At 35.5% G+C, this 72,089-nt stretch overlaps 3 protein-coding genes across 10 annotated transcripts; 1 reads left to right on the top strand and 2 right to left on the bottom strand.

The window, feature by feature from the left end:
• Positions 1–34,522: 34,522 nt before the first annotated feature.
• Positions 34,523–38,364, bottom strand: LOC132313965 (uncharacterized). The gene is made up of 12 exons (XM_059812896.1): positions 38,031–38,364; positions 37,743–37,945; positions 37,456–37,653; positions 37,225–37,296; positions 37,003–37,098; positions 36,731–36,810; positions 36,517–36,592; positions 36,200–36,410; positions 35,890–36,086; positions 35,661–35,769; positions 35,463–35,552; positions 34,523–35,316 (listed from the first exon to the last, which is right to left on the bottom strand). Exons 1-12 carry the CDS (start codon positions 38,362–38,364, stop codon positions 34,523–34,525), a joined length of 2,460 nt encoding a protein of 819 aa, XP_059668879.1.
• A 2,584-nt stretch (positions 38,365–40,948) lies between these two features.
• On the top strand, positions 40,949–48,823 carry LOC132311344 (uncharacterized). The gene is made up of 12 exons (XM_059809229.1): positions 40,949–41,134; positions 41,642–42,342; positions 42,433–42,630; positions 42,792–42,863; positions 43,999–44,094; positions 45,316–45,395; positions 45,528–45,603; positions 45,822–46,032; positions 46,399–46,595; positions 47,553–47,661; positions 47,782–47,871; positions 47,979–48,823. Exons 2-12 carry the CDS (start codon positions 41,809–41,811, stop codon positions 48,764–48,766), a joined length of 2,451 nt encoding a protein of 816 aa, XP_059665212.1. The 5' UTR covers positions 40,949–41,134; positions 41,642–41,808; the 3' UTR covers positions 48,767–48,823.
• Positions 48,824–51,810: 2,987 nt separating this feature from the next.
• Positions 51,811–56,478, bottom strand: LOC132311343 (protein FAR1-RELATED SEQUENCE 4). Of its 8 annotated transcripts, none has more exons than XM_059809223.1 (5): positions 56,276–56,478; positions 55,988–56,050; positions 53,001–55,233; positions 52,846–52,902; positions 51,811–52,112 (listed from the first exon to the last, which is right to left on the bottom strand). In XM_059809223.1, the coding sequence occupies exons 3-5, from the start codon at positions 55,059–55,061 to the stop codon at positions 51,963–51,965; spliced, it is 2,268 nt and encodes a 755-aa protein (XP_059665206.1). In that variant the 5' UTR covers positions 55,062–55,233; positions 55,988–56,050; positions 56,276–56,478; the 3' UTR covers positions 51,811–51,962. The 8 variants fall into 8 exon arrangements, with proteins under 8 accessions (XP_059665206.1, XP_059665208.1, XP_059665207.1 ...); XM_059809225.1 differs by having other exon boundaries at positions 53,001–55,137; XM_059809224.1 differs by lacking the exon at positions 55,988–56,050.
• Positions 56,479–72,089: the final 15,611 nt, after the last annotated feature.

The following is a 72,089-nucleotide window of genomic DNA, read 5'->3' as shown; positions in this document are numbered from 1 at the left end:
ACATACATGATCTTCAACATCTCATTTATAATAGAATTTCATCTCAAGTTTCTTAGAAGTGAACCGAAATTTCATTTTATTTTAAAATGCATTTTTAACCTTTTTATGGCTCATTCAATGTCTCCACATCCTTAATCTATCTTTTGAAATCATAATCCCAAGGCATGTATTTATTTGCACAAATTTTGTGTTATTTTTTTTATTATTATTATTGTGCATGACCATGTGCAATGTATAAGTTTCTTAAGCTCTCTAACCACCCCATGTAACAAGCGTTGAGCCAACGACTCCCAAACCAGATGGTCTTAGGGCGTTAAGTGTAAAGACACTCCTAAGGGCGTAATGACTCGGAATGGTTAGGCTACGAATTCAAACTAATCATATATCTTACATTCTTTCATTATCTTCCTTTTTAATCAGTTGACATGTTGAAAGAATGCAGTTTTATTCTTTTTTTTTTTTTTTCTTTTTTTTTTTCAATGCCAAGAATTATTTCATTCATCCGACTTACTAATTCAGGGAGCCAATTAAGTAAAACCACAAGGAAGGGAATGCAATTTCTGGTGTGCTCAATGTGCATTGTGAAGTCACTTAAAGATGAAAGACTCCAAAATAAAACGTTTAAATCATACAACGGACCTTTTTCATTTGAACAATCATGCTAACAACTTTTAATCATTCCTTGATATTATATATAAACATATAAGTTGTATCAATCACATAGATCCCCTCCAAACTTAGTTCCAACAACAACAAAAATCATTTGCCTAAACATACAATATTTGTTTTTTATTTTTTTATTTTTACATATCAACAATAGAAACACATCTGACAATGACAATATAAATATGAATAGTAAACTCTCAACACCTCCAAACTTAAATGATATATTGTCCTCAATGTATGAAAACAAGTATAGAAACTAAGCATGCATAAAAGTGTAAAAAGAGAGAAACTACCGAATGCGAAGCAGTGATTCCATTGTATCTAATCGCATTCAAAATGCCAAAGTTCTTCCCCCAAACTTGTAACTGATAATCTGTTAATATAAACTAGGTACCAAGCATAAAAGCATAGACATAGATAAGGATATAAATCTGAAATAACATGTCATACTTTTATTAAAACTGGGAAAGAAATAAAAATTTGTCAATATCAAAAAGTGCACTCACAATTGTTATGCCAAACATGGCCCAAAACATAGAACTATTCAAAAAGGGGCAAAAGGCTGGCGGAAAGCTACTTTGAAATATATATATATATATATATATATATATATATATATAGTTATTTTTTTTTTTTGAATTTATGAATGCGTAAATGTACAAAAGGAAAAGAAAATAAAAGTAGAAAATAAACTTATAATAAATTGTAAATTAAAATGGATTTTTTTTTTTTTTTTTTTCACAACATTACATCCGTACTGCACCTGGGGAGTATAGCAGGTGTTAGCATTTGGACGCCAGAAGTGGCGTCCGGATGCGGGAGCTCCAAGGATTAGCGTCCGAGCGCGAGTTCCCGCGTCCGGATGTGAGATGTGCCCAGTTCCTTTGAGGGATTGTTGCTTGAAGACTCCCAAAAATGTTACCAAAACCTTTGTATGATATAAAAACACACGATGACCACTGGAATGGAAACCTAAATAATTCTTGAAGAATGCAAAGTGGAGTTTCTACTGTTGGGATTTATATGCCCTGGTATAGCAAATTCCCATTTGGATTATAGTGACATAAGTTCCTAACGTTTCTGAAATATTTGTGCTTTATATAATTGGTGAATTCAATGTATTATGTTTCGATTCATTATAGAATTGATAGTGTCCACTTGATTACAAGAGATATTTATATATGTATGTGATGGCGATTAATACATGAATATAAATAGTAATTATAAATTGTTCATAGTCGGTAATTATGGATAGACTCATAATTAATTAAAACTTGAACTGGATCCCCGTTAGATTGAGATATATTGCGAGAGCCGTCGTATGCAATTACTCCCTATCACCGTCATGACATTTAACTCTTAAGCATGAGAGAAGTATAGACTCTTTTATTAATTAGTAATTACTTTGATTTGTTCGGCGGAATCTTCAGAATCCTTAGACCAGCACTTTGGGTAATTATGTAATTAATAGGTAGAGGGTTATATTTTCAATATTTGCATCATTGCTACTTGTATTTATTTTGTATTGATTATGGTTGATCACAAAGTAAATTTGAAGGCCTTCGTGTGTTTTTAGACAAAATGATTTATTATATATTTATTTATTTAAATTATTATTTTTGTCAAACAAATGTTTTATTGTGATCGAGCCAGAAATAATCAATGGTACCAAAATAAATATATTAATTAAGTAGTCGGATTGATGGCTTTATTTATCCGATAACTAATTATGCATAGAGGGGTCAAAGTGTAATATTGACTTAGAGGTTATTTATTATTAATTGGAGTTCAATTAATTTCTTTTAGTGGATTAGAAATTAATTTATGAATTAATTGAATTGGGCCCATGGACCGGGCTAATTATTAATTCATTATACACAATAAAATAATAAGCCCAAAGGATTCTCACTCATAGCCCAACTTGATATTGGAATCCTATTAGATTTGAGACATGTGAATTAGAGATTGAGAATGATTTATTGTTTCCTTTTCTTTATCTTCATATTGCCTATAAATATACATGGTCTATGTATATTTTAGGTGTGATTTTTGGAAAAAGGAAAAAGAAATCTATTTTTTCTCTCTAGAAAATTAGGGTTAATATTATCATCTAATGGAGGCTCCTACAAGCCTAGTTTTCTAAGGTCATTCATGGAGGCTTATGAGTGATTCCTAAAGGCAAAACAATTACCAATAAGATGGAGATTCAAGTAGAAGGCATCTTGCTAAAGGATCTACAATAAGTGAGAACATTCACTATAGAGGAAAGATTTAAAGGTTTACTCAGACCTTTGATGTAAGTGTTCAATCTATTAATTGAATGATACATCATATTTTATTTTTGTATAAAACTTGTCTTTATGTGATGAATCAAAATCTATGAATGAAAATCCCTCGAAAAGTTTTTAAAACTAGTACGTTTCCCAACAGTGGTATCAGAGCATGGTTTGATTCATTGCTAGAGATCATGTTTTTATCAAAATTCATCATTCATGGATCTAATTTTGATATGCATATATTTATTTATTGATGTATGCTGATGTATGAATTAATACATTGATATATATTGATACATGATGATGTATGTATAATTGTGAATGGATGATGATGTGTGGTTGGGCATGGATGAAGCTTATAGGTTAATTGATTATAATTTTATCTTTGGATGAATGTAATTAAGGTTTTGATTTAACCGTTTGAAAGTTCAATGATGTAATTTAATTTTTTCCATTGTATTTCAAATTGTAAATTTATATAAAGCCATGTAATCTTCAAGAAGGTCCGAAAGGGTTAAATTAGGCTTCAGGAATTTTCTGAAATTTTTCTGGAATCTTTTGGGCTTAAATTTAATTTCTGAAAATTTTTATTAATTTTTCTGGAATTTATCGGCGGTTTACCGGCGACCGAAGTCTCGCCGTCATCAAGGAGTTCGCCGGAAATGAAGCCGGCCGAACCAGTGTTTCGCAGTGCACCATAATTAGGTGCAACCATATGCACATCCATAGGATAAAGGTAGATGCTGAGAAATGATCCAGTGTAGTGCAAGGATCATGCACCACATGCATAGCCAACAACCAAGCGTGTGATGCTCACGCGCGGAAGCAGCCATCGCCACATGGCGCGTGCCAGTGCGTGGAACGCGCTGGCAACTTCCCCACGCGCGTGCAGGCCCGTGGGAGCATGTGACACGCGCAGTAACATCCCACCAGCGCGTGCAGGCGTGTGGCACGAGTTGGAAAGCTTCCCTGGCGTATGCAGGCGCGTCAGATGTATATAGGGGCGTCCGATGGTGTCCGATAGCGCTCGGGGTCAGCATACAAGCCTCTGTAGGTGTTCATGTAGCAACCCTGGATTTTTCAACCCAGTGTGTACAGCGATGAACCGAAGATTGACCCGATAACGGATCCAGATGCGGAAGTAAGAATCAAGGCATTGGTCCCACAAGACACAACACACCTTTAAGACCCCAAGATGACCTTCCATGATGTCACGGAACTCAAAGGAATAACTAGAAGCGAAAACAACGTTTCAAAAATGAACAAGAATGAACCTGAGGTTAGAAAGGTCATTCCATAATGTATGGATTCAGGTGCCACCGAGTACACCACTGAAAACACAATGAAAAACAAATCATGATGGACTCAAGAATTGCATGATTCCGAGTCCGAACGAAGGAGAAACGTCAAGATGAAGAAAAATGAGCGAAACCCGTTACTTAAGGGCAAAATGGTTAATTTACAACTGAGAAGGGAGATTTGACTCTAAACAAGTCAAATAAGGTCCACACAACCTAAACAATTCATTTCACAGCATTCCAAGAGGTTCTAAGATCTTTGGACATGAATCCCACAAAATGCCCTTTCCCGGTTTAAGCGAAAACTGACACCCTCTCACTAAATATTGAATAACTCTCACCACAATTGGAGTTTGAATGTATGGTTGGTGTCATTGGAAATATGACTTCAAGCTCATGAATTTAGGCTCAATAATCACCCCATTTGAGTTAGAAACAAAGAAGTTATGGCCATTCAAAGTTGGATGTTCAGTGTTGAAACTCAACAGAGGCTAGTCTCAGGATCTAGCTATTTCAGTCAACTGAAATAACCCATTGGATGACCGAAATGAACATAAATCATGCTGAAAACAATTTTTTAAGGCTTGGTTGGTTCGGTAGACTGATATAACCCATCGGTCGACCGAAATAGGTCCAAACAGTGCAAAAGCCTACTGGAGAAGATGGTTTGATGAACATAAGAAACCAAAGGAGAATCGGTCGACCAAACTAGCATTTCGGTCGACCGAAATGGCTCAAGAATGTGCATATGGACCTGTTATGCACCTAAGGCTGAAAGTCTATTTGGAATCCCCTATGACATGTTCAATTCACAAAATATGCAAGTGTGTGATGATGTGAACATGCACGCAAGTGTAATATGGATATTTAAACATGTTACAATGGCCTATGGCCTCATTACACTACGTTTACAAAATTTCACATATCAAACCTCAAGGTTGGAAAAGTTTATATTTCAAAGCAAAACTTGAAGTTGAAATATATACACTTGAAGTTTAAAGTCTATGGCCCTTGGCCTCATGTCATACATGTCAAATACATTGAAAAGAGTGTACTTATGTACACTTTACATACATAGAATCAAGAATACAAGTTTTGTCAAAACAAACAAAGGCAAACAAGATATGCTAACATGTGCATATTCAATGTCATCAAAATATTTCAAGACTTCTAGCATGTCTAGGAGTGTTGTGTATCCCACAACAACACTTCTTTACCTGCAAAACACCCAGTAACTTCGGAGTGAATAAACAAGACTAACAAGTTTATTCGTAGGGAATGAGCATGCATAACTCGATTTCTTTAAGATTTTTAGGACTAACATGATATAGTTCAAAAGGGATCATGCCACTTAACGTCTACGTCAAAGGTTAGACTTAGGGAGCATCCTAAGCTACCTATGCAATTGAATTAAACCATAGCCTACAAGTATACATGCTCAAGTATGCAAATCAATATCAAAACAGGGTATACGATATACAAGCATACATTTACAAGTATACTAAACCATAGTAAAACAAGATACACGATTTACAAGTACACATGCTCACAAGTATACTGAATCATATTAAACGGGATTAAGCAATATCTATCACACATACACAAGTATGAGATATATACAGAGAACTCATAAATCAAGTATATAAACACAATTATACTAAGCTAAACGAGATACGCATAAGACAAGTATACATGGCACAATACACTAAATGCGATCTAACTCACGGAGCAAGTATACAAGTTCAAGTACACTAAAATAGGCTTGAATACATAAACAAGTATACTAGTCCAAGCTTACTAACTGAGATCAAAATACACGAAGCAAGTATACAGTTCCAAGTATACTAAATGAAATCAAATACACGAAACAAGTATACAGTTCCAAGTATACCAAATGAAATCAAATACACGAAGCAAGTATACAGACCCAAGTATACTAAATGAGATCAACATACACGAAACAAGCACCAATTCACAAGTTACAAGTAATCTATGATTAGCTACTTGGAATTGAATGCGAAAGCAAATAGTGGAAAGACTAGGACATGCGGTCACTAGACCAAGCAAGTGTTTCCGGGTAATTACGACCGTGCATAAGTTATTCCAGGTTATTACAACCCACAAGATACTACCTAGTGCGTACTCATGACTTAGAAGACTCTTGTCTCCGTATTAGAGCCAAGCCCTAGCCGTCACATAAATTATGTCCTCACAAGCCTTCCAAAACCAATAAGTTCAAAACTTATACAAAATCAAATGCAAGTTACCACGTTCTATGCACAAGTAAAGTTGAATTCACACAATTCATGTCCTAGAATTCATGTCTAGATAGCATATGACATGTCATGTCCCCAATATGCAATTTATACATATAGTAAGAATATTTTTCAACAATTGAACCACATTACCATCCTAAGCCACAAGTACTAAATAAGTCCCAATTTAGTAACTAGCTTCCAAGGTAAACAATTGTAATATTCTAACAAGCTATATACCTATACAAGATATATTTAAAACAAGTTATTCAAGTCAATGATATTCCATAACATGCTAAGTCCAATTACCATTCTAAGATGCCTCAAATACTAATTCTACATCAAATTAGTAATATGTTCACAAGGTGATTAAACGGACTACATCTCAAGGGATTATTACCTATTACATCCAATATCAATTTAAATGACTAGCATACTTAAAATAAAATTAATTAAGCTCATTAATTAATTTTTCTCTAGATTTTCAATCAACTCCAAATGTCCTCAATTTAACATAGGTTAAAGAACTCATCAAGGCTTACTTCAATATCACATTACAAGTTGATTTTATGCTTGTTTCAACTATGTGAATTAAACTTTCATAAAAGATAAATATTAAATAAAGCTTGCAATTCTTATTCAAATGCTCCAAATTTAATATATGTTAACAAGTATACCAAGGCCTAAATTATTAGCATGCCACACTTTAATTCCAAGTTGCATATCATCATGAGGATTAAATCTTAAACAAAGAAAATAATTAAGTGAAAGGTTTCAAAGCCTAATCAAATATTTTAGATTAAATATATTTGAAACTACATGACATGCACATCAAGAATTTCAAATCGGAATTCTAAAGGGATGAATAGTACACTTGGAGCAATTTAATTAATTTAATTAATTAAATATTACTAGATTTCAAAACACTTCCAATTTTTTTCAAATTCACCTATGTTGAAGAACATGTCAAGGCCTAATATAATATGCTAACACATATTGATTTCAAGCTAGTTAAGGCCGCATGATTTAATATTTTATTCAAGATAAATATTAAATAAAATCTTCAATACTTGTCCAAATGATCTAGATTTAATATATGTCAATCAACATATCAAGGAGTAATATTCTATCATGCCACATGATTTAACAAAGCTATGGATAACTGGGAAAATTAAATTCTTCACAAGAAAAATAAATAATGAAATCTCTAGATTTTGAAATCCAAGCATGTAATCAAGTTGCATAAGCATCACAAGCATGTAATATAGCAAGAAAGTAAATTATAACACCCCCTACCTCAATTTGAGATGAAAACCTCAAAGGCCCACCGAAACAAAAGTGTTCTGAATCCGCCGAAACCGAAGGGTTTTGTCGGGGACAACACGATCTACATGAATCCGAAGGAAGCCCCATGAAAATCACAACTTGACCTCAAACCCAAACTCAAGAAATGGTCGGAAATGAATTCTAATAAGGGAGAATGATAGAACACGTCGAGGGGAACAATAAATGTAAAGGCCGAAGGATTTCTACCAAGGAAATCAAGTGGGGAAAAAGGAGAAAGGGTGGCAGCCAAGGAGCTCCCATGGCTGCCGGCCAAGAGCTGGAGAAGATGGATGAAAAAGTGATTTTTCACTTTAGGGCATCCTATTTATAGTAAGTCTCAAAAAGTGCCCCGAAAGGGTCCCGCCGAGTCCGGAAAAGTGGATTTTGAGCAAACGCACTCAAACAGCAAAACTCTGTGAATGAAAAAGATTCAAAATAAGAAAATATGAACAACAGAAGAAACAGCGTCAAAAACTGAGTCCCGAGCAGAGAGTTATACCCCGAACAAGTTCGGCGGCAACTAGGTCCAGAAACTCTGAAACTTGAGAAAAATGACCAGAAGGAAATTCTGTGAATTTACGAGTCAACGAAAAGTAAAAATGAATCATGTACAAGGATCCAGGCTCCAGACGAGATATTTTGCAATAACTTTCGTTAATTGCACAATGGCCCCTATAAAAAGGGTTAATTGCGAAATTGCTCCAGAATGAAAATATCTTCCAAATGATATTTTCTTAGATACCCTTGAAATAAAATATCTTCAAAAGATATTTACGAAAAACACCCCAAGAAATGAAAAAGATTCTAAAGAATTGTGCATCCATACCCCTATGGACACCAAGAGCAACCCTAGTACTTTCTTACAAAAGTAAAGATACGTATTTCGAGAAAACCACTGAAGATGAAGACATGTGAAGTCAAAAACCAACTCCGGGCATGAAAAGTGAGGTTGTGCCAAAAACTGGCAAAAGGGGAAAAGACAGAATAGGGAAAAGGACGAAATAGGGAAAAGGACAAAAGTGAATAGTGTCCCAAAAAGTGAAAATATGGAAATGATTCGGTCCTCAAAGAAAGTTGTCAATCCACACGAAAGAGTCTCAGAAGCCAATTCTGAGCACTCGAGATGACACTAAACGACGAGAAACAGATCTCAGAAAAGAGAATTAAACGGAAAAAAAATTTTCCGTAAAATTTCAGGAAAAAGGATAGGGAGTCTAATGACCGAGTCATTACAGTTCACAAGCCAATGGAGGACCCTCGTACAATAATTAGAGTATTTAAATGTTAAAAGCTAAATCCATTGGCCATTTGTATTTACTTTATCTGTGATTCATGGATGTATGTGATGCATGGACTAGATAATTATTTTTTAATTATTAATCATGCATTGGATCCATGATATTTAATTAAATGACTTGATTTATATTAATTAAATTATGAAAATTAATTGGATTTGATTACGAATTAATTTAAGGGCACTTATTGGGAAACGAAAAATTATTTTTGTAAATTATTTTTAAGTGTGCTTCAAATTAAATATTAGTGAATCATTTAAAAGTCCAAATATTTTCTAAATTTAATTGGATTAAGATCAAGGCGTTTTGCATGCATTATATCATGTAAATGAATAAATTCAAAACCCTAATTATTAAAGATTAAAAATTAAGTGGGAGCGGGGATTTTTATACGTTGCCCCATGGCCTTCGTTATTAAAACAATTGTAATTAGATCTTTAAAAATAAGGCCCCACGCATGATTTGAAGAGTCTTAATATTACAAGAATGGTTGTCTGATGAAAATAATAATATTAAATGTTCATTGTAATTAGATCTTTAAAAATAAGGCCCTACGCATGATTTAAAGAGTCTAAATTATAATGACAAAATATTTAATGTTTTATTTTTCATTAGAACTTTAATAACGTTATACACTCAATTTAAAATCAATAGTGTTAGCTCCCCAATGGAGTGGTCTACACTAGGTGATTTTAGAAAGGCTAAACATAATCGAGAATCATTTCATATAGATAGACAAGGCATTGTCTTAAGAGATATGGAGATGATGGGATTTGCCCACCAATAGCAATAATGAACTTCGCCAACCGAATAAGTTATTGGCGTATTGGTTATCCAATTTTTCATGCAGTGGTTAAGGGACCCACATACTATTTTAATGGAAGTGCTCATCTAATAGAAAATGAATCTCAACAATAATAATAATGAACTCCTCCAACAGGATAAGTTATTGACATATTGATTGGGTGATTTATTTTGCTACGAAGTTGAAGGACCTGCATTAATTAAAAGGGATTGTTTACCAATAATGATAATGATATCTTATTCTATTGAGATTTATTATATTATATGGTTAACAAAGTCATTTTAATTTTAAATATGCATGATAGTATTAATAATTCACCTTGCATATTGTATGAATGTATTTATATTCAGATTAATTATGTCTAATCCATTTTATTTGTTTGCTTACATATTCAATGTATTTGGACCTCATTTATATTGACTGGAAAAGAAACTTAGATATTTTATTCACAACGTAAGGGTACAAAATGTATTTAATACTCCTATACCTAATTCCTTTACTTTAAGACACCCAATAAGATGTTTTAGTGAGATTAGATAGAGGATATGTCTAAATACTATGTCAGACTTCAACACCATTAAGATAGCCTAATGAACTCCAGTATGAGATCGTATTTTAAAAATGATTGCTTATTATTTAAAAATTGAACTGGAGGTCAATAGGGCTGACTGGAATGGTAAGTTTCAAATTGACATGATTATTGCCTTGTTACCAAATTCGTTCAGCTCTTTCAGAGTAAACTAAATAAGGAATCAGTTTGACTTCACACTCACTGATATTCTAATAGAATTGGTAACAGGTGAAGGAATAATCAAGAGTAGGGGCGTTCCTATCAATCTAACCTAGTCTATACCATCTTCTTCTAGGCCCAAGTGGACGGGCAAAGGAAAGAAGAAGGATGATAATAGGACTAGGCGAGCACCAAAACATGGGTATCCAAAAGGTTAAAGGGAATAAGGCAGTGTATGTTGAGGGCGAAGGAAACTGTTTCTTTTGCCGCTAACTAAGACATTAAAGGACGAATTGTCTAAGCAATGACGTGGCATAGGAAAATGTATATTTAATCATTGAGCCATGTTATGTGATTGTATCTATTAATTCCTGATGGATAGATTCTAGATCCACTAAACATGTTTGCAATTCGTTGCAATGATTTCAGGAATCCAGAAGTCTCGATGATATGGATATATATTTGTCTTTTAACCTGATGCCAAGGTTGTAGCAAAGTCAGTGGGAGTATTACATCTGAAATTAGAGAGTATGAGGATATTAGTATTAGAGAACTATCTTTATGCACAGAAGTTAGACGCAATCTAATTCTTGTTTCACTTGTGGTTTATAAAAACTGGATTGTTATTTTGTAAAACTGGTTTTATAAAATTGAATAGATATGCGATTGCTTTTGGTGCATTGAAAGATGGTTAATATACTATACTATAATCACAAACTCTTAGGATTTGTATGATGTAGAAACTAATATTACATCTTTTAGATTAAATGTTAAGAGAAAATTTGTTATTCCTGACTCATTGTATTTTTAGTGTCTATTTTTGGGTTGTAATCAGTCAAAATGAGATTCAAAGATTGGTCAAAGAAGATTGACGACGGCCGCTTGATATACGCCAAAATAATGTAGTGAATGTGCAGTTCAAGAAAAGCTTTTTCGGTCTAGTTTAAATTTATAAAAACCACTACCAACATTACTACTAAAGTAGCAAGAGTGAGTAGGGATCGTCTCAAGGGATTATACGTGTTGGAATTTAACTTCAACTCTAGTGTATCACAAGATTGCAAAAGAGATTTGATGAGATGATTAAACTACTTCAATTAATGAAAATACAATTAAAATAAACTAAGTAGAGATAGGGATTTAAGAGTTATGAAGAGAGGACTTAGGGTGTTGGAATCACCACTAAGCTCATATAATTAACCACTTGTTTTCTATTAATGGGGAATACATTATTGTGAATAAAATGTGACTACCAATTGCAATATTAAGCATGGACCATCTAATTTATGTATGAATTGTCAACCTAAAGTAAGTATAGCACAACCCATCAATATTAAGCATGACCCATCTAAGTAGCAACAATTGTAGCACACATCAATCTAGAGAATCATGAAATTTGCAATAATAAGCCATGGAATATCTAAGCAAGCATAGATTGTCTACATACCTACAAACATGAATTAAATTGTAGAACAACCCATCAAGCATATGTATAAATCATCAAATTAATTGACAAACCCATTCAATGAAAACCCATGCTTAACCATCACTAGATTTTCAATCAACCACATATAGACATGTAATTAATATAGAAAAACTAGTGTAGAGATTAATTTCCAAGTAATCACACATAAGACAACATGTAATCAAATAGAGAATCAATAGAAAAAATTAATCCACACGAATCATGTAAGAAATAATTTCTAATTTAATCATACATAGACATGTAAATAAACTAGAGAATTAATAGGAAGAATTAAACCATAGAAATCATAGAAATATACCAAGATTCATGAAATTCACAAGGCTAGAACACAAATCACAACAATATATCCCCAAAAATAGAAATACAAGGGTTTAGATTACATAAGACTTAGGGCTCATCCAAGCCTTAAGTGTAGATTTAGCCAATCATGGGGGAGGTAGATGTGGTCATGAAATCAAGCTCCAAATATGGCTCCATCTTCTTCTACCTCTTCTTCTTCTTCTTCTTTGAAGCTCTAAAGATGGAGAGAGAGTGTGGTCTAGAGATGGATCTTGAGATGTGCCTCCACTTCCCCCTTTTCTTCTAACCCTAATCTCTAACTTTGCTAGAGAGAGAAAAATAAAATACAATGTAAAAAATAAAATGATAAAAGCTCCTTTACAAAATGGGTCACTTCCCTTTATATAGAAAGTCCTTTTCTTAGTCACTAAGTCAGGAATATAGCTCCAAAAATATCTAATCCCGTACTATGTGGTAGGTGGGAGTTTTGGGCGCGCGCGGGAATAAGACAGCTCGCTGCCAGCAAAAGTTCGATCGATCAGAGAAAAGTTCGATCGATCCAACTTTGATTTTCGATCGATCCAACTTTGATCGATCTCAGAAAAAGTGATCGATCTCAGAAAAAGTTGGATCGATCCAACTTGGCAAATTTTCAGCATCAGCCTCTTTTTACTCCAAATCAGCCTCTTTTTGCTCCGGATCATCACTAAGACTTAGTTTGACTCCAAAAAGGCCTTAAGAAACCATTTTTAGCCCATTTTAACATTATTAACCTAAAATAGACAAAAACACAAATAAGTACTAAAACGGAAAAATAAGATAGATAAAGGTCCTAAAACACTCAAGCTTAAGGGGTTTAAAAGCGCACTTTTCAACGCTCATCAAAGGTTTATTACCTAGTGAGGTAGAGGAGCCTAAACCAAACTTGTGAATCCTGTTTTGAAGGATAGATAACTCTAAGGACTTAATCAGCCAAATGAAATAGACATAAAGGACAATTGGAGTCGGTACACACAGACACGTGTGGTCTTATGAACATCCAAGCAAGATTACTCACGTTTTGGATAAATTTACCTATTGCGACACAAGTCTTAAACTTTTGGTATATTGCGAAAGTGTTAAGACTGATGTGGAGCACAGATTAGGTAAACTTATCAAGACATTTCGATCTGATCGTGGATATGAGTATTTCTTGGGATAGTGCAAAGACTGTATGGTCAATAAAGGTGTTGTGTACCAGTTTTCCACAATTGACGCTCAATGGATTGAGGTGTCAAATAGGAATAACATAATTCCGCTTAACATGGTTAGATCTATGAACAGTTATGCTACATTATCTCTTTCATTTAAGAGTTTAACGTTAATGATATCGATGCGCATTATGAACTACATTCCATCTTAGTCTGTCTCAAGGATTACCGTTTGAGCTGTGTTTTTTACTAAATCTTAGTTTGAATCACTTACACATATGGGGTAGTCTTGCACATGTGCGCTTGATATGGACAAGTAAGTTGGAAGCAGATCATATGCATGATAGATTTGATAGTTACTCTAAAGGCACTAGAATGGATTATTTTATGATCTCAATGATAAAAGTTGATTGTTTACACTCACTATTTATTTATAGGAGGATCATATTATGAATTACATACCTAGTAGCATAATGTTAGAGAATATGGTATGAGTACCAGATGTACCACATCTGAACACACTTATTATAGAAATTAAGAATAATATATGAATTCCCTATTAATGGGTTAGCATCATCTTGTACATAGATTCCTGCATTGGTACATTGATGTAGTGGGAGGATTATCATCTAATCTGACAGAATCATGTTTTTAGGTGAGACCGTTATGGACATCCCTGTAAAACATAAGTTGGACCCAGTAAGCTACACGGAAGCGTGAACTGATATGGATATAGATCATTTTGGCAAGTTGCTATGAAATCAGAGTTGGAATCTATATATTCTAATAAAATCTGGGATCTTGTAGAACTTTTTAGTAGGGTGACACCTATGGAAGGCAAGTTAATCTACAAAAAGATACCAGAAGATTTATTAGTGAATGAACCATGTGTGTACAGGGCAATGTCATTATTTTTCCTAATTCTATATATTGATAACATTTTACTCATTTAGAATGACGTGGAAGTTTAGTCATCGGTAAAGAGGTAGTTGTTCAATTATTTTGAAATGAAGGATCTTCAAGATATAAGCTATATTCCTGTGATCAAACTTTTACAAGATCAGGTTAAAGGGATAATAGGCTTATCTTAATAATCTTACATTAATAAAGTTTTGACCAAGTTTGGTAATTAAAACTCAAAGAATGAGTTCTTGCTTTATTGACATGGATTGCTCTCTCTAGTAAGTAGTTTTCCAAGATTATCAAAGGAGATTGAGCAAATGAGACTAGAACAATATGCTTCAGCATATGGGAGTCTCATATATGCCATGGTCTATACCAAACAAGACATCCGCTACATGGTAGGGATAGTCAGTAGATATCAGTCCGAACTCGGACTTGATAACTGGTCTGTTGTGAAAAATATCATAAAGTACCTTAGGAGAACCAATAATCTCATACTCATTTATGGATATGATAATGTGGTTCCAGTTAGGTATGATAGTTCTATTTTTCAATCAGAAGTAGATACTATGAGGTTCATGACTTAGTGTATATTCACTCAATGGAAAGGAAATCAGTTAGTAGATTGTTAAGCAGATTTAAACTGCTGACTCAAACCTGAAGGTGGAGTGCATTGCAGCCTCAAAGGCGGCAAACGAAGCCTTTTGGTTTGATCTCACTGATTTAGAGGTTGTGGAGCACACTAGCCTGTCTATCGAGCTATATTGTGACAATAGTGCAGAAGTAGTTCAAACCAATGACCCAAGGTTCCATAGAGGAACAAGGTATACTGAGAGGAAAGTATCATGTCCTACATGATATTGTCCGGCAAGAAAATATACTCGTGGCTATAACATTGTGTTGGAACACAACTTTGTTGATCCATTAACAAAGGTGTTATGATCAATAGTTTTAGTGTCACCTGGATAACATTGGAGTTAGATGCAATCCGAATTGGCTATGAGGGCAAGTGGGAGCTGTTGGGATTTATATGCCCTGACATAGCAAATTCCCATTTGGATTATAGTGACATAAGTTCCTGACGTTTCTGAAATATTTGTGCTTTATACAATTGGTGAATTCAATGTATTATGTTTCGATTCATTATAGAATTGATAGTGTCCACTTGATTACAAGAGATATTTATATATGTATGTGATGGCGATCAATACATGAATATAAATAGTAATTATAAATTGTTCACAGTCGGTAATTATGGATGGACTCATAATTAATTAAGACTTGAACTAGATCCGCGTTATGTTGAGATATATTGCGAGAGTCGTCATATGCAATTGGTCCCTATCACCGTCATGGTATTTAATTCTTAAGCATGAGAGAAGTATAGACTCTTTTATTAATTAGTAATTACTTTGATTTGTTCGGCGAAATCTTCAGAATCCTTAGACCGGTACTTTGGATAATTATGTAATTAATAGTCAGAGGGTTATATTTTCAATATTTGCATCATTGCTACTTGTATTTATTTTGTTTTGATTATGGTTGATCACAAAGTAAATTCGAAGGCCTTCATGTGTTTTTAGACAAAATGATTTATTATATATTTATTTATTTAAATTATAATTTTTGTCAAACAAATGTTTTATTGTGATCGAGTAAGAAATAATCAATGGTACCAAAATAAATATATTAATTAAGTAGTCGGATTGATGGCTTTATTTATCCGATAACTAATTATATATAGAAGGGTCAAAGTGTAATATTGACTTAGAGGTTATTTATTATTAATTGAAATTCAATTAATTTTTTTTAGTGGATTATAAATTAATTTATGAATTAATTGAATTGGGCCCATGGACCGGGCTAATTATTAATTCATTGTAGCCAATAAAATAATAATCCCAAAGGATTCTCACTCATAACCTAACTAGATATTGGAATCCTATTAGATTTGAGACATGTGAATTAGAGATTGAGAAGGATTTATTGTTTCATTTTCTTTATCTTTATGTTGCCTATAAATATACATGGTATATGTATATTTTAGGTGTGATTTTTGGAAGAAGGAAAAAGGAATTTATTTTCTCTCTCTAGAAAATTAGAGTTATTATTCACATCTAATGGAGGCTCTCACAAGCCTAGTTTTCTAAGGTCATTCATGGAGGTTTATGAGTGATTCCTAAAGGCAAAACAATTACCAATAAGATGGAGATCTAAGGAGAAGGCATCTTGCTAAGGGATCTACAATAAGTGAGAACATTCACTTTAGAGGAAAGATTTAAAGGTTTACTCAGACCTTTGATGTAAGTATTCAATCTATTAATTGAATGATACATCATATTTTATTTTTACATAAAACTTGTCTCTATGTGATGAATCAAGGTCTATGAATGAAAATCCCTCGAAAAGTTTTTAAAACTAGCACGTTTCCCAACATCTACTTAGGCAATTTTAGAGATTTATGGTTTACAATAACAAGGAAATAAGGAAGCTTGGAATGGAAAGAATTTGCTTCATTGGAGTGCTAAATTTAACGTCGATAGCTAGACGATATGGGAATCTCAAAGTAAGTTTACCCTATACCATGTCTCTCTAGAGAGTCATACTTCCCAAAATAAGAAAGTTCTTTTACAAGTGGAGAAAGTAGAGCTTGAAGATTAAAAATGAGATGAGGTAAAGGAAAGACCTCAACCCACTCTTTTTTCTCATTTAGGAACTTTGGATTATGGAGTTGATTTGGATTATGGGAAAGTGGATCAAGTGAGGGCACATCAAGCAAAGATTTGTGAAGGATCATATTTAGCGCGGGAATTTCCAGAAAAATATCCTTCAAACTTTCAACATCCTCCTCACACTTATCCGGTGGTTCGGGCTCAATATTTTTAGGTAACTCAAGTGAGGGAATGGGAGGAGATACAAGCTCCCAAGAGAGAGATACATTTGATGCTGCCCAAGGAGGAAAATGAATGGGTGGAGAAATATCAAACAAAGAATTTACCTCCGAAATAGATTTGTCAACATCAAAATCCTCCAATTAAAATGAGACAAGCAAGCTTTTATAGGATCCTCCATTGAATGAGGTGTATCAAGTAAAGGATTATTTAGGGAAACAATCTCTTTATCATTCTTTTCCTCAATTTGAATCACAAATTCTTCATTTTCATAAGTGGCAGTAAATTGATCATTTTGAACCACCATTTCTTCATTCTCACATGTGCTAACAACTTGATCATTCTCATGATAAAAACTACTAAGAGTAATCTCATCATTCATAGAATACCCGTTTGAATCGGTTACAAGCTCACATAGAAATTCCTCTTCCTCTAAATGATTTCAATCATTAGTTATTTGTTCCATTTGGATTTCTATCCTAGCTAGAGCTGGAGAATGAGAATGGATCAACTTAATGGTGGGTTGCATGCTAGAAAAAGAAGCCAATATTTGCTTTTGTGAAACCAATATCTCTTCCAATAGAGGAGGTGTAAGAGATGAGGGCTGAAAATAATGATCATTCTCATGATGAAAGTTACTAGGAGTAATCTCATCATTCATAGAATTTTCTTTTCGATTGGTCACAAGTTCAATTGGAAATTCTTCTTCTTTTTCATGGTTTTGAGCACTAACCCATTGTTGAATTTGTGCTATTTGGTCATCTATCATCGCACTAGCTTGGGACTTGTGGTATGGTACCACTTGATTAAGGGACTCCATTGTGGATTGCATGTCATTAAGGGCAGCCAACATTTAATTGTTATTAGCCATTAACTTATCAAATTGAGATGGTGAAAAAGGAGAAGAGGGCTGGAAATAATGATCATTGGGCTAAAAATTTGATTGAAAATGTTGCCCATGAGATTGTTGGGTTGAATTTCTCATGTCATGCCACATGAAGTTTTGATGATCTCCCCACCCCGAGTCATAACCATTGAAGTATGGATCATTACTCGGTTCAAAGAAATTTGCATTTGGTTGTTCTTGATAAAAATCTAAAAATTGTCCCAGTGGAGGACAATTTCTTGAATGATGTGTATGACTAGAATAAAATGCACATAACTTATGTGGTATGTAAAAATGATTTGAAGGATAATTATCTGCCATTTAGGACTAATTCAACCACTTGTTTTGATACATAAAAATATATATATATAAATACTCTAAAACAAGTTAAAAACAAAATATATATACAAAATCCTAAGCTAAAAATCAAACCAAATTTAATCTTTAAATCTTAATCACAAATCCATTTGCATTCTCCGGCAACGGCGCCAAAAAGTTGATGCGCACAAATGTGTACCACTTATAACAATAACACACATATATATCAATGTAGAATAAGACTATTATAAGGGTTTGTCGAACCACAAGGAATGCTAGCTTATGGCAATCAAGATTGTACGATTAATTTACGGTTTGATTTGTGAAAGAAAGCTTTTGGATTGTTTTGTTTGTCACATACATAAACTGAGTTTAACTAAAATTACTAAAATAGAATTTGAATATAAGTAAATGCGATAATTGCAATTAACTTGGGGAACAACTTATACATTTAACCATGATATGTAGAAATGCAAGACAACTACAATATCTTCCAGAAAATCATACAATTCAGGACTAAGTATAACCCATTTTTGGTTAGCATGGTTCATCCACCTAAACTAGGTTGTGGTATGAACCATCTTCCCTAGGCATGGCCTATCAAGATCCTTCAATTATATGTTGCAGCACATGAAATCAGTTAAATATCATAGATTATCTTCAGTTGGTATGGGCCATCTACCTAACTAAATTAATCTAAAGGTGTAGCATAGTCCATCTTCCTTAAGTATAATATATATAAATACTTAATTACATGCTAATATAACCATTACATAATCTCATCCTTATTGTCACTCTAAGAATGTAAGTAACACAATCATGAAGAAACAATTTCTAAGACAAGATAAAAGTTTTAACAACATTATATATAGAATGAAGCACAAATACATCAAAGTGTAATCTCTAGATTATATAACTTGTCACAAATATGCAAAGTTCCCCAAATTTAGATACAAGGCAAGGGCTACATCAAATCCCTAGGAAGGGAGTTAGCCTCTCATGTGCAAGGTGTAAGTCTCCATTGATGATGAAGACTCCATCTCCATGAGCTCAAAATTCTACCCCTTCTTTTTCCTCTCCCTCTCTCAATATTTCTCTCTCTATCTTTCCCCAATTCAAACTTAATGATAGATAATGGTGGGTGGTTGATATATAAACTGAAAATGCCCTCCAAAGAGATCATATTTCGTAGCCTTTCAAATTCTAAAAGAGTTTGAGACATCCCTAAAATCAAGGAAACAAACTTTGACTAAATCAAAGTGTGACAGCTCAGCATTTTGGCAGACTTTAGCATGTTATTCTTCTATATTTTCGACCTATCAATTGTCAAAATTAGCCTTTCCTCTTCACATAGAAAATATAGTGCTATGAGCTATCTTTCCAAATCATTAACCCATTTAGCAATTGGATTTATAACCCAGGAGATATGGTCAAAATACCATAAGAGTGCAAAGCTGAGTTCTGCCACTTGGCAGCATGTTGGTGTTCTCTTGCTCTCTATTTTTGACATCTGAAACGTGGTAATTAGACTTCCACACACCAAACATAGAGCTCTAATTCCTATTTCTATAGAATCAAGCGGTTCGTCATTTGGAGTTTGGAGTAAAGAGTTGTTGCCTTTTTACCGAAGGTGCGCAGAGTTGACGACAACTCGCGTCGGGACGCGAAGTGCTGATGTTTGGCATCCAGACTCGAGGTCTTGTGTCTGGACGCCAGGCGCTAGTGCTTGACTTCTTCTTTTCTTCTGCAATGCTGACTGTATCCATTGCCTATTTGGGCCATTTATTCTTGAAAACCACTTGATGTTTAGGCCCGATATGCCTTGTGCTCCAAAAACCTTTAAGACATTATTTTTATGCCTTTTTAGCAATTAGACCTGCAAAAACATAAAAACATAAAAATGAAGATAATTTATATATAAAGATCAAATAATGAGGTTAACTCATGCAATTAAAGGCGGTTAAATATGCAATATTTGACGTTTATCATATAACACACACCAAAACACAACCTGTTTAAAGACATGCTTAACCTATTTAACATGCTTGACCTGCTTAATGATCTATGTAACATGCTTATACGGAGTAATTGATAGGGCATTTGGTAGTTTGATTTTTATTTTTTTCTTTTCAGGGCATTCAATCCCATTAATAACTGATAAAATTCCTTGACAGTCACAATGGAAATCAAATTTTACATATTTAGAACACAAAAAAATGAATAGAACACTACAAGAAAGATTTATGATAATACCATTTTTATATTTTATACTATTAACATAACACAAATTGATGAATCATTGGACATGAATCATTAATCCGCGAAAATCCTCATCATCATCAATCATACTTAATCTTAATCATATTACATATATATATATATATATATATATATATATATATATATCCCAATCAGCATGGGCAAAACAGAGCCCCAAAAGTCAAGATCTGCAAAAAAATGAGCTTACAAAAGTTATAATACATAAGAAAAAAAAAAATCGCACTCTTTCTTGTTGTTTCAAATTAGATCTAAAAGAGGAAAGAGAGAAAAAAATTAGAAAAAGTACTTCCACCGTTCCGAGAGAGAGAGAGAGATAGGGAGTATTTGTCTAGTTAGGGACTCATGGACATGGTGAGAGAAAGAGAGTCACACTGAGGCGGCATAGAAAGAGGAGAGATTGAAGAGAATAAGAGGCGTAATGGACTTGGGAGTGTTGACTGTATTGGGCCATGCTTTAAGAATTAGGTTACTTATGCAAATATGAAATGACCATAATGTCCCCTACTAATCGAGTCAAAATAGGTAACGGGTTAAACGGGTTCATGAGTGACACGTTTAATTAAATGGGTATAAACGGGTTACGCGGGTTGAACTGAAAAACCCGAACACGACACGATTAATTAAACAGGTTAATCGTGTCAACCCGTTTACGACACGAACCCATTTATGATAAACTCATTACCCATTTAACTCGTGTCGTGTTGGCGGGTCGTGTCGAACTTTGCCACTCTTATAATATAACTAACCTACGATTTTTTTTTAAAAAAAAAAAAAAAGAAAAACTCCTATGAATGGATATATTATTTCCTTTTATTTATTTATTTTTCAATTCTTTGTCTATATATATATATATATAGCTATCCTTCTGTGAATGAATTATTTCTTCTTTCGCAGGATTTTACTTCGACTAAAAATTCTATAATTTTACTTCAGTTAAAACTTACAATAATAGAAACCCACATTAAAGTTTGTGTGTTGATATATAAAAATAAATAATCCATCTACGATGAGGTTGTTTGAATCCAAATGGAAGACACTCAAATATATATATATATATATATCGATTATGTCCCAGGAAGACTGACCATATTAATTATAGCTGTTAGTATTATCTTTTTTGGTGTTCGAGCTATAAATGACTCAGACTTGTCGATCAAAAGTGCTGGATTCATCCAGCTAGCTAGTGTTAGCTTTAATCTCTGGAAACTATAGCATCATTGACTGAAGTTAAAGATTCATCCATTGATCGAAGATACGTAGACATTTATTTTAGTAACATATTATCTCCCTCCCATTTTATAATGTTATTATTTTTCGAAAAAGACATGTAAGATAGAACAGAAGTAGCATGTAGTTATTATATATAAATAATAACAAAATTATTTATTCATTGAATTAAATAAAATTATAAAAAATTTAAATATAAAAATAATTTTATATAAATTTTTTTTTATTGAATTTCAATAGTTTAATTTTTTAATTGTATATATTTCCTTCTTTAATTAGATTAGTCTATATCTATATATTTCCTTCTCTAATTAAATTTGTTTTATTAAATTTCAATTTTTAAATTTTTTAATATTATATATTTCCTTCAAGTATATTATTATTAATAATAATATTATGTCGTAATGCTAAATTATTAAATAAATTTTTTAATAATTATATATTTATTTCTCTATGTCGAATTCCATTCATATTTCATACTACTAAATTATTCTTATTGATATTTCCTTCTCTAATTATTATTTTTTATTAAATCAAATAAATAAATTTTTTTTTTTTTAAAAGTAGAATAATCTCATATTAACTATAAAAAAAAAAGTCCTTTGATAAAATAGACATGAAAGTAATTTTAGTACTCTATAAATTGTGTATTATTTTTGTATATTAATATTATAAATTTATTATAAAAAAATAATATACATATATAAATATATGCGTACATATACAGACGTGCAAAGCAGCCTAGAGATACGATGGTATTGCTTTATGCTTCCAATTAATATATAAACACATACATACATATATACACACGATTGTAGTGCTTTATGCTTACAATTAATATATAAACACATACATACACATATATATATATGATGGTATATGTATGGCATCGCCTCAATTGAAATTTTTTGGTTAATTTTTTTGTTTTTATATTATATACCTTGAATTTGTTTTTTTTTTTTTTTAATATTATATACCCTTAAAATTTTGCAAATACACTATCAAACCCATCAAACACTCCCACTTAATTAGTCACTGTCCTGAACTCTACCACCAAAAATTTGGCGTGGATTACCAAAATAAACAAGCTCTCCCAATTAATTAGTCATCGTCCTGAACTCTACCACCAAAAATTTGGCGTGGATTACCAAAATAAAATTAGTTACTACAATATATATATAGATATATATATATATATATATATATATATATATATATAAATGGTCTGAATTATTATTATTATTATTTTTTCCTTCCCTACAAGAGTGATTACCATTTTTTTTTTTTTTTTTGGCAACAAAATTTAATTACCCTGTAGAGGGCTTGGTCTTATATATCATTGTGGAGAGAGAATTCTGCGAATTCTATCAGAGGGAGAAACTGGGAGAAGGTATGAGAACACGGTGGCAACACCAAAATTGACACGCTACCGGCAGGTTAAAATGATGGCTTCCAACACTCCGCCACCCCCTATCATCATGATCTTCTTCAATCAAACCCTAATTTCAGTTTCATCATACGAGAAGAAATTGAAGGAGATAGAAAGAATGAAAGAAGGAAGAAGATAAATATATTGTAGCTTCTTCGTCATCTGGGTCTTAGCCAATCTGTATGAGGAAGAGACCGAGAACTCTTCTTCGTTATCACAGGCTTGTTCTCGGCACGAGAAGAGCGGTGGTGGTGGTGGTGGTGGTGGTGGTGGTGGTGGTGGAGGGTGGTATTGGAGTTATGATCGGATTCAACCACGAACATATATTGAGAGGGATGGAAAGGTATGAAGTTGATTTGGGGAATCGATTTAGGGTTTTCTGAAATTGGGTTAGGGTTCTAACGATTCGGGGGTGTTTTTTGAAGGGGTGCATATATATTATATAAGGTGTGTTATAGTCACAAAAGGGCAATTTGGTATTATATATAAAATTCAAGTTCGGGGATTTATTGCATTTTTACCTTAATTCAGATTCAAAATCAAACATGAGTCATTTGGAACAGAGCACATGAAAAATATTACCATCCTAATTCATATTCAAATTCAAACATGATCATTTAAAACATGTGCTGGTATTGTTTGATTCATGCATTGTGTAATAGTAGTGACTTGTCATTCCTGTGTCAAAAGTTTTAGCCTAATGTGCCTTTATTATTTGAAATTTTAAGGTGGTTATGTGTCAGCCCCTTGACGGTTGTCCAAGGGAAGACATGGGCATTTCAAGGCCATGCCATGTCTTGGGAATACTTTGGCTTCGGTTAGACAACCATGAGGATGCTCAGTGGGTTGTCAGCGTGCACAAGATGCTTAAAAGAATGCTCGGCGTGCACTGGGGGTACCCAGTGGCATTTTCGTAAATATGGCGAAAAGTGAAACTTGGAGTTTTGACTCAGGATCTTTATGGGAGGTACCTTGAGTCCATAGAAGCTGATTGGCGCAGACGGCACTCAATTTGGATGTCGGGAAAGGCCTGAAAGGCCATTATGACTCCTCAAGCATGGGTGATGTTTACTCCTGTCAGAGTGCTGGATTTCCTTAAGACTATACTAGGGAGGGGTCTGTTGAGCACATCGGTTGGGCTATGGCATGGCTTGCTTAGAGGGCTTAGCCAACGTGCATGGGCACGTGTTGCACCACTCCAAGATGGTTACACAAGTGGGGAACATCCAAGATATTGAAGGGCAAACAAGTGGGCACCGACACGCGCGCTGGTGTGCAGCGGCGTGTGGGCAGGAGTCCAACCTAGTGTGCGCGAGCATCTAGCTCAGCGTGCGCACGGGCGTCCAGGCGGGCGTACAGCCACGGGCACATGAGGGTTCAAACATGGCGCACGTAGAAGGGCACTAGTGTGATAATTCTAATTTTCAGCATTTTAGAATTTTCTGAAAATTCGTTAATGCAAGGGCATTTTTGTCTTTTCACTTTACCATCCGGGTTTGTGGTTGGGTCCAGTTACATTTCCTACATTTTAATTTATGTGGTGATGTAGCATTTGTATAGTGCAATTATGTATTTGTGGTGTAATTAGAGACAAAAAAATAAAGACAAAAGGAAAATAATTTCAAGTGGGGCCCACCACTAACTTATTTGGCCAAGAAATCTTCTTTCCTTTCTCATTTTCTTTCTCTTTCCCGTATGCTCTCTCTCCCTCTCAATTCCTTCTCTTTTTCTTTCATTTTGGAGACAAAAACTTTGAGGTTTGATTACTCAATCATCTTTCATCGGATTTAGGAACCGTTTGAGGCGAAACGAAGCTTGTAGCGAGCTCTACGCATCCATACTATCAATTTCCAGATTTGAGTCTTCCTTGGAGCTCGAATTTGGAGGACCTATTCTAGGGATTTCGGCTTGGATTGTGAGGTAGGGACATCTTAAGCCATGGAATCTTGCTCTATAATGAATCATGCTCCTCTATGTGTGTTATAGCATGTTTAATTGTTGTTGATTTTGATTAAAATGATTTAATTGACAACATGCTAGTTATGTAAATGTGTATAACATGGTTGAATGAAAAGTATGTCTATGTGATGGTTGTTTACATTTTTTTTTGAGGTTACTAACATGCTATAATGATACCATGAGAACATGCTTATTTATTATTGTGCTAAGTTCCCATTTGTCATTATATTGAGATCATGACATGAGCCTACATCTCATTGGGTTGCATGAAAAAGGGAAGTGGTTGTCTTGAAATGAAAATGGGGATTTGGGAATGAATGTTTTGGAAAAAAAAAATTAGTTTTGACAAACCCGGTCGCTGCGGGGTTACCAACGGGCCGGAGGTTAATGTAGCCTAGGGAGGACTAGGGAGAGTACCCTAGCGTGGTTGAGCTATTCGGGCCCCTCGACGGCGCCACGGGGTCACCAAGGGCCTAGGGACGGTAGCCAATCCTCCTCTCGTCGCGGCGGGGTTACCAAAGGGGGTTACATTAACTTTGAACGTGATGGTTTTGAGAATGAAAACAGGGAGTGACTTTAGCATGCATTGCATCTCACTCCATTTGCATTTGTGTGTGATTGAATTTGACTTGTACTTGTAATTATTTTTCCCCTTCAATGCATGTCCCCAATCTCCCATTGGCCTATGCTTTATTTGGATTCACTAGGACACAAGAATTGTGTCTTAAGTGTCACCTGCTAAGCTATATGCTCACCCCTATATCTATATATATTTTTTTCCAGGTCTTGGAAAGGAACTGGTGGATGACAACCCACCTCAAGCTTGAACGGCGTTAAAAGTCCACTTTTGTATCTTTGTATATTCCCCATTATTTTGTAAAACACTAGAAGTGCAAAGATGTATAATTATTTTGTGGAACTTTGTCATGTAATATAACTAAAGTATTGATGATGTTTTAGATGGGGATTTGATAGTATGCAACTTGTTGATGAATGGATGGATAATCCTAGTTTGAAGCATTGTCTAGATTAGTTGGTTGTATCATTATCTTTTGTTGCTGTGAATTCGGAATTTGAGCCATGACAGGTTAAAAATGCAATTAAACAAGTTGTGAAAGGCCTATTTTTAGGGGAGGTCATGCCGAATTTTTTTTTTGTTTAAAAAGTATTAGTTTTGAGTCATTACAAATTTGGTATCAGAGCAAAGGTTCGAAAACCTTTAGGACGACGGGTAGAGGCCTACTTAGGGTCACATGGAATGTTGTTTGTGTTGCTTACTTGACTACTTACTACGTGATATTTTACTTAAATGAGCATGCTTAACTGCCTATGTGCTTACTGCTTACTTGTTTATGTTAAAATGTTTCTTGCATAGTCTTGCATGCTAAGTGTTGTACGGTATCAATTCTTGTTGAGTCGTCCACAGTCTTAGTGTCATGTTTCTGAATAGTTTTCTAGTTTTATAGCACTATGTCACGGCATGAGGAACCTAGAGAAGTTGGCTCTAGGCCAACAAGGGGTGATGTTGGTGAGAGCTCCAGCTCCAATCTGGATGAGCTAAATGATGAGAACATGCTTCTTAGGGACTTGATTCCCCCAAGAGCTGTTCCCCCAAGAAAAGAGAATGTTGAAACACCCGTACCCGTAGAAGTGGGTGAAGGTTCTGTGGCACTGGAGTTTAATCATTTGTTGCAAAATGTCGTGAGGGCAACGATTGCTGCTCAGTCGCAGTCGGCACCACAACCTATAGTTCAAGTTGAGGAGACGCCAGCTCAGAAGCGTCTCAAGATCATAAAAGGGTTTTCTCAGTTGATGTCGGTAGTGTTTGAGGGCAGTGCGGATCCAATGGTAGCAGATGACTACTTGGATCAAGTTGAAACCCAACTAACCTCAATGGATGTGACAGAGGATCACTTGAAGATCATCCTAGCAACTTACAAGTTTGTTATGGATGCCAAGGTTTGGTGGAAGTCGATCACCAACCAGTACAAGATTGAAGAGATGAGTTAGGACAGGTTCAAGGAGCTGTTTTATGAGAAGTATTTTCCGCTTTCCAAAAGATGGGAGTTACAAGACCAGTTTCATAATCTTATTCAAGGGAACATGTCAGTGGCGGAGTATGAGAACAAGTTCACCTCACTCTCCCGTTTTGCTCCAGAAGTGGTGAGAGATAAAGCTAATAAGACTCGGAAGTTTGTTTCCGGTCTTAATGATCGGATGAGGCCATTGATCATGGCACAGTTCATTAAGGTTTATTCTGAAGCACTGGAAAGGGCTTTGATGTTGGAGGCTGATAATAAAGAGAAAGATGCAAGAAGAGAACAATGGAAGCAAAAGAGGGGTGCAGGGCTATCTTCAGAGGGATCTTCTTGGAAGAAGAACAAGGGTGGTTCATCTCAGTTTCAAGGACAACAGTCTCCAAGATCTGCTCCTACCACTTCTATGCCAGCTGGATCTGACAGGAGTGCAGTTGTTTGTTATTAGTGTCAGCAGCCTGGGTATTACAAGTCCAGTTGTCCGATGAGATCGTCTTCAGTTTAGTCAGCTCCGAAGGCTTGTTATGGGTGTGGCCAGCAGGGTCACTTGATTCGTGATTGTCCAGGCCAGGGAGCAGGCACAGGTAGTGGCAAGGGGTCACGACAGAGGCCATCTCAGTCGGCTACAGTTCAGTCAGGTTTCAGACCGCCACCACCACAGCCTGCCATGTCTTCACAGGGTTCACGGTCAGTTAGGAGGGATACTCCTACTATGTCAGTGCAGCAGTCAAGTGTTCAGGTTGGCAGTCCTCAGGCACAGGTACCACAGGGACGTGTTTTTGCACTGGCACAGACCGATGCATCTTCTGGACTGTCAGTTCTTCGAGGTATATTTCCAATGTTTGGTTGTTGGGCCCGTGTTTTGTTTGACTCTGGTGCATCTCATTCTTTCATTTCATCATCATTTGCACTTGCATCGGGGTTGGAAGTTAGTTTCTTGGAACGGGCGTTGAGTGTTAATACGCCAGTTGGGGTTTCAGTGTCTTTGAGCCGAATTGTGCGGGAGTGTCCCATTGTGACAGTCGGGCGGACTTTCGTGTTTGACCTTATCCTCCTGGAGATGACTAGCTTTGATGCCATTCTCGGGATGGATTGGTTGGCTTCATTTCATGCCATGATCGACTGTTACAGAGGAAGGGTTACGGTTTGCACTTCTGAGGGAGACTATTTCTTTTTCGTGGGAGATTGGAGTGATTCCCACATTTCATCGTTTTATGGAGTTCGTGGACGAAGTCATGGTGATTACTTCTTGGCTAGCCTTATAGCCGAAGAAGATGATGTTGGGAAAGAGGATTATCCTGTGGTTGTTTGTGATTTTCTGGACGTGTTTCCGGAGGATTTGACAGAGTTGCCTCCACACCGAAAAGTGGAGTTCTCTATTGATGTGATGCCAGGTACCGCGCCGATTTCTATGGCACCATATCGAATGGCCCCAGTTGAATTAAAAGAATTGAAGAGGCAACTTGATGATTTGAGGATGAAAGGTTTCATCCGACCGAGTGTGTCACCGTGGGGGGCACCGGTCTTATTTGCTAAGAAGAAAGATGGATCTTTGAGGTTGTGCATTGATTACCGGAAGTTGAATCATGTCACCATCAAGAACAAGTATCCTTTGCCAAGGATAGATGATTTATTTGATAAGTTGAGGGGAGCCAGTTGTTTCTCGAAGATTGACTTGAGGTCTGGCTATTATCAGTTGCGGGTTAAGGATGAGGATATCCTGAAGACAGCATTCCGTACACGGTATGGACACTATGAGTTCCTTGTTATGCCTTTTGGCTTGACTAATGCGCCAGCGGCATTCATGGACTTGATGAACTGCGTCTTTCACGATTACTTGGACCAGTTTGTGGTAGTTTTCGTGGATGACATTCTTGTGTACTCACGGACTCGGGAAGATCACGAGGTCCATTTGAGTATTGTTTTACAGATTTTGCGGGAGCACCGATTGTATGCCAAATACGAGAAATGTGAGTTTTGGCTACAGGAGGGAAGTTTTTGGGGCATGTTGTTTCAGAAGGTGGAGTATCAGTTGATCCATCAAAGGTTGAAGCAGTTTTGACTTGGGAGCGACCTAAGAATGTGTTTGAGATCCGCAGTTTTCTTGGTTTAGCGGGTTACTATCGGAGATTTGTGAAGGATTTCTCCCGTTTGGCAGCTCCTATGACCCGTTTGACCCGGAAAGGGGTTAAGTTTGTCTGGAATGAGGCCTGTGAGTCATCTTTTCAGGAGTTGAGGACGAGATTGACTACAGCGCCAGTGTTGGTGATACCTGAGCGTGGCTTGGGTTGTGTGATCTATTGTGATGCTTCACGTGACGGGTTGGGAGGTGTGTTGATGCAGGATGGTAGAGTAGTGGCTTATGGGTCTCGACAGTTGAAGACTCACGAGTACAACTACCCTACTCATGACCTGGAGTTAGCGGCAATTGTATTTGCCTTGAAGTGTTGGAGACATTACTTGTATGGTGAGAGATTCGAGGTATTTTCAGATCACAAAAGTCTCAAGTACCTTTTTTCCCAAAAGGACTTGAACAACAGACAGAGACGATGGGTTGAGTACTTAGAAGATTACAACTTTGATTTGCAGTATCATCCGGGCAAGGCAAATGTTGTAGCTGATTCCTTAAGCCGAAAATCTCATGGAACTTTGGCCAGTTTAGCTATTCGGAAGTGGAAGATGCTTGAAGATCTGGAAGAGATGGGATTACAGTGTTTTGATGATGATGGTTATAGTGAGTCTGCATTCTTATTTAGTCTTGTGGCTCAGCCTACTCTTATTGTACGAGTGATTGAGTCACAGAGACAGGACCCAGACTTAGAGGCCATCCACGCTTTGATCTCTAGTGGTGAGACAGTGAAAGATTGGGCCTTGCATGCAGATGGGGGTCTACGGTTCAGGGGTTTGTTGGTGGTTCCCACAGTATGTCGTGAGGATGTCCTACGGGAGTTTCACACTTCCCGTTTTGCAGTTCATCCAGGTGGTACTAAAATGTATCACAATTTGAGACGTCACTATTGGTGGAGCGGGATGAAGAATGATGTTGCACAGTTTGTGACTAGATGCCTTACCTGTCAGCAGGTGAAGGCCGAGCATCAGAGGCCAGCAGGTTTGTTGCAACCATTACCTGTAGCGCAATGGAAATGGGAGCATATCGCTATGGATTTTGTGACAGGTTTTCTAAAGTCACGAAGGGGCAATGAGTCCGTATGGGTCATCATTGACAGATTGACTAAGACGGCTCACTTTTTGCCTATTAAGGCAACAGACGATGCAGAGAAGCTTGGTGTATTTTATGTGAAAGAGATTGTAAGGTTACATGGAGTCCCTGTAACCATTGTGTCAGATAGGGATGCTAAGTTCACTTCGAAGTTCTGGGAAGGACTTCAAGCAGCGTTTGGTTCAGCGTTGCATCTTAGTACGGCATTCCATCCACAGACAGACGGTCAGTCAGAGCGTGCTATCCAGATTTTGGAGGATATGCTTCGGGCATGTGTACTTAATTTGGGAGGTAGTTGGGAGGATCACCTTCCACTTATTGAGTTTGCCTACAACAACAGTTATCAGGCGAGCATCCAGATGGCTCCATTTGAGGCGTTGTATAGTAGACCTTGTAAGTCTCCTGTTTGTTGGACTGAGGTAGGCGAGACAGCCGCCTTAGGACCCGACATTGTACTCGAGACTACTGAGAAGATTAAGTTGATAAGATAGAGGTTACTTACAGCTCAGAGCCGACAGAAGAGCTATGCGGATAAGCGGAGACGACCGCTATCCTTTGAGGTGGGAGACCACGTTTTTCTACGGGTTTCTCCACGGAAGGGGTTGATGAGATTTGGGAAGAGTGGCAAGTTATCGCCACGATTTATTGGACCATTTGAGATTTTGGATCGAGTAGGAGAGGTTGCCTACAGACTTGCTTAACCACCACAGATGGACAGAGTTCACAATGTCTTTCATGTATCGATGTTACGAAAGTACGAGCCGGATCCATCTCACATTTTGAGTTGGGTTGATGTGGATATTGATGAGGATGTTTCCTACGAGGAAGGACCAGTTCAGATCCTTGACACTCAGCAGAAGGTGTTGAGGAACACGACGATACCAATGGTGAAAGTCCTTTAGAGACACCACGGAGTCGAGGAGGCTACTTGGGAGCTCGAATAGGAGGTTCGGTCCAAGTACCCAGCGTTGTTTTCTTCCTCAGGTATGTCTTGATTTCGGGGACGAAATCCTTATAAGTTGGGGAGATTGTGATAATTCTAATTTTCAGCATTTTAGAATTTTCTGAAAATTCGTTAATGCAAGGGCATTTTCATCTTTTCACTTTACCATCCGGGTTTGTGGTTGGGCCCAGTTACATTTCCTACATTTTAATTTATGTGGTGATGTAGCATTTGTATGGTGCAATTGTGTATTTGTGGTGTAATTAGAGACAAAAAAATAAAGAGAAAAGGGAAATAATTTCAAGTGGGGCCCACCACTAACTTATTTGGCCAAGAAATTTTCTTTTCTTTCTCATTTTCTTTCTCTTTCCCGTATGCTCTCTCTCCCTCTCGGTTCCTTCTCTTTTTCTTTCATTTTGGAGACAAAAACTTTGAGGTTTGATTACTCAATCATCTTTCATCGGATTTAGGAACCGTTTGAGGCGAAATGAAGCTTGTAGCGAGCTCTACGCATCCATACTATCAATTTCCAGATTTGAGTCTTCCTTGGAGCTCGAATTTGGAGGACCTATTCTAAGGATTTCGGCTTGGATTGTGAGGTAGGGACATCTTAAGCCATGGAATCTTGCTCTATAATGAATCATGCTCCTCTATGTGTTATAGCATGTTTAATTGTTGTTGATTTTGATTTAAATGATTTAATTGACAACATGCTAGTTATGTAAATGTGTATAACATGGTTGAATGAAAAGTATGTCTTACTAACATGCTATAATGATGCCATGAGAACATGCTTATTTATTATTGTGCTAAGTTCCCATTTGTCATTATATTGAGATCATGACATGAGCCTACATCTCATTGGGTTGCATGAAAAAGGGAAGTGGTTGTCTTGAAATGAAAATGGGGATTTGGGAATGAATGTTTTGGAAAAAAAAAAATTGGTTTTGACAAACCCGGTCGCTGCGGGGTTACCAACGGGCCGGAGGTTAATGTAGCCTAGGGAGGACTAGGAAGAGTACCCTAGCGTGGTTGAGCTATTCGGGCCCCTCGACGGCGCCACGGGGTCACCAAGGGCCTAGGGACGGTAGCCAATCCTCCTCTCGTTGCGGTAGGGTTACCAAAGGGGGTTACATTAACTTTGAACGTGATGGTTTTGAGAATGAAAACGGGGAGTGACTTTAGCATGCATTGCATCTCACTCCATTTGCATTTGTGTGTGATTGAATTTGACTTGTACTTGTAATTATTTTTCCCCTTCAATGCATGTCCCCAATCTCCCATTGGCCTATGCTTTATTTGGATTCACTAGGACACAAGAATTGTGTCTTAAGTGTCACCTGCTGAGCTATATGCTCACCCCTATATCTATATATTTTTTTTTTCAGGTCTTGGAAAGGAACTGGTGGATGACAACCCACCTCAAGCTTGAACGGCGTTAGAAGTCCACTTTTGTATCTTTGTATATTCCCCATTATTTTGTAAAACACTAGAAGTGCAAAGATGTATAATTATTTTGTGGAACTTTGTCATGTAATATAACTAAAGTATGGATGATGTTTTGGATGGGGATTTGATAGTATGCAACTTGTTGATGAATGGATGGATAATCCTAGTTTGAAGCATTGTCTAGATTAGTTGGTTGTATCATTATCTTTTGTTGCCGTAAATTCGGAATTTGAGCCATGACAGATTAAAAATGCAATTAAACAGGTTGTGAAAGGCCTATTTTTAGGGGATGTCATACCGAATTTTTTTTTGTTTAAAAAGTATTAGTTTTGAGTCGTTACAACTAGTGTGTGCGCCGGCGTGCACTTTGGCGTGTACCCGAGCGTGCGCACGGGCGTGCATGGCTTGACACATCATGCACTCAGAGACATATATATGTGGGTGCAGATTGGTGGACTTAGCTTGGGCTAGGTTCACAAGGTTGACTCAGATGTGGCTAGAGTATAGACAACACAAAGTCATGGCTTGCGGTTACAAGAGGTGGTGGCTTAGTGGGCTCGGTCGGTTGGGGGAAGTTACTAGCACTTCTCACTCATCATGGGAAGTGGGGGAGTGCTAAGTAACCTCCCAAGCATGTGGCACAATTCTAAGAGGACCAACACACAGGCGGTTAAGGGTGGTTTCTTCCACTATGCAGAATGTAACTTCTTGTGGTTATGTGGCATGAGCAAAACATGCCAACAAGTCTAGCAGTTGGGCTTGTCAACTGCATTATAGTGCTGGCACATCTAAAGGGTGCCAGCACGATCCTAGGTGGATGGAGGGGTCATCCATCATCTTAGTGGGCAGTTATGGGAGTGGCCTATATAATGCTAAGGTGGGCTTTGTAAAAGGAACAGAAAGGAGGGTGTGAGCCTTGGTTCCTTGTACGAACTCATGTTCCTTTGTAAGTCCCTGTAAACTGTGTGCGCCTTCTTTACATTCTATACTGTGTGTATTCTGTTGTAGTGTTGACTGAGACTTTGTGGCCCCAAGTGCCATTACAGAGGCAAAAATTCGTTGTGTAATTTAGCCCTGTAACATTATGCATACAAATACACACACATATGTGGTTTATTAATATTTCACATAATTCCTCAATAATTTTCCTTGTGAAAGTCAATTTTGATCCTAAATAGAGGGAGTTTATGTGAAATTGACAAACCTTATGGACAATATAATTTCATATAGGAAACTATTTGGAACAATTGACACAACACAAGGTGCTAGAATAAACTAAACAAAATTATATTAATATCTTTAAAACCAACATTTATAAACAATTGAATAGATATTATAAAGCGAAATGAAAATTCTTATACTATTGCTTCAACCGTTAAGCTGTGATGTTGAAGTATGGTGTATAAGATTCATCTATGAAGTTGTAAAACGGAGTGAGAAGAAAATTCCTATGGGTCCCTTTTGCGACAAAACTGATAGGATGATACGAGCTTGTTCCGTTATTCAGCACAAAGCTGACCGCCTCCTTAAATCCAGCATCTGGTGTTGCCCCAGCAGATTGGCATTGGAGCTTGATGGTTCTAACCATGGAGGAACTTGTTCCGTTATTCAGCACAGCGCCGCTATGTTTCCCCCCATGATACACAAAGCAACCCTTCTGGCTACCGGACTCTAATGAAACTGTTCCGTGCTTCCCATTTAATCCGGCAACCAAGTGGAAAACACAAGTATTATTCTTGTCGGGAGCTCCAACTACACGGCTTATATTTAGATTAGTTCCGTGGTGCGCCACTGCCATGCCTGGAAAATTAATTGGTTCTAGCATCACCAATTTCCCAATAGCATCTTCTGGTGCCAGAGCAGCAGAAGAGTCCTTTGAGTCCTTTAAGACGAGTCTAAAAGTGGTCTGTAAAGATTTGTCAGTGCCGGGCGAAGGAAAGGACTCCATGCTTATGCGTTGGACTTCGTTTGTTAATAGAAGCGCTGACTTCCCAGAACCATGGGAAAGGGAAATCAAATTAGAATGATATGACTCCGGAATCGGAGTGATCCAGTCCGAGAGGGACTTAGATTTTCCTGTTTTGATTTCCCAGTCTTTTCTTGTCATGCCAGCTAGAAGGTAGGGGCCATACAGAATTGCCTGAATGCTGGCAAATTTAGACCTGTCATCTGAAGCATCAAGTAACCTTTTGTTAGTTTCATCCTAACTACTGCCTCTGTCGTCCCCAAAAGAGACATTGTTTTTGGGACAGAGGGAGTACGAACATTAAACATCATAATGTATAAAATTTGTTATGGGAGCATCCCAAGAATACCTTTAATGGCCTCGGTTCTAAGGTTGAGGGGCAGTTCAAGAGTGATTTTGTCACCAGAGTTCCATTGTCTAGTGACCGATAGAAATTTACCTGCATCATCAAGATGGAGAGAATTATTAACTTACCTGAGATTCTCAATTAAAAATAAGAAAAATACAGTAAGGTAACAGAAGAGAGGAAGATGGAGGAAGTTCGAACCTGGAGTTGGTTGAGGCAAACCCTGGCCATTTATAGTTGCCTTAACACCATTTGCCGGTGCCCAATTTGGAATTCGCAAATTTATGGTAGATGATTGGCTTCCCCCTTTCTGCATTACAATATGGACGGTGTATAAGGAATAAAGGAGGCAATTCCTTGTTCTGATACTGTTTTGAAAATAATCTACTGTAATTAAGAACAATATAATTCTCTAGTTGCTAACATTTACCTTGGAGGAGATTGTTAGTGTCACTTGAAGACGAGAATCCCAAGAAACAGCAGGTTTTACGGCCTGATTTATCGAAATATTTCCAGATTTCCAATCAAGTGTGCTTGATACGTACTGAATGATGTAAAGCCCCGGAGCTTTCCCCTCTTCTTCTTCAAAGTATATCGAATCTCCTAGCTTCGAGAATGACTCGATTGCTTGACAAAAATAAAAAATAAACAAGTAAATAAAGGTTAGGGAAAAGGTAGAAAAAAAATCTATTAGTTTCTAACAAAAAATGGTTTGTATTTATGAGGTTTGAAGCCCAGACCTGTCCCCTGGCAGCACCAAAAAGACTTGTACTTTGTTCCCCATCCATGGGAACTTTTGCCCTTAGAACATCCACGGCATAGTGGTAGCGTATAGATCATTGCTCCTGGTTCCTTTCCCCTTTGGATGCCCAGCACACCATTGGTCAGAGCTCGCTCGTAATAATCTGCATATGTGATATCTTTGGTCCATCTAAAGAGGTTGCGCGCGATCTACAAAATCATAAGAAAAACAGCAAAACAATAGAAATTTTAAATTGAAAAGTGATTAGGACAGAAAACTTTTTTATTCCACCCCATGCATTTATGACCAGCAGACCTTTAGCATGTTATAAGTTGAACATGATTCTTCATTTTCCTTGTTCAGAGTGGTTGCCAATCGCTTTGGGTCAGTCCTGTTCATGGGTTGAGAAAATGAGAAAAAACCAGAATCGCATAGAAAATTCAGCAATCAATACAATAAATAAGTATAAAGCATTTCACTGATGGTTGTATTATTAAACACTATTTAAACTACTTCCAATCGTTTGTACCAGAACTCCCCATCTGTTGTCCCTCCGGTTGCATAGGTGTGAGAAGAGTTGACAATATCCATGAAGAATGTCGTCATGTCCTGCCATAAAAAATCATAAAACAATCATCCAAATATACTACCCGAATAGCCATTCTTTTGGAGTTCTCGTCATTCTTCCTTGTACTTCTATGAACTCCAAAAGAATTCTTGTTCGCAACCGAGGGGGAAAGGAAAAAAAAAAAAAATGCTATGCTCCGACGACTGTTATTGAAATGAATTATAGCCATTTACCCTGTAAAGTGTATCCCCAGTAACTTCATACCGCCTTTGAGCTCCAATAATATGTGCAAGATGTGTGTTAGCATGATAACCACCTATATCATCGGCCTACAAATAAAAGACAGAAATTTAGCAATGTTATTTGAGAAATAAGAATAATATGGATGATGTGGTTTATTTAAATTGCAAAAAAAAAAAAAAAAAAAAAAAAAAAAAAAAAAAAAAAAAGGTAACCTTTACTGCAAGGATTCCCAGGAAACAGGGTTTGTCAAAAAGATGAGCCAACAATAAATGCTTTTGATCATGCTGCACACGGTAAAAAAACAAAAAAAAAAACAAAAAACAAAAAACTGCTAATATTAGAACAGAAGTTCAAAAAATATTTGTGAAAATTGTAAATAAAATACTAATGGACTACGGTACAATACCACCATGCAATTTATGGAACTGATGTGGGTTACGCACCGTTATGCTGTATAACTGATAAAGGACATCACTCATGGCACCAACTTCTGTATTCAATGCTAGATATTGTCTTTCTACACTGTACTTTTTAATCATATTCTGCGCGCGCTTGTAAAAGTATTCCACCATGCGAATCATCATTTTCAGAGCTTCATCATTACCCGCTAACCTGTGTTGATCTAACAGACCCGCCAATATCTGTGAACAGAAATTGATTAACATTTTTTTCATAGCAGAAATGAAACATATTTAAATAGAACCGCCAGTGTTGTGGTGTAATTTTATACCTTGTGAATGGTGTAGTATGGTGCCCACACAGGCTTTACATGTTCCCATAGGTCAAAAAGCTCATCCGGGAAAGCAGAAAGATACCCTGTACCGATTTCATTCTGACAGACCGCGAGAGCAGAAACTACTGCATCCATTTTCTCTTTCACAGCATAATTATGAGTGCTCGCCCACATTAGAGCTGTGGCACTCAGGTAATGCCCTACAATATTTCAAACGTCTCAAATGTATATCGGCCTCAAAATCATACAAAATCATACAAACAGTGAATGATATATGAAATGTACCTACGAAATGACCCCGGAGATCGGTTTCAGGATCCTCCCAACCTCCATATGGCTCGCCCGGAGTAGGCAAGCCGGCCGTCTTCCTAAAGCTCCAAACCAATCTATCAACATCTAACAGCAAGATGTATTCCAAGTTGGTCTGCTGAGCCTGCCACTGATATGATGAAGGGTCAGTAATTCTCACATCATGAAGAGACACCTCCTTGAGGGTGGCAGGCAGTTCAAAACCAACTGAAGTATTCAGTTTGTTGGACACCATCGCCCAATTCTCCTCATCCACCACCGGAGTATTGGTTGCGTTCATACGGTATTGCGATAACAACTGTGCACTCATTGTTGCACTACTTTTACTTTTTAAGTGTGTTTTCGGTAGTATGTTAGTACATCTCTTACCGGAAGCACATACACACAAAACAGATAACACAACACCTACAACCGAAAGCATCATTAAAGGCTTCATTGTTATCACAATGCATAAACTTCAATGTGAATTGAGCTAAAAGAATGTATGTATGTAAGTATATATAGATGAATCAATCAATGCATGCGCCAATTTAGGATAAAATCAAACACTCGTTTTGCAAATTTTTTGCAAATTTGGGATAAAATCAAACACTTTCGACCGTGAAACAGAAGAATGTTTTTTAGTGAATTGACAGTGAAAAGGATAAAAGTTTAAGTAAAAAAAAAATGGAGGAAAAGTGTTTGAATTTGACAAGAACAACCACATAGTATTATATACATATAATACATCAACAACCACACGTATCGTATATAGCAGTAGTTTGAATTTGACAAGAACAACCACATCTATGGGATATATATAATATATCAATCAATTGAAAATAAACGAACAACTGAACAAAAAGCAGTATGGTGAATTTACCACCGCCACCCGCCGGGCTACCATATTGACGTCCAACATCAACTTATTTATTGTTCAATCATGTTTAAGCGGAGAAAATAAAAAATTAAATAAATATCATGTTTAAGTGGTTTCTTTAAATTATAAGAAAAATAATTCAAATGTTTTTCAGACACAGTAGATTCTTATTATAATTTATGGGTGAAATACATTGACCTCTCGTCACTTTGTCTAAATATATATAAACTTAAAGTATTATCAAAAGTAACCAACTTTCTTTGGAAGTCACCAACTTTCCTGGATCAGTTTAGTTAAACGGAAATAGATATTGGGAAGTGAAAGTGAAAGTAAAAAGAAAAAGAAAGTGAAGGAAAGAAAAATTAAGTGAAAGGAAAGTGAAGGAAAGAAAAATTAAGTTTTCACGGTGTATTTGATTATTTGGATGGAATGAAAGAACAAAAAAAAAAGAAAAAAAAATTATTGTACTTGTCAAAACTGTCATTTTAATTTTAAATATAAAAAGACAAATAAATTTAGGTCATCAAATTTTGTTATTGATAATAGTATTCAGATGAGACACCAAATCACCTAAATTTCTTTACCAAAAATATTTTAACATTTTTACACACACATATATATTTGGACATTACAATTTATGTAATAATTATAAGGACTTTAATGAAATCTAATAAGATTAGGATTGTTCTAAATATTTGTACATTACAATTTATATAATAATTGTAAGGATTTTGATGAAGTCGACTAAGATTATAATTGTTCCACTACATGTTTGTTTACATTAAAATAACCAAAACCAATAGAATTTTATATCTGAGAACCAAGTTTAAGGGGAGTTTTCTTTGAATTCAACTAGAATTATATAACGGTAGAATATTTTGTATTATTCTTTTGAAGGAACGTATATATTCCCTAAAACTTGTAATAATTGTAATATCCAAATTTTAACATATATATATATATATATATATATATATATATATATATATATATATATTTGGACATTACAATTTATATAATAATTGTAAGGATTTTGATGAAATCCAATAAGATTAGAATTGTTCATTTGTTTACATTAGAATAACCAAAAGTATTAAAATTTTATACATGACAACCAAGTTTACGAGGTGTTTTCTTTTTGAATTCAACTAGAATTATATAACTATAGAATATTTTGATGAATAAGACTAGAATTGTTCTACTATATGTTTGTTTACATTAGAATAATCAAAACTATTAGAATTTTATACATGACAACCAAGTTTACGAGGAGTTTCTTTTTGAATTCAACTAGAATTATATAACTATAGAATATTTTTAAGTATTTGAACATATATATTTCCTAAAACTTATAATAATTCTAATATCCAAATTCTAAAACCTAATTGATATGTATATCTACGTATTGTAAATTCTTGTAAATTAATATAATACACTTAGAAAATACCCACCATAATATGTTATATGTATATAGGTATTTGGAAGGGTCAAGTTTGTATGCAAGATAAAAAAAATAATAATAATAAATAAATAAATAAAAATTGTGGCTAAAAAGAAGATCTCCCCACTTTCATGAGTTCATTTATGTTTGGAAATAAAAAATAAAAAAAATGCCATCCCTAGAGTCACTCAATTATGCCATTGTTCGGGAGGATGCTGCGGGATAGTTTTGGTTGTTGGGTGGTGGTTGTTGTTTTGAGCTTTTTAACTCTATTGTCAGGAGAAAGAGAAAGAGAAAGAAAAAGGGAAAGAGAAAAATAAAAAATAAAAAAAACAAACAACCCCTAACGCCTCCATTTCCCACTAAGGATCTTATTTGGGCCCATATATTTCAATCGTTACGATCCATTGAGTCTCTGAATCCCCAACCCATTTTAATTCTCTCAAATCCCAAACCCAAAGCCTGACCCCTTATCAGCCCTTCTATCAATTCAAACTTCAGTTAACAACCCAAGTTCCGAACTAAGCAGCCCAGATGTCCAGATATCCAAGCCCAGGATCCCTTTGCGCAAATCATTTTCAAGGGCACTCCTTCACACGCGCGCTCTCTCAGTCTCCAGAGCATCATCGTCACAGTTCCTGTCTCCCTTTTCAGAGACCAGCTTCCGGGAAGAGAAAACCATCAGACGATGATCGTAGAAAACTTGTGGCTACGAACAGGGGAAAGCGAGGTTGTCTCATGGATCAAGATGACTGCGATCATCCTAATTCTCCCCAAGAAGTATGTACTATCTACTATCTTCAATTGATTGATATATATATATATATAGTACACTGTACGTACATGACGTTGTTCTTGACAAATTTAAACTCTTCCATTTTTCTACTTAGATTAGAATTTAATAATTCCCTATTATTATTATCTCACCAACAATAGAGTATCTATTTTATCCTTTCACTGTTAATTCGCTATTTATAGATTTTATAATATCAATTCGGATTGGCTCTGATTTTTTTAGGAAGAAGCCATTCTTATCTTTGACAATGGAGAGTGTCTGATTTTATGCTAAATTTGGCGCATTCATTGATTGATTCATCATTTGATCTCTATAAATAAATAATTTTTAATTTTTTTTTGGGTAATGTCTATAAATATAAATTGGATTCACCAATCACCACACACACATACATATTATTGTATCTTAATTCACTTGAAATTAATTAGGCATTCAAGTAATGCCTGACATTGTGATAACAATGAAGTCTTTCATGGTGCGTTCGGTTGTAGGTGCGGTGGTGTTATCTCTTCTGTGTGGGTTTGTTTTGGGTAAGGACTGCACTAACAAGCCTGATGAGATAGCATCAAACACTGTTCAAGCTGAGCTGGTGACTACCACGAATACAACATGGAAGAGAAACTTGTTAGCGCAATACCATGAGTACACAGGGAAACACATGGGTTGTTCTGTTGAGGTGTCTCCGGCCAATTTCGGTGAGAGAAGGCAATTGAATGCGGCGAATTGGGCGATGGTGTCCAAGAAACTGAATACTTCAGTTGGTTTTAAAGTGCCTGCAACCCTCAAGGATGTGTCTCTCCATGATGTGAGACTTAATGACCCTTCATCAATTCATTGGCAGGCTCAGCAGACAAACTTGGAATACTTATTGATGTTAGAACCTGATAGCTTGGTTTGGAGCTTTAGGAAGACGGCTGGTTTGCCTACTCCCGGTAGGCCATATGGAGGTTGGGAGCATCCGAAATATGACCTCCGGGGCCATTTTGTAGGGCATTACCTGAGTGGCGCAGCTTTAATGTGGGCGAGCACTCATAATAGTACTCTCAAAGAGAAAATGAATGCAGTAGTTTCTGCGCTCGCTGCCTGTCAGAATAAAATTGGTACAGGGTATATATCTGCTTACCCAGATGAGTTTTTTGACCGTTACGAATCTGGAAAATATGTGTGGGCACCATACTACACCATGCACAAGGTAAAAGCTGTTTTGCAACATTGTATTAATTAATAGCTGTTAATCCATTTATGCTACAGAACCAGTCTTATCTTAGTATGCTTTTCACAGATATTGGCAGGTCTGTTTGATCAATACAAATACGCGGGTAATGATCAGGCTCTAAAAATGATGATTCGTAAGGTGCAATACTTTTACAAGCGTGTGCAAAATATGATATCAAAGCAGAGTCTAGAAGCACACTATAAATTATTAAATACAGAAGTTGGCGGCATGAGTGATATCCTTTATCAGTTATACAGTGTAACGGTGCGTAACCCTCATCCACGGACAGCATTATAACACTTTTATATTCATAAAGTAATCTTTTGGTATTGTTAATTGCTTGTGGTCTATTGTATTTACAATTTTCACAAATATTTGTTGAACTTATTTTCTGATTTTTGCCATTCATTTGTTACCATGTGCAGCATGATCAAAAGCATTTATTGATGGCTCATCTTTTTGACAAACCCTGTTTCCTAGGAATCCTTGCATTAAAGGTAGTTATCACTTTCTATATACTACTCTTTTGAGTTTTTATTTCTTTCATTAGTAAATTACCTACCAATCAACTAACATGATAAATATGGATTGTTCAAATCAAAAGGCAAAAAAAAAAAAAAAAGTCATTTCAAAACAATATGCTAATCAAGGAGTATTATAAGAAAGATAAATACTTGACAAATATAAGAATCAGAATATTGAGTGGTAATATTTCCTCTAAATACAATTACAATTGTACTCGACTGGTTTTCGTATTTCGAAAGTGATGCATAAAATTACACACATTGAGTTCATAAAATTATAGTAATAAATTTAAATAAGAAGAAGAAAAATAAAAGGAATAAGAAGAGAAAAAAAAGTTACATTAATACTACATACATCGCACATAAGTTCGAAAAAAAAAAAAAAAAAAAAGAGTAGAAGAAGAATATAAAGAAAAATGAGATAACTTTGAAGGGAAAAAGGTTAGAATTTGATTGAAGAAGGGGAATGAAACTTTTTGTTTTAAGGAAATTAATGGAATTTGAAGAGTAAAAGAGAAAAGAAAGGGATAAAAAAGAAGAAGATAATTTTAGGGGGCCATTATGTAAAATTTCTCATATATGTATAAATAAATATATATAGTGGGAGTCGCCAGGCCTGGGGGCATGTGGCCTAAATTGTCTCTACCCCTGATTGAGAGTGTGGCATAAAAAAGTCAAAAAGGAAAAAGGATATGTTAAAACTTAAAATCAAAGAGGATCTTGATAAATTAAGAAAGCCTTAATGTGAAGGATTGAAGAATTGTTAGTTTTTGAAAATTCTGGAATATATTTAGTTATGTTATCTAAACCAGTTTCAAGGATGAATATATTTGAAAATACAAATTGGTGTTATTCAATTAACAATTCACCATTGGGAATCTATTCCTGGACATGAACCGGTTCATATATTACTTACAAAAAAATTCGAACCAATTCATTAATCTTCTGATCTTCCAATGAGATTCCAAATCTATATATTGCAAAGCTTAGCATCATATATATTCAAGATTGCTTGCCGATTTTTATTTTGGTGATTCAAATAAACCATATGTCTATATAATTCTTATTTTTAAAATAACATTGCTAAATTTATGCCTTTCATTTGCAGATGGATGATATAGCTCGGTTTCATACCAATACACATATTCCACATGTTATTGGAGCTCAAATGCGGTACGAAGTTACTGGTGATCCACTTTACAGGGTAAATGGCTATAATTCATTTCAATATCAGTCCTCAGAGCATTATAACTCAATGAAGCATTTTCTTGATTCCAATTTTTAGTGTTGAGTATTATTACGGTTTTTTTTTTTTTTTTTTTTTTGGTCTAATAGGAACTTTCTGGTTTACTACTTTGTCTAATATCTGGAAGGCAAGCAACTTTTTTTTTTACCTTTACTTTTTCTTCTTCAGTCTCTCTCTCTCTCTCTCTCTGTGTTTTTTTTTTTTTTACAAGTAGGGAAAAACTATTGAAGATAAATGACTGGAGCATAGCTACTCATCCCTCAACAAAGTAGTGGTCCTAATAATCATGGAGGTAAAATGACCTCGAAAGGAGTCAATAGGGAGAGCCGCATTGGTTTGATATGAATTTAGTCCTTATTCGGCTATTGAATGGATTGAATTTTGTTATGAATCCAGTCCTTTAAATTTAAGTTAGTAAAATGTGTATTCTCCTTATCATGGTGATGAACCAAAATCAGTCCATTTGTTAACCAACGGGTCAACCTTGGCTTAATAGTGATCTGATCCAATTATAATCAATCAGAATATAATTAGTATATAAATCTTTTAGATTAAAGTATTTATGCATAGCATATATATAGTGCATAAAAGATTGATAAATATATTTCATTTTATTAAGAATTCAATATGAAAAATTATTTTATTTTATTTGTGCTTAGTTCTATTTACCCAATTTGAGGGCGAGCCTTGGTGCAACAGCAAGATTGTTCCACTGTGAGGAAACAAGGAAACTTCTCTGTATGCACAGTTAAGGCTGCATACATCTGATCTGACTCGCCTCACTGTGACCTGAAGGTCACAAATTGTGGGAGTCTCATGCACTGGATTTGCCCTTTAATCTCTATTATCAAATTCGCATAAAAACAATAACCCAAGGCTTCAGGGTTAAACCTGTTGCACCACATATTTAAATTGCCTCACCTGGGCCTTTTAAGAGATGAAATTTCTTCTTTGACAGCACCATCTATTCATTGTGGTTTGTGGAGTAGAAAACTGCAGTTCCTAAATATTCCTTCATTTCTAATTGAGATGCTTTTCAGAGGGTGCAACCATGGAAATTAATTTTAATTCTGCCCCTTTAGGTAGCACAACGGTTTTCTTGCTGAAGAATGGCTATTCTCATTGTATATTTGGATCATCGTTTTATGATTTTTTTTTTTTTTTTTTTTTTAATGGCAGGACATGGCTACTTTCTTCATGGAGATTCTTGACTCTTCTCACACCTATGCAACTGGAGGGACATCAGTTGACGAGTTCTGGTACAAACAGTTTGAACTTTAAATAGTGTTTGATAATTACAACTATCAGTGGAAAGCTTTACACTTATTGTCTTGATTCCTGAATTTCCTAAGCGATTCTGGTTTGTTCTCATTTCCTCAACCCATGAGCAGGGCAGACCCAAAGCGACTGGGAGACACTCTGGGACGAGAAAATGAAGAATCATGTGCAACTCATAACATGCTGAAGGTCTGCTGGTTTTTTTTTTTTTTTTTGAAGAAAAAAAAATTCAGTGAGAAGATTTGTCTCTCTCTTTGTTGTTGTTTTTCTTTCTTCAGAAATTTAAGGGGTTGTGGTTAATACTTTTTGGATGAGTTAGCACACTTTTCACTTTATAATTTCTATTATTTTGGTTTAAAATCTCAGTGCTGTTTTTTACCAGCATCAAATGGCATATGATTTTGTAGGTGTCACGCAACCTGTTTAGATGGACCAAAGAAATCACATATGCAGATTATTATGAGCGTGCCCTAACCAATGGTGTGCTGGTCGTCCTGCGGGCAGGGCATCCTGGACAATTTATCTACAGGCTACCCCTATGTAGTGGATGTTCTAAGACCGTTAGCCACTATGGATGGGGAACAAAGTTTGATTCTTTTTGGTGCTGCTACGGGACAGGTATGGCTTTGAAACCACATAAATTAAAAAAGGCAAACCCAGTGCACGAGGCTCCTGTCATTGCGGGGTCTTAGGGAGGTTAGAAGTATGCAGCATTACCACCACATGTGAAGAGGCTGTTTCCTTGAAACCTCATAAAAATAAACCATTTTTTTATTATAAAATAAAATATTTTTGCTTCTAAATAAGCGACTTAAAAATATTCAAACAATTTTTTAATTGCATCTTACAACCTTAGATTCTTAGATCTTATGATTTGCATTCTTAATCCCTTATGACTGGGAGAATTTGGTTGTTTACTTGTGGTTTTGACTGTCACGATTTAGTTAATATGCGTTTCAACATGTTTTTTTTTGGCTTGTCAAGGAGTTGAGTCATTCTCAAAGTTAGGAGATTCGATATACTTTGAAGAAGAGGGGAAAGCTCCGGGGCTTTACATCATCCAGTACATATCGAGCTCGCTTGATTGGAAATCTGGAAAGATTTTTATAAATCAGATAGTAAAACCTGTTTTTTCTTGGGATTCTCGTCTTCAAGTGACACTGACAATCTCCTCGAAGGAGGTAAATGTTAGTAGCTAGAAAATCTATTATTGTTATTAAATATGGTTGATTATTTTCATAACACAGTTCAATATCAGGACAAGGAACGGCCTCTTTATTCCTTATACACCGTCTGTCTTTCAATAAGTTGTTGTGGAAGTATCTTTCTTACTAACATTCCATCTGAAAATAGGAAAAACTACCTCTAGGAAATTTGGATATCTTTCTGTTTATAGCACATAAATTTTACTTTGTTTATGCTACTTGTATAATTTTACAGAGTAAAGGAATGTTGCATCTCATTTCACCGACTCTTTCTAGGTTACAGTTTCCCTACCTTTCAATTATCTTACTGTGAAAACAGGTCATCTAAAGACAATCTTTTCTAATTAATCCACCTTTAAAGATGTGAGCGGATGGTGTCTCCTTTTTGTTAGTCAGATTGCTCTCCCTCCCTCTCTCTCTCTCTCTCTCTCTCTCTCTCATGCATGTGCTCATTTTAAATTAACCAAAAATAGATGCATACTGTCAATGTGTATTATAGCATAGTGGCTATAATTTCATTGATTGAGGAAAAGTATTGTATGAGAAAGTATGAAATCTAAACCATCTGACCTCTTGTGGCTAAAAACAAGAGTAAAGATAAAGCAGGATACAAGAAGCTAACAACGTCGAAAAGATATGAATTATTTTTGAAGAAAGAATTAATATTAAAAAATTATTAGCGAAGAGAAAATATAAGTAGATACTGGAAATTTTTCAGTAGGCAAATAAAATATGTTTTGGTTGTTAGATACTGGAACCTTAAATTCTTTCTAACCCAAGTGATCATAAGGTTCAAGTTTCTTCTCCATGTCTTCTGCAACCAAACAGAGCGTTATTAAATTACTTTTACTTATCTTTGTTCAAGTGCTTGTTAGTTTCAGGTTCCAACAAAATTTTACAAATTATTTTCCCATGCTTAATTTATGGATGCAGAAAGGGGCAAGCCAATCATCTACCATAAATTTGCGAATTCCAAATTGGGCACCGGCAAATGGTGTTAAGGCAACTTTAAATGGCCAGGGTTTGCCTCAACCAACTCCAGGTTCGATCTTCCTCCATCTTCCTCTCTTCTATTACCTTACTGTATTTTTCTTTCAAATATTTTGATTTTTAATTGAGAATCTCAGGTAAGTTCATAATTCTCTCCACCCTGATGATGCAGGTAAATTTCTCAGAGTCAGTAGACAATGGAATTCTGGTGACAAAATCACTCTTGAACTGCCCCTCAACCTTAGAACTGAGAACATTAAAGGTATTTTCTTGGGATGCTCTCATAAATAACTTATTTTATACGTTATGATGTTCAATGTATATCTAACGATGAAACTAACAGAAGTTTTTAACTGATACATGCTTCAGATGATCGGCCTGAATATGCCACCGTTCAGGCAATTCTTTATGGCCCTTACCTTCTAGCTGGGATGACGAGCAAAGAAAAAGACTGGAACCTCAAAACAGGAAAAGCCAAGTCCCTCTCGGAATGGATCACTCCAATTCCAGCGGAATATTATTCTAATTTGATTTCTCTCTCCCAAGGTTCTGGAGAGTCAGTGTCAGCATTTTCACTATCAAACACAACCCATACAATCAAAATGATGCCGTTTCCTGAGCCCCACAATGATTGGTCCATAAGGGCCACTTTTAGACTCATCTTAAAGGACTCAGCTGCTTCCCCGAAACAGTTTGCACCAAAAGATGCTATTGGGAAATTGGTGATGCTGGAACCATTTGATTTTCCAGGTACTGTTGTTCTACACCAAGGAAATAACGGAAACCTTTCAGTTACAGCTTCAGTTGGAGCTCCCGCCACTCAGAATTCTGTTTTCCAGTTGGCTCCGGGATTGAATGGGAAGCCCGGAACAGTTTCATTAGAGTCCAGTAGCCAGAAGGGTTGCTTGGTGTGCAGTGAGGGTATTCCTGGGGAAAAATCTACTGTTCGTAAATTTATCAAGCTCCGGTGCCAATCTGCTGGGGCACCACCAGATGCTGGATTCAAGGAGGCAGCCAGCTTTGTGTTGACTAATGGAATAAGTTCATATCATCCTATCAGTTTTGTGGCCAAAGGCGCGGGAAGGAATTTTCTTCTCACTCCATTTCATAACTTCATGGATGAATCTTACACACCATACTTTGATATCAAACCTTAAGGACTTCAACTACCATTGAAGTGATGGCACAATAAGATTTTTCTGTTGTTCTGCTTCTGTGAAGTGGCCGTGGAAATTTCACATTTGAATGTCTCTCAATTTCTTGATGTAGCTAAGTTGTCAAGTTTTTCTTTTTTTAGGAAAAAAGTTACTGTTATTTTTTGGAATAACGGCATTGGATATGTAGAGAGAGATGAATCAGCTGTGGTGATTTTATATATACACCTAGGAAGCACAGATATTTCATTTAGGATGTTATGCCGGTATCAATCAGTATATTGAAATTGAAATATAAGCACCGAAGATATTGTTAGAAATATCTTGAAATTGAAATATAATATATTCTAGATGGACCGATAAAAATACATTTTAGACACTTCTGTACTTTTTAGGTATACACACTTTTGTATAGATATAAATATAATCTCTGGGCATATCAAGCGTAGTTCAAGAAAAAAGATATGAACTACTTTAAAATGATTCACGGTTTTCAGGACCTTATGTCATTTTTGGAAAAATGGTGTAAAATTATATTTTCTAATTTAAATGCAACCAAATACCAAAAAATAATAAAAATATTTTACATAGAAATAAACGGAGACAAAATTAAATTTCTTTATTGATAAAGATAATGATATATTTATAACAAAACTATGAAGAGTAATATTGTGATGAGGACGCCTATTTTCTTGTTCGTGTGTAATGATTTCATTATCCACGATAAATAATAAAAGTTAAGGCTGTTTCAATACCACAAAAGACTCGTAGCGGATGAGTTCCATAACTTTTAGTCTGCTATCTCGATCATGATTCTAGAGGTAAAGATTCTTAAATGAATAGTATTTGTTGTGGAACTAAATCTAATTATTGATTAAAAAAGAAAAATTACATAAAAATAACCTTTGGTGGTCAACTTACAAACAAGTAGACGTGTTTCAAAATCTGGACAATCATTTATTCCATTCCAAAATGTGAATTATTTGATATTTAACTACCGAGTATGGATTCGCTCCATGTCTCTTTCGTGCGTAAAATCGCTATTGTTATTATCATTTATTTTTTTTTGTGTAAACACAGTTAAATCGTTAGAAGTTCATGTGAAAAAAATTATATTTTTCGTTTTTTAAAGGTAAAGTGTAGCAAATTGTGCTCTGACAGTCGATAAAGAAATTTGTATGTTGGTCCGAAATCGGGGACGAGATGAGGCGGTAGGGTTGTGTGTTGAAAGATTTGAGAAAAAAACTCTCATACCACTTGACAGAAGGTCTTGGATCGGTGGCTCTGCTCTGGAATGTAGTTGATCGACTTGGGAATAAAGAATTCGAATACAAGTTCCAATTTTATTTGTTTTGGAAAGCTCTCTAATTGGGAGGAAAGGATATATTGTAATCAATATATTGTGTTGAAAGATTTCAGACAGAATGATTCTGACGATCCAAGCTCTTGGATCGTTCTTGAAGGCTTAGGATTCAATTCCATTTATAGACTCTCATGCCCAATCCTTTCTTTGGTGGACAAAGATTATAATTTCTAAAATACTTTTCTTGGTTGGTAAGTATTATAATTTCTAAAATGAAAACTAATATTACCTATACAGTTTATCTAAGTCTATAAATATTATATATTACTGTAATTTAGAAGTATTTCTAACATAATTAAACGCAATTGGTCCTGGCTTAATAACTATGCTCATCATCATTAGGCAAAGACAATTTCCTAATTCCAAGTCTTTCTTGCCTCCCATCATTATTATAAACAACTTTACACCTTTGGCTTTGTTGCTTTAAGTGATGTGGATCTTACTCCTCCCAGGATTCATTTGTCTGAAACTGAAGCATCCATTTTAGAATGTCCTCGTCTTTCAACCTGGTGCTGACCAAGCACCTCGACCACATGGCTTCTCTCCAACAATTTTGGTCCAACATTGTTGGTGGAGACGTAGTTGCTGCAATGAAATCCTTCTTCCAAGGGTGTTGGAAGCACATTCATTACTTTGATTCCCAAGATAAGGGTTCCTATCCATGTGAGGTAATAAATGGGACCTACACTTCAGCTTATCCACTGTATCGAATGGATAAAACCCCGTAGGCCTAACAAATAAGTCTGAGAAAAAATATTCTACTGTATATTCAAATGGAGTGCTGCTATTAGTTGTGACATCGGTCCAAATATCATTACCCGAAGGGAGTGAAAAAATATTGGACTGTATATTCAAATGGAGTGCTGCTATTAGTTGTGACATAGGACTTGCACAACACTTACACTGAGGCTTTGACAAATCATCACTCATGGTGAACCGCACAAGGGGACCGACGTCGCAACAAATATAATTTTCCATTCAAATGCCATGTCAAACACAATGAAACTACAAATGCTCATGGAAAGGCTCAATGAAACCATGGATCAAAAGCATCTGACAACCTGAAAATCCATTGACAATAGACATTATGGTACGGCAGGAATGCAGAAAGGATTGAGGAAATTCTACAACTAATCAAGTATAAAAAGGTTTCAGCAGACATCAATTTAGTATACCTTTCAATGGTTCTTGAGCCCTCAACCGGAATCAAAATAATGCCTTGAAAAAAATGAAAAAACGAAGAACAAAATCTACATCAAGAAAGTAGCATTAACTATTAGACACCAATATCACTTTCTTCTTTTCAATTCTTTTGGATTCTCATTGTCACTGCAACCACCAACATATCAGCTATCAGGAATTAACATTTCACATCAAGATAGTCATCTTACCATAATGGACAAGGGCTTTTAGCAAGTTATTTCTTCGTATTGTGATGTAGTTTGCAGCAGCTAGAAAATTGAATTCCTCACCTAAATCACACGATCAGAATAATAGTTAAACATTTCTTCATATGGACCCAACAACCTCTTAACCTTCCATGTACACTACAAAATCCGTCATCCTCCATTTTTGTCACCCAATTTTTACCAACCATTTCTACCGTTACTTTGGTGATTTAATCACCCTTAGGATAGGATGTTCCAGGCCCAAACTCTGTGACAACAACAGAAGAGACCTAATAGAACAAAAAAGGGAAGTTGACTAATTGAACAAGCAATCATAAAAGCACAAGTTACAACTTTCTAAATCAATCTTCTCTAATTCTCTACAGGTAACAGAGATATTACCATTAGTACAACAAACTATCTCTACATAACGAACTACAAGTTCAAGCTAACGGGGAAGGCGCGCGTCAGGTATATGCGTTGAAGCCATATTATGGAACTGTGTTGACGGCATGTTATGAAACATTGTTGGTGCTACATTATGTAAATGTGTTGGCATCATATCATGTAGCTGTATTGGCCTCACGTTGGGAAAATCCTGCCACAAATACAAAAAAGAGCACTTTTAAACAAATGCATGCCATTAGTAAGCTAACTGAACCATGTCAGTGACACATCTGAAATTTTCCATTCTACCCCTCTCAACTTTTTGTTACAATAGAAGTTTCAAACTGTTCATAGAAGTACGAACACCAAATTAAAATTTTTTTTTTTAAAAACACCAAATTAATTAAGGTTTCCTCCTTTTTCATCTAAACACCCTGATAGTTAAAATTAATTTTGAGTCATACACAATACAATATAACCCCATCCTACCCCAATATGCACAGTAATTATTTCCATATTGATCAAGTCTTATACCAGGAATTAATCCAAAAGCATCCTCATTCTCTAGAAATGCACTATTATATCATGAGAGAGCGTGTTCCAGTTCTCTACCACTTGCGTTAATGCGTGACATAATAATGATCATGTGGGACTGTTCTCACAAAAATTAAGTCCCAATTTAAAGAAATTTTAGTTATATAACTTGACTATGCCTATATTGTTGATGTAGCAGGCTGATGACCATCAGCTTAATTTGTTTTCACTAGTTAAATGCTCTCAGAAATTTCATTGTTCTAGTTTATACAACCAAAAAGAATTCAAAAGCCAGTCTTTTAAAAGTTTTAGGCCCCAAAAGATAATAATCCAGCCATGAAAAACTCTTTAATTAGGTTCATCAAGCACATCTCCTAATTAAGTAGGATTAAGGTATGAGAATGACAAACCATTTGGTGAAAGCGACCTACTGTCCCTACACTTCCAACTTCCAACTCAGAAGGCACCTGGTGCAAAAAAGCAGAATATTTGGTAGTTTACTGTTTGAATACAGAAAAATTCTAATACTAATAGCATGAACATATAAACAGTCAAATTCACTAACCTTCCCCTGTATACTCGCGTTATTGTCATCACTTGCCTTCTCATTTCCTGACTCCACCCTCTTAGAAGCCTTGTTTGTCTTAGTGACTCTGAGATTCGATGCCTGCTCTTCAGATATTTTAGTGGTAACTTGATTCTCATCCTCAGCACCGCAAATGGCATGAGTCACTGAGGTATTGGGTCTCATGTTGTTATCAATAGAGTTATTCACATTTGCACATTGCCTCAGAGCTTCTTTTATGGCCCCTAGTGCAATACTGTAACTCTCTTGAGACAACGACCCTTCTTCACCCAATATTATAGCTCGTCGACATAGATCATTGTAGCGACGGACCTTTGATTGCACCTCATCCAATCTTTGACTAATAGAATGCTTGCTTGTAGCAGTGTTTGTCCATCGTTGCAGTATATATCTGAATGGGATGCTGAAAACACCAGACATTTGCAAAACCACAACAGCATGTCTACAGAGATAACCTTTGTATTCAAAGGAACGGCATGAACAATATATATCTGACTTTGATTCATCCCATTCCACTAAGAAATCTTGGTTATCTTCAAAGTCTTTAACAGCATATGTAATTGCTGTCCCGTCTTCTTTTTCTTTCTTAAGATGGCATGCAGCTGCTCCCAAAACCTCAACTTGAAACTTCTTGAATATTTCATGAGTGTATACCAATGACATCTGTTTTTCGAAGGGTGAAGGAGACTTCAACTCTGGTGTTTCATGCCATGAATCAAAATCAGCTTTGGCTTCCTCTTCATATCTATCTTCAAGGACTACTTTATATTGTTCTATAAAGTCTCTCAGTGAAGTATCCCCATGAATATATTTGTCAAAAAAGGAGTTCAAACTTTCAGATCGTGAAGCTGTAGACAACCCAGCAAAAGATATCTCTCTCATAAAAGTAGGAACCCATAGCTTACGGTCTTCATACAATGATTGAATCCATTCATCCTCCCTAAGACTGAATCGGTTAAGCAATTTCCACCATCTCTTTTCAAACTGTTCTTCAGTCCATGACCTATGTATACATTTACTAAACTTCACCATAAAGGTATCATGCCACAAGCTCAAATAATCGAGATGCCTAGGAATCTTTTCCAATACATGCCACAGACAGAAACAATAACGGGACTCTGGAAAGACAGACGCAGTAGCAGCTTTTATGGCATTGTGTTGGTCAGCCAGTATGACTCGTGGAGCTCGTCCCCCCATTGATAAACACCATGTTTGCATTAACCATACAAATGTGTACACGGTCTCATCTGCAATCAATGCACAACCAAGCAACGTAGGCTGAATATGATGGTTAACTCCAATAAAAAGAACCAATGGTATTTTATACTTGTTCATGAAATATGTGGTGTCAAAGGACACTACATCACTAAAGTTAGTATAATCATTCATGCCTTTGGCATCAACCCAGAACACATTCCTCAGACGATGCTCTTCATTTAAGTCTACTGCATAGAAGAATTTTGGATTCTCTTCTTGCATATGCACAAAAAGTTCAAGCAGCACTTGAGCATCTCCCTCTTCTAAAGTCAAGTTCCTTCCCTTATCCTGCTGATTTCTGAAATAATTCTCTACACAACCAGTATATTGATATGCACCATACTGTTTGGACACAGCAGCTAAAATCTTCCTTCTTCGTATTTTAGCATCATTCTTTAGTGGATCGACATTCCTGTGGCTCCGAAAGAAATGTGCTTGGGCTGGTAGAAGCTCATGATTATGTTCCTTTATAAAACTATGAACATACCATTTTCCATTTGGCCTTCTCTTCACATGCATGCTTGCTTTACAACCTATCTTTGGCGAAGGACGCGGATTAATGGCATCATCTGACTGTTGTTTATTTCCATATCTGATGCATGAAAATTTTGCATCAATAAATTCCTTTGATGCCCTTGAACGACGACTGCTCAACTTTGCAGTACCAAACCCCACAGATTTGGCATATTCTTTATAGAATGCATATGCTGCCTCATTTGATTCAAATTCCATATCATCACGAGGTTCCAAATCTGTATTCCCAACAATGGCATTAGACTCCATTATTTAGGTGGGAAGTTTCTTATTCACTTGGAATTCACCTCGCTATTTGCCTACAGAAACGGTCACATTTGGTCCACTGCATTTTGTATCATTTCCCCATAATTAATATTCAGTATTTTTGGCAGTGAAGAGAATAAAAGTATGTGTCTCAACGGTTCCATCACCGCTTTGCCTAAAAATAAAGGTTGTGAAGAAAAATCAATGTATGGTACACTACATGATAATATAGGCAAGCTCCCAATACATAATTATGCAGCTCCAAGAAGTCAAGCATCACTGGTTAGAAGGGATTGTAAAACTACATAATTTGCTTTCATGAGCAAATTTTGAAGCAAAAATTGGTTCCATAAATCAAAATTGGTACTCCTAAAATGCTTATGAAACAATACCTCGGCTACCGTTTGTAGGCGTTTTGAACCAAACAGGCCCAGATGGTTCACAACAAAATAACCGTATAAGGGCCAAATGCTTCAACTTTCAACAATATTTAGATAAATCTCGGATTAAAATGACGTGACACAGAATTCATGCGCTCCTTTTCTAGCAACACTAGATTATATAATTACTTATTTGCATTAATATATATATAGACACACACCCCCACACCCACAATATTATCTGAATATATACGTAAGGCGACTCGCACTAGCTCCAATTGAAAAACTAGGTATAACCATCATGCCAGACCTAGGAATTGATTTCAGAATGGGGTGCCGATAAAATTAGGGTTGGGAATACCCAAAAGATGAGAGGATATGTGTGTGTCTATATATAACGACACAAATATATATATATATATATATATATATATATATATGTATGTATATAATATATATATATAGAGAGAGAGAGGACAAGTATGAAAATCTTATAAGAATACAAATTCAAGAGATCAGTAAAAACACAGCAATGTTAACAAAGAATACCTGTGAATTGATGAAATGTGCTCTGAAGCTTCCGTGGGGTTCAAATCAAATCTCAAATGAATTCTAGAGAGAGAGTAATTGCCAGGGTTTCAAAAAAAATTAGGGTTGGGAATACCCAAAAGATGAGAGGATATGTGTGTGTCTATATATAAAGACACAAATATATATATATATATATATATATATATATAGAGAGAGAGAGAGAGAGAGAGAGTACAAGTATGAAAATCTTATAAGAATACAAACTCAAGAGATCAGTAAAAACACAGCAATGTTAACAAAGAATACCTGTGAATTGATGAAATGTGTTCTGAAGCTTCCGTGGGGTTCAAATCAAATCTCAAATGAATTCTAGAGAGAGAGTAATTGCCAGGGTTTCAAAACTTCCGGTGACTGTCTTTAGGGTTTCTCTGTGACTTGGTCATGAAGGTGGAATGGGGATTTGATCGATTCACCAGATTAGCTCTGTGTTTCACTTGAAAGCCGCTCTGTGTTTCACTTGAAAGCCACTCGTCTTGTAGGGACGACACGTGCATAATTTAGGCATTTTCGTAATTGAATTGAGCTATGCGGAGGGTACTTTCGGTAGTACAAGGAGTGGGATGGATCATAGCCCATAGGCATATATCATTGTATCTCTCACGAAAAATTGTTAGATGCCCAAATGGTACTTCGCTAATCTAATTCTACTCTAATCTAATTTAATCGAATCTAATACTCCTTAAGGCTCAGTTTGGTCAGATGCAGGAAGAAAATAAAGAAAAATAAAAAATGAAAAGAAAAATGAAGTGAATGAAAAGAAAATTTATTTTCTAGCATGCATTTGATTGATGTGAAAATTATTCAAGAAAATTATACTGAAGAGCATAAAAGTTACTTTAAAATATTTTTACTTGCCTAAATTATCCTTATGATATATTTTTCTTATTTTATAAAAATAGTAAAATAATAAAATAAATAGTAGAATAATAAAGAATTAATTAGTAGTAATATATATATTGTTTTCAACTAATTGACACTTATAAATTACTATTTATAGAAGTCTAAGTAAATTCAAACTCTATCACCAATAAAGTTATTATTGGTTTATAATTCTTTGAAATTTAGTAAAAAATAAAATAAAATAATTGTTGGTGGCTTACAATTATAGATGTACTCGGTGGATAAAATAGGAATGCAAAATAGAAAGACATTGCTTTCACGAGAAAATTTTATTTTGGGGTTGCGAGAAATCAAATTTTTCAGAACATTTCATTTTCATTCTATCCAAACTCTAAAAAAGTTATAAAATTTTCATTTTCTTTTCTTTTCTAATTGATTCTACCTAACCAAACAAAGCCAAAAGTTAATGTTGATTGTTTGAGATTTGTTCGTAATATATTAATTTATTTTGAGTAATTAGTTATTCATACAACTAAGTGGGGGCTTCACTTTCTTATTTGGTACATAATTGACCGATTAAAAAAATAGGTATAGCAACAACTATTTGGTGCAAGAATTATTTCTCATATTTTTTTGTGAGGTCATTTTTTAAATGTCAAAATTTGGATTTAACTTTTAGGCTCTGTTTGGTTAGAAAGAAAATTTAATGGAAAGTGAAAGAAAGGAAAATCAAATTTCCATTGTGCATTTAGTTAATAGGAAATTTTTAAAGAAAGTTGTGAGAAATAATTATTTTGTTAATTTGGATAGTATGAAAAGGAAAAGAAAATGATTCTACTTGCCGAAAATACACTTACAATTTTAAATAGTAAAAAAATAAATAATTTTATGTTAGATGAATATTATTTATATTTAATTATTTATTTTAGGAATGAAACAATGAAATATGGAATAGAATAGTATGTAATATCATAATACAATTTTTTTGCTTTCTCCTCTCTCTATTCACTTGTCTTGTAGACTTGAATTCTCGTTCTTTTATCTTTTAAGGTAATAAAAATAAGCTTTTGGTAAAGTGGACAATTAAAGTTCAAGTATTTGTTTTATCTTTTATGTTAGTTTTATTTTTATTTTTTATTATTTATTATTTATTTATAAATGATGTATTTGGATACTCAGGACTGATAAAATTAAAAGTGATGGACAGATTATGCAGACTATTTAAGAATCATCAATTATTTATTTTAAAATAATATTTGATGTTAGGTATGAAATAAATTATGTTAAAATAATGTAAAGAGACTAGTTTTCACCTAACACTCTTGCTATCAATAAATAGATATATATATATATAATAATAATAATAATAATAATAATAACTCTTAATCATTATCAATTATATAAAAAATATATATATATTACTTATTTCTGACATTTCAAAAAAAATATATCAATAATAAAAAGAAAAAATTAATTAATTTTGGATGCACGCATAAAAAAAATAAAAACAATTAGTAATATATGATTGTATAAAAAAGTAATTTACAAAAGAAAGAAACTCTCATATTTCAAGGAAGTCTATGTAATTAAGTGAAGAAGAAGATAGACAACTAACATGGGTATAATAGGAAAGTAAAATATAAAATGCACAACTTTTGAAAAAAGTGAATTTTCGTGTGTTTTTTGCACAAAAATTTTTGAGGAAAATTTTCAGTTACGGGAATCATACTTTCCCCAAAACTTTCATTTTCCCTTTAACCAAACCTCCAAAAAATTTAAATATTTTCTTTTTCTTATCCTTTCTGGTTACTTGATGCTAACCAAACAGACCCTAACTGATCCATCAAGTATTCAAGTGTTATTGGTTTATGATTATTGTAATGTTTCCATTTTTTGCCATTTTTCATTTTTTCGGAATTTTAGTCGTTGCAAGGGTATTTTTGTCTTTTTTGTTTTGCGTGCCGGACATCGTGGGGTGTGCCAGGTGTGACCGAGAGCTGGTTGGGGCGTTTCATTGAGTTTAGGACTCTTTGAAACGCAAGGTTTGTCATTTTTGCATTTTTCAGTTTTTCGGGCCGGACGGTTCCGTGTGGGACCCCCTATAGGAATTGTTGCACACGAGGATTTTAGTTGGGTCCATTTGTATGTCATGCATTTTATTTAATGTGTTATATGAAGTTGTAAATTATTAAAGGTGTATATATATATTTGTGTGGTGTAAAAAGTATTATAGTCTTGTCTTCCTTTAGTCACTCTAGTTGATTCGTAAAGGCTAGCACATCGCCTAGTATCCATCGTTTACGGCTAGGACTACTGGGGTATCTAATCCCATTTGGCTAAAAAGCCATTTTGGCCTCTCATCTTCTCTTCCTCTCCCGTAACTCTCTCTCTCTCTCTCTCCTTCTCTTTCTAGGTTTTTCTTTTTCTTTTGGTCTCAAATTTTCAAACATTGATTTCTCCTTCATTATTTGAAGTTTTTGAATGTCGTTTGCGGCAAATTAAAGAGCGCGTCAAGATCTACGTTTTAATCGGAACAAGTCCTTGTCTGGCTAACCTTGGAATTTTGAGATTATGGCACAATTTTGGGGTTTTTTTGCAATTCTTAAGGTAGTGGTCTGTAATTCTCAATTTCTTGTTCCTTTCTGAGTTTTTCTCCAATATTTGTTATCAAGCATGTTTAATTTGAGTTGATTGCCCTTAAAATGATGTAAATGTTGTGTATGAAATTCAAGATCATGTGTATTAATTGATTTGCATGAAAAAAATGCCGAAATGTTAAATTTTCATGCCTTTGATGTTTATTAACTTGTTGGAAATTGTGAAAAGAAAGCATGATAAATTATGTAGTATTAATTTCCTTCATTTTCACAGTATTGAAAAGGCATGTGACATACATGCATAGTATCGGGTAAGAAAAAGGGCAAAGTGTTTGGAAGTGAATGAAAAAGGGATTTTTAGTGTAAAGTTTTGATTAAAATGGTTTATGAAAAACCCGGTCGCCACGGAGTCACCAAAGGGCCGTGGTGTTAATATAACCTGAAGGGAAGTAGGGAAATCACCCTAGCGGGGTTGAGCTATCTGGGCCCCAAATGACTCCGCGGAGGTACCAATGGTCAGGGACAGTAGCCAATCTTTCTCTCGAGTCGCCGCGGAGCCACCAAGAGACGGGTTATATTAACAGTTTGAAAAATGACGGAAGTGATTTTGAAAATGGGGAGTGACATACATGGTATCGTATTTCATGGCATAACATTGTTTATTTTGAATTTGGAATTGATGTGTATTCTTTCCTGGCATAGCATGACTCCTATCCTCTATTCATATTCATTATTAGGATTCACAGGGCCACAAGAGGTATGTCTTAGGCACCACCTACTGAGCAAATTTTGCTCACCCCTTATTTTAACATTTTTCAAGGCTGGGAAAGGAAGTAGTGGACGCCGACCCTTCACAAGCATAAGGAGGACTAGGAATATATTTTTATCATCTTTTGTACATTTGTTGTTCTTTTGTAAAGTCTCAAACTGTAGTAAAGTGTATTCATTTTGCAAGCCATGGCCATGTATTGTAACTATAACTCTTGATGGTATTTTGAAGTGAAGTGAGACTACGTAAAGATTTCATGATGAATGGGAAGTGAAGTTATGTTTTGTCCAATTATAGATGCCTTTTAACTGCATTATGTTAGAAATTATTTTCGTGAATTCAGAATTTGACTGCATAACAGGTCCAGTATAGGTTTGGCCTATAAAATGCATAGTCAGGAATTATTCCAGAGAGTTGGGTTGTGAGGAGCCTTGTTTCGGTCGGCTGATCCTCACCATCAGTTGACCGAACCACCCCACCAGCCGACCGACACTCCTACTGTAGCAGAGTCTCGAGAGCATTCATTTTTTATAACCGTTTCAGCCGACCGACCATGTTGGTCAGCTGGCCGATCCTGCCTTGTCAGCCGGCCGACCTAGGGCTATCAGCCGGCTGACCTTTCCTTTTTGACCTGCACATTTGACCACTTTGTAAAACTGTGTTCTTAAAGTACCTTTGGCCCTAGACCGACTCATATGGCATGTGCTGACTTAGGAAAAGACGGTCTTGACCTTAATTGACCTCGGGTTCGGTTAAGGATCCGGTTAACGGTTCGGACCTACGGTGTAATACCCCTAATTTTTAAAAGGATAAAAAGGGAATTTACTTATTTATTTTATTACATTTTATTTAATTATGTGATTATGTGCTTTCGTGGCTATGTGTTTATGTGGCTACATGATTATATGATTATTTGTATTAATTGCTTATGTGATTTATGATTTAATTAGGTGTTTGTGTAATTAATTAATTGGGTGTTTTACTTGTTTAAATGATGCGTGATTTAATTGTAATTTTGTTAGGATTAAATGATTTAAATTGCTGTATGCTTTATTTTATTTTTATTTTAAAGGATAGATTTGGATAGTAGTAATTGACCAACCCAATGGGTCGTATGGACTACTTGGACGGGAGTTGGATAGGTATGAACATTTACCCATAGATGGTTGTACACATATATATGGGTATATATGTATAGTTATTTTAATTATTAATTGTTATTAATAGTTAATATTAATATAACTATAATCAGTTTTATATTATATGTATAACTTATATAGTTATAATGTTAATAATTATTTATGTATGTACATTATCACGTTAGTTTTAGCAGACTTATAAATATATATATTATTTATTTGTTTTCTTTTTCTTTTCTTGGTTAATAACGGAAGGAATTGGAGAGGGGTTAGGATTAGGTTAAATTATAAGTAGTATATATATATAAGTTTGTGTCTGCTAGGGGTTTTTACAAACCCATCACGTAAAATAGAGAGGGGCAAGAAACAGAGAGGCTTGGCCAATGGGGTCAAGGCTAACCCTTAGGAGGAAGAAGGAGAGACTGTTCGTGGGGTGAGGACAGAAGAGCAGAAGGTTGGACGGCAACCAAAGTCGCCAGAATCAGGGGAAGAACACAGAGAAGGAGGTTTAAGGTTTCAATCTGAAATCCTTAACAGGCAAGTTCTTCTCTTACTCTTTCCCTTTGATATGTGTTTCTATACATGCCTAGGATATTCTAGGAGACCTAAATAATTTAAATAGAATAATCAAGTATGCTTAATCGGACTAAAACAGAGATTTTCACGATTATATATGCTTATTCGTGACTTTTTTATTCTTAGATTTTTATGCATGAACTGTTATTTAAGTTGATTCGTTGCCTACTGAAACACTTAAAATAATTTAGTATGGACATATGGGACTTAGGTTGAAGCTTAGAGGCCTTAACCATGGAGTTTTAGGGTTTACAGAGGCTGAACAGACGAAGAAGACGACTTCAGCACCAACTCAGCCGATTAAGTTGGGAACTCAGCCTGCTCAGTTGGACCGAAACCTGGATGTTAGTTTTAATTGCCCAAAATTATTTTTAAACCTATTTTAATTAATCTAAATGGGTTAAATGGACTTTGGAAGGTTCTAAAATGCATAGTACATTTCATATGCTTAAGGAATTGGACAACATGGAGTTATAAAACAATTTCTTAACAATTTATGCACACTGGTTTTGGCTATGGAAAATTAAATTGCTTGGATTTATTTTAGAAATTTTAGTTCAGTGATTATATGTTTCAAATCATGTATCAATGGAAAAATAAGCATGTCAAATCTTATATTTTTGTTACGCTTGTTAAGGATTAAATTGATGTTTAAATTTCAGCATTTGTCGCATCAATTGTTGGACTGAAAATATAAGCATGATAATTGGCCAATGTTATTATGCTTGCTATGGAATTAATTAATGTAAACATTTATCCATGTTCTGTCAGTTATATGGAATCTGTGGATTAGTTGGTATTTGCATTCATTATTTGTTTTATCAACTGCTGGATGGATAGATTGTATGCACCGGTATAGGACGGTGGCATACTAGGGACGGATTAGTTTCAAAATACTATATCCTACCTATAAGGAATAAGTAAATGGATTATAAATATAGAATCCTACTTATATTTAGTCTGTGCAGTTAAAGAAGCGGAACGACTAACTGGATTTCCTCTGGATGTTTAGTCTGTGCAGTTAAAGAAGCGGAACGACTAACTGGATTTCCTCTGGATGTTTAGTCTGTGCAGTTAAACAAGCTGAACGACTAACTAGATTTCCTCTGGATATTTAGTCTGTGCAGTTGAACAAGCTGAATGACTAACTAGATTTCTTATGGATGGATATGATAGGACTTTAAATATATATTTATGGTACCGTGGCATGAGCTTGAGTCTTAATGTCGACGGTTAGGGAGCGTATATGCAATAGGATGCGTAGCTGGCTATGTTGGTTGAGGTATACCTTGTTAGGCTTAGGTACTCATGCCCACTTAGGTGCGTTTTGCATGTTGTCTTCTATTCAGGTTGAGACCCCCTACATTGTCTAGTGAGAGTCCCTTAGTGTGGATATATCTATGTACGGACTATATAGCTATTGTTGAGTTGAATAGGATGTATACGTGTATCGGATCTCTGCTTGGACTGTAGTAGAGTAGAACTTGTTTAAAGGCCTGACCCACCATTATTTTTCAGGTGTTCGTCAGGAGTAGAGGTTGTTCGTGCTGAGCAGGGATCAGTCTACTTCATTCTTCCGCTTCCATTTAGGAGTTTTGTTTATGTTTCTGTTTTCAGATGTAACGTTTTTCAGTTACTTATTTAGTTTGGATTTCTAGGGGTCCACATTGTATGGATTCCCGAGTTGTATTATTTTGGAGGATTAGTTGTATCAGAATGATTTATTAATCAATGAAATTTATTCTGAGGTTAAGTATTGCATTATTATTTTAGGTTCCTTTCAGTATTTTATTTATTTATTTATTTTTATTATATTTGTATTCCGTGTTCATTTATTACCGAATTGTTTTTGATATCCTCGAGTGCTCGGGCGTGGGCCTGGCCAACCCGCATTCGGAAATCCGGGGGTATCACAGTTGGTATTAGAGCATTCTAGGGTCAAGTGTCCTTAGGAGTGTCTTTCGTTATATGACTTCCATGTTGCGTCTCTTAAAACTTAGAGCCCATATTAGGATTTGTTGTACTCTATTTACGGTTCGTTAGGAGGAGCTGATATCAATTATATTCTGTAGTCACAGAAGGTTTGGCACTGGGAGGAGGATTGGTCCAAGGCAAAAGCGATAAAGACCCAAAGAAGTAAAGGAGTACGTTATCGATTTCTTAGCCAGAAGGCAGAATTAGGGATCGAAGTTTTAGTTCCGGTTGACACCACTTTAAAGTGTAAGCCAAGGATGGATTTAGGTGTATGTGATAGGTCACTGCATCTTGGGTTCTACACAACTTCAGTTATTCTCAAAAAGGAGAAAAGCGAGGAGGAGGAGCCGAAGAGTATCCTAATGGAAGAGATTTCAGGGTATCCAAGAAAGAGGGTACTGAATCTTGAAGACTAATGATTGTGTGAGGGTGATCTTATTTGCTAGAAGGATAGCGAATGATACTAGTAGAATTGATATTGATCAATCTACATATAGTTAAACTTTCTTATCATTTCTAAAAGAGATATATAAGATGTACTCTTCAGGAGTTTGGGAATCGGATGGAGTTCTTATCAGAACAAAATATATGATTTTATATCACGTTCTAGAGAGCATGGGGATTATGCTGTGATGTTCTATTTGTTTTATAAAGCCACGTTAGACAGCTTACATTTCCGCGTATAAGGAAGATGAGGGTCAAGCCCTTCGTATTTGCTTAGGCAAACATATGTTGCTTTTAAGCAATGTTTAAAGGATGGGTTTTGAGGATTGGAGGATTACCCATGAAACTATAAAAGGAAATTGTGTAAAATAATTTTTCAGATTGATTTCTGAGGAGACTTTTCCCTAGAAAGAACGATGCCTTAAGTAGGAGTATATTTTGTAGTATTGTGTTTGCCATACGTGTTTTATTTTCATTAACTATTCGGGATTTGGTATGTGGTTTAGTTGGGGACACAAGTATGTGATCAACCAACTACTGTTTTTAATAACATAGAGTAATAGCGCTATTTACGCTTGGATTGTGAGCATGTGGTCATAGGATTTGGTAGATATACATAATTCTAGCCAATCTATTGGACCTGGACATGCGTCATTATGGTATATTTTGGGATGGGATAGTTAAACCATCACTATGAGTCAAATAATCTGGTATGATTAGTTTGATATTTTTACGCTAGGTCTGGATACGTATCTTATTACAATGCCATGATAATGATGGCTGTTGATGTTTTGGTATTCGTGAGGTTATAGTAAATAAAGACCACTGTAACGCCACGATGGGTTATCAGAGGTGCCGGATTTGCTGAACATCCTCTTGGAAATTCCAGGAGTTGTTACCAAGTCAGAATGAGGATTTAGTACTGGTTTAGGTACATATGGGAATGACGCCGAATGAGGATCGTAGACTATACGAACTTTCACCAGTCTATTCTTACACAGGAATTTATTCATGAGGACGTGTCATTAGGAGGAGTTACCGGTGTTGCACATGGAGGAGGAAATTAAGTCTTAATCACTTGAGTAAGTAATATGGAATTTTTTTTTTAGGTCATAATTGGCAACAATTAGTTGTTGTTGGGAAATTTATGACTTATTTGGAGGATGAAAAGGTTTCATATTTATTTGATGTTACATAAGAAATCTGATTGACACTTACTTTCATTAAAGAAACAAGGTGTGTCAAACACAGGAGGATAGAACCGATCACCTATATATAAAGAAGAGGTGCACGGTGTGTGTGGAAATGTTGTGGTTGTTGACTTTTATTGAGTTAAAATGATAGGTAACTTTTGATAAATGGAAGTACCGATTGACTTTCAATACCGGTAAGGTTATCACGGATTAGTGGTGGATAGATTTAGTTACAGAATTAGCTTTTGAAGATACTCCAATTTAAACACTGGGTGCAGGTGAAAGCTGGTGGTACCGGACTAACGGTACTTTCTGCAGACAAATTGGAAGGAAGATGCAGGGACTGAGGTTCGCAACTCTTAGTTCTCTATTTCATATAGGTGAAGATATGATGCATCACGCTATAAAGCAGATGTTTGGAGCACATGTAGGAGGAGGGACATAGTGATTGTCTCCAAGTCTACTATTTATTAGATAGTTGAGATGGACCATCAGAGATTACTAGATCCTTGCAGCCATTTCTTATGTTGAATTGGAAATAACAGCGCATTTTCCACGGATTTAGTTGAAGGATTGCTGATTTTACACAAAGGTCAGGATTCTGGTTGGGATATTAGTTGACTGATAAATTAAATCAGCATAATTTTGTCTATTTTGGACTGGTAAGATATCAGTTCATACGAATAGAATGGATCACGAGGCGGCTTAGATGAATTGAAGTGGTGATTCACATTTTGCATTAAGTTTTATCTGGTGGAAGGGAATATGGAACTGGATGATCTCAACAACCGATATGATATTTAAACCTTTCAGCTCGTTGTTGAGTTATTAGCTGAATGTATAGCATGTGTAATAATGACACTTGTTATTACCAAGGTAATTAAGGAGGTCAACGTAGAATATCGGAGCTAACCCTGGAGGAGGTGTTACCTTACTCAAATAAAGCTTAAGGTACTGGAGGAGGATTAGAAGGTTCTGTAAATGCTGTTGGAGTGACTGAGATGTGAAATTCGTAATTTTTTTTTCTTTTCTTGGCCAACTCAGATGGTTATAAGGTACATCAAGACATCAAATGTCAGTTTTGGTGAACAGGAATAGATAGGGACATGTACAAAATTGTCTCTAAGAGAAACACCTGTTAGAAAGGTGAAAAATTGCTAATTGGATATCATTGGAGATTTTTGCCACTTCATATCAAAATGGGAGTAGGACTAATCAGGAGTGGATACTTGGTAGGAATTATTGACATTGAATTGGAATTTTAATTCCATGTGGGTAAATAGTGCTGGATTGAGTGAGTTTGATTATGGACATTAATTGGAGTAATGTTCATTTTAGAGCTTCATATCAGTTTTACATTGCACTGATAGTGGTATTATAGCATGTCAATATCCACTATAGTGGAGGAAAAAATGCTATTTAGAAGGAGTTCTCTGAAGATTTTAGAGCCGCAACTTTGCTTTATATCTTTATATGGAGGAATTGATCGAGAAATTAACTTAGATCGTGGAGGATATGCTTGAGGCCTATATCTTAGGTTTTCCTAGACAATTTGAAAGCATTTATTTTGCTTTTTAGGATCTTGTTACGATGATGTTGGCAAAAGGAGGTCGGTGTGACAACTTTTTGAGGTTATGTATATTACATGTGCAAACCTCTAATTTGTTGATTTGAAATGGAAGTAAGGGTTGTACAATTAGACCTTGACTTCATTTATAGACACGTCGGAGAGAAATACTCTCTTTTGTAGTGGTCTGCGCGCGGTTGGGAGGCGGCAGTAGGTTCTGGAAATAGTAGAACTCATATAATAGAGTTTTCTATCAGGAAGTAGTTGTTCGTGCTGTCTTCCATATAGGAAGCAAGGTGATTTTTGGAAGAAGGTCAGTTTTACTTATTAAATTGACTTTTTGAGGATTTTATTTATCTATTGAGGCAATAGCCTATAGATTTGCGTTACCAAATAGTTAGCGCTGGGTGCATAGGAGTTTTGTGCATATATGCTATGAAACTTGGAGGATTATGTCTCGTTACCCTTGACTCAATATTGGGTAAGATTGCGATATTAGATCCAATTTCTATGTGGCAAGGTTTTTGGGTTTCTTAAAAATAGGAACCACATTTTTTTTGGATGCTTTGGAATTCAGTGGAGCATATAAACAGAGTGAAACAGAAATGAATTTAAAAGAAAAATAATTCAGAGTTTCATGAATTCCGAGGACGGAATTCCTGTTGTTAGGGGGAAAGAATATAATATCCCTAGTTTTCAAAAGGATAAAAAGGGAATTTACTTATTTATTTTATTACATTTTATTTAATTATGTGATTATGTGCCTACGTGGCTATGTGTTTATGTGGCTACATGATTATATAATTATTTGTATTAATTGCTTATGTGATTTATTTGATTTAATTAGGTGTTTGTGTAATTAATTAATTGGGTATTTTACTTGTTTAAATGATGCGTGGTTTAATTCTAATTTTGTTAGGATTAAATGATTTAAATTGCTTTATGTTTTATTTTATTTTTATTTTAAATGATAGATTTGGATAGTAGCAATAGACCAACCCAATGGGTCGCATGGACTACTTGGATGGGAGTTGGATGAGTACGAATATTTACCCATGGATGGTTGTACACATATATATGGGTATATATATATAGTTATTTTAATTATTAATTGTTATTAATAGTTAATATTAATATAACTATAATCAGTTTTATATTATATGTATAATTTATATAGTTATAATGTTAATAATTATTTATGTATGTACATTATCACGTTAGTTTTAGCAGACTTATTAATATATATATATATATATATATATATTATTTATTTGTTTTCTTTTTCTTTTCTTGGTTATTGATGGAAGGAATTGGAGAGGGGTTAAGATTAGGTTACATTATAAGTAGTATATATATATAAGTTTGTGTCTGCTAGGGGTTTTTACAAACCCATCACGTAAAATAGAGAGGGGCGAGAAACAGAGAGGCTTGGCCAATGGGGTCAAGGCTAAACCTTAGGAGGAAGAAGGAGAGATTGTTCGTGGGGTGAGGACAGAGGAGCAGAAGGTTGGACGGCAACCAAGGTCGCCGGAATCAGGGGAAGAACACAGAGAAGGAGGTTTAATGTTTCAATCCAAAATCCTTAAGAGGCAAGTTCTTCTCTTACTCTCTCCCTTTGATATGTGTTTCTATACATACCTAGGATATTCCAAGAGACCTAAACAATTAAAATGGAATAATCATGTATGCTTAATCGGACTAAAACAGAGAGTTTCATGATTATATATGCTTGTTCGTGACTTCTTTATTCTTAGATTTTTATGCATGAACTGTTGTTTAAGTTGATTTGTTGCCTACTAAAACACTTAAAACAATTTAGTATGGACGTATGGGACTTAGGTTGAAGCTCAGAGGCCTTAACTATGGAGTTTTAGGGTTTACAGAGGCTGAACAGAAGAAGAAGTCGACTTCAGCACTAACTCAGCCGACTAAGTTGGGAACTCAGCCTGCTCAGTTGGGAACTCAGCCTGCTAAGTTGGACCGCGACCTAGATGTTGGTTTTAATTGCCTAAAATTATTTTTAAACCTATTTTAATTAATCTAAATGGGTTAAATGAACTTTGGAAGGTTCTAGAATGCATAATACACTTCATATGCTTAAGGAATTGGACAACACAGAGTTATAAAACAATTTCTTAACAATTTATGCATACTAGTTTTGGCTATGGAAAATTAAATTGCTTGGATTTATTTTAGCAATTTTAGTTCAGTGATTATATGTTTCAAATCATGTATCATTGGAAAAATAAGCATGTCAAATCTTATATTTTTGTTATGCTTGTTAAGGATTAAATTGATGTTTAAATTTCAGCATTTGTCACATCAATTGTTGGACTGAAAATATAAGCATGATAATTGGCCAATGTTATTATGCTTGCTATGGAATTAATTGATATAAACATTTATCCTTGTTCTGTCAGTTATATGGAATCTATGGATTAGTTGATATTTGCATTCATTATTTGTTTTATCAACTGCTGGATGGATGGATTGTATACATCGGTATGGGACGGTGGCGTACTAGGGACGTATTAGTTTCAAAATACTACATCCTACCTATAAGGAATAAGTGAATGGATTATAAATATAGAATCCTACTTATATTTAGTCTGTGCAGTTGAATAAGCAGAACGACTAACTGGATTTCCTCCGGATGTTTAGTCTGTGTAGTTGAATAAGCTGAACGACTAACTAGATTTCCTCTGGATGTTTAGTCTGTGCAGTTGAACAAGCTGAATGACTAACTGGATTTCCTCTAGATGGATAGGATAGGACTTTAAATATATATATTTATGGTACCGTGGCATATGCTTGAGTCTCAGTGTCGACAGTTAGGGAGCGTATATGCAATAGGATGCGTAGTTGGCTATGTTGGTTAAGGTATACCCTATTAGGCTTAGGTACTCATGCCCACTTAGGTACGTTTTGCATATTGTCTTCTATTCAGGTTAAGACGCCCTGCATAGTCTAGTGAGAGTCCCTTAGTGTGGGTATATCTATGTACGGACTATATAGCTATTATTGAGTTGAATAGGATGTATACGTGTATCGGATCTCTGCTTGGATTGTAGTAGAGTAAAACTTGTTTGTGGGCCTGACCCACCATTATTTTTCAGGTGTTCGTCAAGAGTAGAGGTTGTTCGTGCTGAGTAGGGATCAGTTTACTTTATTCTTCCGCTTCCATTTAGGAGTTTTGTTTATGTTTTTGTTTTCAGATGTAAACATTTTTCAGTTACTTATTTAGTTTGGAATTCTAGGGGTCCATGGTTTTGTGCCATACCCAATCCAAAGTTTGTGTACCAAAAGATAGTGGTGTAGGGCTATGATGAATGTGGCCAAGTTTTACATTTAAAAATTGCCACTACTACCTTTCACTAAAAATATAGTTAGGGCGAGTAGGGATCGTCCCAAGGGATTGGTGGGTCGCATTAAGTTGTGGAATCGAGATTAGGGTTAGTAGGTCGAGTGATCAAAAGATTGGTTGGTGGTTGAATTACACTAAGATGCAATTTAAACTAAAGTAAACGATTGAATGTAATAGGGAGAAAATAAGAGAGAGAGATCTTGGGATTTAGAGATCACCACTAAGCATAACTTTTCTACACTCTTAATGAATGATTAATGAGGGAAAAAACATGTGTATTGCAACATAGTGTAGGTGTGTGGTTGTTTCAACAAGCATGGATGACAAATTAAGCATTTATTGTCTAAGAAACATGGTAGATAGCACAATATATCAAACTAAGCCATTAATCCTTTCTTTTAGCTCACAATTCAAACACATCGCAAGGTTAGAGATATATGCATAAGTATGGAACATCAACCAACAAGCATAGATTGTCCTCCCATTTAACATCTACACTACAACTACACTACAATTAAGCTAATAACATGAAATTAAACTAATTAAACTAAGGGAGAGGCACAATTCATCAAGAAATGAGTATGAATCATCAAATAAACCACAAGAGCATTCCATTAAGTACTATGTCTTGACAATCTCTAGATCTATAGCATTAATACACATAGACATGCATCAATAACACAAGAAATAGAGACAAATACATGAACATCTATTCTAGCATACATAGACATATGGATAGAATGAAATGATCAATTGGAAGCATTAAACCCCACAAATCATTGAATAAACAAGATCTATATATATAAAAGTGTCAAAACATGTATCACAATACAAATCCCCTAAAAAATACATAAATTAAGATGTAAAAAACTTGCTTAGGGCTAACTCTAGCCCCAATAGGATGTTTAGCCACTTATGGATGATGTCCTCCAACCCTTAAGGACTAACTCTATGGTAGAGATTGCTTCTCTTCAAGAACTCCAAGCTTATGTCTCTAGCCTCCTCCTTTCTTCTTTTCTTCCTCACTGAGAATTTGGAAAAATGTCTCTATTGGGTGTATCTACTATCAAGTATATCACACATCAAAAGTATATCACAAGAATGGCTCATATTCCTTATATAGGTAGGTTAAATATCACCCCCAATGAGCTGGGTTCGTACACCAATATTCCTACAAATGATTGGATATGAGACAACTTTTAATGAGCTGGAAATTAGATTTTCTCGGGTTTTGGGAAGTTCGATCGATCAAACTTGTGGTGAGATCGATCGAACATGGCTGAGATCTATCGAATTTAAGTTGGATCGATCCTCTATGGCGGTGCCTTTTTGGATAAAAACAAATATAAGATATTTTGAAGATATTTTTGGGAAAGAGACAAATGTGGTAGGTAGGGTGGTACAAGTGGATAAGATGGAATCTTTTTGATCGATCGAAAGAAAGTTGGATTGATCGAACTTTGTGGGATCTTTGGATAAGGACAAAAGAGCTTAGATCCATCTTGGAATGCTGAGATCGATGAACTTTTGATTGATCGAATATTTTCTGAGATCGATCAAACTTACTGAATTTCCACCACTTGCTTCCTTTTGCTCC

Source organism: Cornus florida, unplaced genomic scaffold (genome assembly GCF_030987335.1).
Source record: "Cornus florida cultivar Cherokee Brave unplaced genomic scaffold, ASM3098733v1 CherokeeBrave_3.0.0_Hap2_Chr06, whole genome shotgun sequence".
Lineage (NCBI taxonomy): Eukaryota > Viridiplantae > Streptophyta > Magnoliopsida > Cornales > Cornaceae > Cornus > Cornus florida.
The sequence above is the reverse complement of the archived record's forward strand: the minus strand, read 5'-3'. Positions and strand labels throughout refer to the sequence as shown.

Bases quoted from the DNA above. Each gene is read 5' to 3' on its own strand.
- LOC132311344 (XM_059809229.1), top strand. From the start codon at position 41,809: ATGGGTTGTTCTGTTGAGGTGTCTCCGGCCAATTTCGGTGAGAGAAGG. The intron at 42,343-42,432 runs GTAAAAGCTGTT...TGCTTTTCACAG, and splicing joins CATACTACACCATGCACAAG to ATATTGGCAGGTCTGTTTGA. The intron at 45,604-45,821 runs GTCTGCTGGTTT...ATGATTTTGTAG, and splicing joins CAACTCATAACATGCTGAAG to GTGTCACGCAACCTGTTTAG.
- LOC132313965 (XM_059812896.1), bottom strand. From the start codon at position 38,364: ATGAGTGCACAGTTGTTATCGCAATACCGTATGAACGCAACCAATACT. The intron at 37,297-37,455 runs GTGCGTAACCCA...TACCGTGTGCAG, and splicing joins ATCAGTTATACAGCATAACG to CATGATCAAAAGCATTTATT. The intron at 36,811-37,002 runs GTAAATGGCTAT...TTTTTATGGCAG, and splicing joins CTGGGGATACACTTTACAGG to GACATGACGACATTCTTCAT.
- LOC132311343 (XM_059809223.1), bottom strand. From the start codon at position 55,061: ATGGAGTCTAATGCCATTGTTGGGAATACAGATTTGGAACCTCGTGAT. The intron at 52,903-53,000 runs GTTAGTGAATTT...TTTTTGCACCAG, and splicing joins ACGCGAGTATACAGGGGAAG to GTGCCTTCTGAGTTGGAAGT. The intron at 52,113-52,845 runs GTTTGTCATTCT...TATTTGTGGCAG, and splicing joins TAGGTCGCTTTCACCAAATG to GATTTTCCCAACGTGAGGCC.